The 72089-nt window shown below is 47.2% G+C and overlaps 1 protein-coding gene across 3 annotated transcripts; it reads right to left on the bottom strand.

Moving 5' to 3' along the window:
- Positions 1 to 20601: 20601 nt before the first annotated feature.
- LOC138504145 (G2/mitotic-specific cyclin-B2-like) lies at positions 20602 to 59553 on the bottom strand. Of its 3 annotated transcripts, none has more exons than XM_069624385.1 (9): positions 59535 to 59553; positions 50381 to 50458; positions 46964 to 47065; positions 37381 to 37542; positions 26641 to 26799; positions 24611 to 24847; positions 22778 to 22918; positions 21833 to 21943; positions 20602 to 20843 (listed from the first exon to the last, which is right to left on the bottom strand). In XM_069624385.1, the coding sequence occupies exons 4-9, from the start codon at positions 37510 to 37512 to the stop codon at positions 20733 to 20735; spliced, it is 891 nt and encodes a 296-aa protein (XP_069480486.1). In that variant the 5' UTR covers positions 37513 to 37542; positions 46964 to 47065; positions 50381 to 50458; positions 59535 to 59553; the 3' UTR covers positions 20602 to 20732. The 3 variants fall into 3 exon arrangements, with proteins under 3 accessions (XP_069480486.1, XP_069480484.1, XP_069480485.1); XM_069624383.1 differs by having other exon boundaries at positions 59448 to 59535; XM_069624384.1 differs by lacking the exon at positions 59535 to 59553 and adding an exon at positions 56930 to 57032.
- Positions 59554 to 72089: the final 12536 nt, after the last annotated feature.

Here is a 72089-nt window from a genome sequence, read left to right as displayed (position 1 = left end):
AATTGCCCATAAGTATGCAGGAATGAGGTGAGGATGTAGTAAGAAAGTTAAGACCATAGTGGCTAATGTACTTCTAGTCTAGTCCTCTTTCTAACACCCTCCATCACCATAAAATGTTAGTAGCCCATCCAGCGCAGGGGGGGATAGAAGTGACCAGCAGTGTAGCTGGTGGGCAGAGCCAACATACACCAAGGCCAGACTCCACCCCAAATATGTAGAGAATTAGTTCATTGCATGCAAAGTGTGCCAGTCTCATCCAGATGACAGGCACAGTATGGAAAGGGAGACTACAACCTAGACGTACAGTAGTCCTACAGTGATTACCTTTCTCACAGTAGCTGAACCTAACCTAGGTACAGGGATGGGTCATTGAAGTCTCAAATCGTAGATGGTATCCAAGGAATGTGGGTACCCCAGTGCCCAGCACACCTTTGTACTGGTAGAGCCAGTCAGAACTTTAGGTTTTTTTCAATAATTGGAATCAAGGTATTTTGTAAGTAATTATCTTAGATAGTACATAAAATCTTGTAAGGGCAAAACAAATTGTTTATTATTGATTTACTGTACACCTGGCTTTGATTAAGCTCAGAGTGTTTCAGGAGATGCTCCCTTCATCATAAGCAACCATATCTATCAACAATGACGAAAAAATGAATTTACTACGAGCCACTATGAGAGTCCATAATATCCACATGTTTTCCATCTATAACAATTTGAAAACATTTCTTCTGCATTAATAATCAATTAACATTTCAAATAAGACACCAAAAGAATGTTGAAAAAGGCCTATATTACATAGAACAAAAGCATCAAAACAATTAAACAATGACAAAGGTTTCCATTATCTGTCCAATAATACAAAAATACTCTAATCTTAAATATTATTGCTTATCTGTAGAAAAGTACCTGGCATCTGAGAATAGCACTTCCTATTGGAAGTTCGCAATTCAAATTTGTCAGAATGTGAGTACCTTCACATTCAGAAACAAGGTTTTCTATAAAAAAAAGGAATGCATCAAATAAGACGTTAGAAGCTATTGGTTTAAAGGTGAAGTACAAAAGATTGGAAAATATATAATCTGGAGACAAACATGCCGATAATGCAGATCTTTGAGAAAACCAATTCGTTCACAAGTAAAAAAATAAATTATGGAATCTTCTACAGAGAAGGGAATGTAATAAAGTACAGTCAGTGCTGGGAGAGGTAATGAATAGTAAAAAAAGTTATTAGAAATGGTGTCAATCACTAAAATCCCACCCATTGTTGGTGCCCTTTCAGCATCAGCAAGGCTTTTATCATCAATTGGGTTGGTGCTGTCCTGTCCATCTCGGTTGGTAATGATCGCGTCATGTGTAGACAATATATCGTTTAAGTAGTCTAGTGTCTCGACTATACTGGTACATTTTTTCTTTGCTCAATCTCCTTTTGATAAGACTCAAATTTGTGACTTAGTTTGCATGAAAGTATTCATTGTCTCTGTCTCAGGTAGGAGATTTACCGATTTTAACACATTTTAGTAATCTATATTACAAAGGATATGGATAATTCCTCCATTAGTAAAATCAGATCCAGAAAACATTTTGGGATCCATTCCATTTTCAAAAAATTGTTTCTTCTTTGCAAAGTGTGGGGTATACACATTCTTAATCCCCTAGGTATTTTCTCAGATTTATAATATTGAGATAAATGAGTAGCATGGAGTTTGGGCAATTTTTTTGCTAATACTCATTGAAGTTGTGCAATCAATTTCGCTGGATTATCACTAGGAAATCTTTGTGATTTACGTAGAGAATCCCTTGTGCTTCAGAGAATGCCAAAGTTGTGCCGCATGTGTTAATCCATTTATTTCAGAAGGACATTTTAATTGTGAGTGCACAGAATCCAGTGTGCCACACTGTATATGGAAAAAATAAACCTAATTAAGTGTCCACATGCGCACCTTTGTTAAAGGAATTAATATAAATGATTTAAATCAACTAGTGGGAGGCAAGAACAGCCTGGGCACATAGCCTAGGCAACAAAAAACAAAGAAGAGATGGTATCCAAAGATTACATTTTTAGCTAGGTCTTCAGGTGCCTCTTCCTTGGCCCTTCTCCCTGTGCCTCGCTTCCTGCTCGGAGAGCCAGACCCAGCCTCCACTTTCCCATATCTCTCCTTCGCACGCTCTACAACCAGATTGGTTGGTGACTACAGACGCTGACCTCTTAAGCAGCATCCTCCGGGCAGTCGCTGAGGGGCACTTCCCTCTGGGCAGCTACCATCCCAGTTTGCCTGTTAATTCGGGGACACTAGCCTGCTAAGCCATCTTTTGTTGTTATCGGATTGCTTAGGAAAGTTTCCCCATTGATCGCAAATGTACCTCAACCAGAGCCTTACAGGTGGTTACCAAATGGAATATGGTTGCTTTCTCCTGAAGGACACGATCTACAGCTTGAATTTGCTTCCGAAATCTGCTTTCTTACTAGGAGCACCTCTGTTGGAAGAATATTTAGGCAGTATTGCATAAACAAATCCTGATAATGGGCAGAGGGGAACCTTTGCAGGACCCAGGATTTGGTTTAACCCCCTCTGTTCCTCAGAAAGTGCCAGTGAGAGCCTGTAATAGCTTTGAGATTGCAAAGTGTTCATGTGGTCAATCTCCTGCATACTCTTCAGTGGGTTGTATTAACGAATGTCTTGCGTTATGTCACATGCCTTCAGATGGTTATCACATTGCTCCTTCCATCTTTTGAACCACTTGTCTGGGTTTGCCTCAAGATTTCCACGGTAGGGTAGCTATCAGAAATCAGACATTCCCAATGAAGCGAGATTTTCCACATCACCACTGGCTTCATTGATTGTAACCCCAGATCGAAGCAAATGCGTGCCATTGGGAGGGAGGTTGGTAGTCGCAGACCTTTCCTCCAAAACATCCCTTCTAGGATACCTCATTCTTTCCATGCTGAAGTTTCCGCACCATAGCCAAGTATCTACTACCTTTTGTTTATAAAACCAGCGCAGGTAGCATTGAGAAAGCCCCAAGTCTCCTAGGCATGGCTGTAGCCTTGGCCCACAGCATTACTGAGCCCTCTCATTCAGATGTTTATTGATTATGGTGCATAGATCAGTTCTCACATCGCCCGTCTGCACAATTTCCCTCCCCACTCTCCACAACGGTCCTCCATTATTGTTTTTGCTACTTGAAAACATGAGGACTTTGGATATGCTTGCATCCCGCATAACATTCAATTCTAGGTAGGTGACAAAAGGTATCTAATCTGCGTTGTAGCCCGATCAGCATCTAGTCAATTAAGACCAAATCGTCCGCATATAAAACCCAAGGCAACGCTCACCAAATTTAGGGTCAAAGGCGTGGATCCCTTGTTGGGATTCCTTCAGGTCCGACATATAAAGATTAAAACATATCAGCGCTTAAGAGCAGCCTTGCTTCAGCCCACGGTATGTCAATTTATTTCGATAGCACCCCACCAGACGAGAGCCTCACCTGAAGTGTTAGTGTACAGGAGCCAAACTGCTTCTACATCGGGCGGGGAGTTCCAAACTGACAGTTTGTGCCAAAGCTGCTCTCTTTTTTTAAAATGTGTTTATTTATAAACAGCAATCAGGAGTACAGATACATTCGCAATGCGTAAAACCTCACAGCATCTTATAACACAGAAAATCACATCCCAAACCCCCCCCCCCCCCCAAGATCCCGAGTAGGCCCTGGCCCGAGCCTCATTCAGCCTGATCTGGCGGCGAACTATCGCCCACAGAGTCAAGGGCTCTTGCGACCAAGCGTGGCTTGAAGGTCAGGGCCGGGTAGTTCTGATCATAGTCCAGGACTGGTGCCCAGATGTCGGTGAACCGGTGGAGCAGTCCCGCCTTGGCTGCCGTGATCTTTTCCGCTATCAAGATGTCCCACAGTTTAAGCCACCAGAGAGTCGTAAGAGGTCCTTCCACGGACTTCCAGGTGCGGGCCACTGTGATTTTGGCCGCCAGGAGGAGTTGGGAGATCAGCGTTGCCCTCCTCCCAGATCTCAGATACAAGTCCTGAAACGGTATCCCCAGGAGGACTAGCTTAGGCGTTAGCAGGAGTTCAACTTGGGTGATGTCCTTTATGGTGGCCAGGCGTTGACTCCAGAACACCCCCACCTTAGGGCATGTCCACCACATGTGGAAATAGGAACCCAGATGGCCACAAAGACGCCAGCAGTGGGGGTCCAGGGTCCTCTGGAAGCGGTGGAGGCGCAAGGGGGGGTAGTACCAGCGCAAAAGGAGTTTGTGGGAGCATTCCCGGTTGGTAATGCACCAAGATGCTGTGCGTGTTCTTGTCCAAACATCTACCCATGTGTGGTCCTCAATCTCATGACCCAAGTCCGCCTCCCATTGGGACATATAGGAGGGCCTAGTCTGGAGGGGGTCTTCCTGCAATAGTTTGTAGAGGGTCGAAATCTTACCCCTGTCTGGCAGGTCATTCACCGAGAGCTCCAGCGGGGCTAGGGGCCATATTGCGGCCTCCCGAGTCTGGGGGTGGGAGCACCAGTGTCTCAGTTGGGCGTAAGTAAACCTAGCTGCCTCTGTCAGCCGGAAACTCATTTTACATCGCTCGAAGGTGAGGGGGGGGGCATCCCCCTCAAAGAGCTGCCCCAAGATCTCAAGGCCTCCTGCCACCCAGTTCCTAAAGTTCTTAGGATGAGCTCCCGGAGAAAAGGCGGGGTTAAGGAAGATTGGGGAGAGAGCGCAAAGGCCTCCTGGGATGCCTCCATGTCTGCGGGCCCACTCCCATGCCTTCAGTGACTGCTTCGTAGAGGTCAGTATTCCTGGCCAACATCGGCGTAGTGCGGTAGAAATGAACGGGAGAAAGCGAAGGGGGAGAGGGAGGCGGGATTGTTCGATCTCCACCCATTTTGGGCGCCCAGTGGCGAGTCCCCATGCTTGAAAGTGGGCCAGTTGGGCTGCAATTTGATATTTCCAGAAGTCTGGGACCACCAGGCCCACCAGCCTTGTACTGGCCATCATCGTCCTCCGTGGGATCCGCGGTTTCTTGCCCTTCCAGATGAACCAATGATTTTCCTTTGGAGACGCAATAGAGGGGGGAGAGGGATTGAGATTGGGAGAGATGCGCAGGCGTAAAGGAAGCCGACGAGGAGGTTCATCTTGCACGTCGTGATGCGCCCCAACAGTGATATCTCCTGTGTCTGCCAACGGGCCAGCTCCTTTTCCAATTCCTCGAAGAGTGGGGGGGAAGTTGGCCTGGTAGACTTTCGTCGGGTGGGCAGGGATCCAAACCCCCAAATATGAGATCGCTTGGGTGCTCCATTGAAGCGGGCTGTGCTTCTCCAAGGCCTCCCTCTCGCCTTCGAGCAGGCCCACTCCGAGGGCGGATGATTTTGGGAAGTTGATGGCGAATCCCAAAACCCTCCCGAAGTCCTGGATTTCGTTCAGGGCTACCCTCATAGAATCTTTGATGTTAGTGATGGTTAACAGCACATCGTCCGCATAAAGGGCAATTTTATGTTGGAATGGGCCTATCCTCGAGCCAGTGATCAGGGGGTTCCGGCGCACTCGCTGGTCTAGCGGTTCCATAGCCAAAGCGAAAAGGAGGGGGGGCATGGGGGGACAGTGGACATCCCTGTCGCGTCCCACATGTAAGCGCAATCGAGTCCGACAGGGGTCCGTTGATTCTCAGTCGGGTTTTAGGGGCTTGGTAAGTTGCTAGAATCATCCTCCTGAAGGTCGAGCCAAAGCCATAGGCCTCGAGAATGGAGGAGAGGTAGTGCCAGTCCACCTTGTCGAAAGCTTTGGTAGTGTCTAGCGCCAAGAGGGCTAGTTGTTGGGAGTCCTGACTGGCGACCTCTATCAGATCCAGTGCCCTGCAGATGTTGTCTTTTGTCAATCTGTGGAAAATAAACCCTGTCTGATCTGGGTCCACAATGCTCAGGAGAATAGGTGCGAGACGGTAGGCCAGGATCTTGGAGTAGATATTAGCGTCCAAGTTCAACAAGGAGATGGGCCTGTACGAGCTATTCTCATGGGGGTCCTTCCCAGGCTTAAGCATCAGGACCGTAATGGACTCCTGCATCGATGGGGTGACCGTTCCAGTGGCCACAAGCGAATTGAAGAGGCGGGTCAGAGGAGCCACACATTGGGGCGGAAGAGCTAGTAGAAGCGCGTGGAGAACCCATCTGTGCCAGGGGCCCTAGGCTTTAGGCTTTTGATGGCCCCTTCCACCTCCTCAAATCGTGATAGGAGTTTCCAGTCCATCTCTTGCTTCCAAGTTGAGAGCTGGGAGAACCGCCTCTCGGATGTATGAGTGCTGCTCATCTAGGCCCCGCGGGACCGCCGTCATGATTTCTGATTGGTGGGCGACAGCCAGTCGCAGTTTTTCACTCTCCGCATGGTGGATCTTTCCCTGTGCATCACGGAGGCCCTGGATGAAGTTCCTGCTCTTTTCATTAGCCAGTACACTGACTAGCAGTTTGTTAGCCTTATTGCTGTGGACGTAGTACCACTGTTTGGTTCTGGTTAGCATGTTTGCTGTAGCATCGGCGTAGTGCGCCTCGAGCCTCTTCCTTGCCATCCGTAGGACCCTGTAAAATTTCGGGGACCAGCCCTTATGTTTGTGAGTGGCCTCAGCCTCGCGGACCTCGGCTTCCAAAGTAGCGCGGGCCGTCTGCTTCCGTTTGTGGAACGCGGCGCCTCGGGCGATCAGCTCCCCTCTAAGCACTGCCTTCATGGCGTCCCAGGTATTAGCCGGGGAGGTGTCCTCCTCGCGGTTTTCGGTGAAGTTTTTAATCGTCCTGGCGATCGTGTCTCTTACTGCCATGTCCCCCAAGATAGGATCATACAGGCTCCACTGGCGGCGCCGAGGAGTATCCGGGTCATGCGACCGCAGGGTGAGCGAGACCGGAATGTGGTCCGAAAGGATCTGAGGGCCAATCATAACCTCGTCCGTAAAGGTCAGGATCTGGGGGGAAGCCAACAAGTCAATTCTAGAAAAGGTACGGTGGACGTACGAATAGAAGGTGAAATCTCTCTTCTGGGGACAGCACCCTCCAGGTGTCAACAATGTTCAGCGTGCGAAACAATTGGAGCAAGGCTGTAGCCAACTTGGAGTCCCTGAGTGTTGGGGGGTGAGATCTATCCCTGGCAGGGTCCAGGACCCTGTTAAAGTCACCACCGATGACTACTTGTCCTTCGACGAACGGAAGGAGGGAGTCATCCAGGACCTGGTAGAATCCCTCCTGATGCTCATTCGGGGCATAGGCTGAGATGAGGGTGTAAAGCTGGCCGAGGATAATGCATTTGACCGCCATAAAGCGACCCTCCCTGCATCTCAGCGTGCCCAGGATCTGGGGTTTCAAGTCCTTCGCAAAAAGGATGGCAGTGCCTTCCTTCTTGGATCCGCAGGAGGCCAGGAATTGAAGGGGATAGAGTCTGGTTCGCAATCGAGAGAAATCTGCTGGGATGAGGTGCGTTTCTTGCAGGAAGGCGATTGCGGTCCCCTCGTTGTGTAGCCTTTGCAGGACGGATTTCCTCTTCGGGTGGGGGGGGGGTTTCGTTCAAGCCTCTAACATTCAGAGTGGTGAATTTTAATTTTAAGTGCGGGGGATGGCGCTCCGAGTTTGTTTCCTGTGGGAGGGGTGGTTGGGGATAGGTCAAGTCAGCCATAGCTGTGAGGGTTCCGCTGCGTCAGGGTCTCCTGCTTCTGAAGGTTTTCAAGAAAAATCTCCAACAGGAGAAAGGAACTCAACATCGGCCTCCAACAGGGGGCCTAAACTGTGGCCGGGGGGACAGAGTATAAACTGTCGGTAATATCCCCGGTCACCCAAACAGTCCTCGGGCAACATGGCCCCCATAGTTGAGGGTCTCTCCAGGGGTAACCAGATGATATCCACCCTGGAGGAGGGTATGGACCGCATGGGGTCCACTGTGAGCTTGAGTGAACCTTGGTGAATCCTGCGCTAGCTGTACTTTAGGCGTACTTGCTCCTGTCATTTGGGTTTACGACCTCGCTGGACCCTTGCCCAAGGAGGCCGTTTCAGTTTGGGTAAGGCCGCATCCTGCGGAAAGCTTGCTTGGCTTGAGGAGTGCGGTTCTGTGCCCCCGGGGGAGTCCGGGTAGAGGATCGATGCTCCGTTCTCAAGGTGGCTAATGGTGCGCAGAGTACCCTTGTATGAGAACTGCAGCGCTGTGGGAAACAGCCACCGATAGCGGATCTGTTGTCGTAGGAAGAGCGACAGCGGGCGAAGGATCCTGCGCTTCTGGAGGGTTAAAGGGGAAGAGATCCTGGAAGATCTGCAGTGGGGAGCCCTGGAAGGAGAGTTTGTCTTTCGAGCGGCCTATCGCTGAAATGGCCTCCTTGGTGGCATACAAGTTAACTCTCGTGATTACGTCAGGAGGGAGGGGTCTGTTTCGGATCCCCGGCAAGGGCGCAGTCGGTGGGTACGGTCAAGTAGAAGCAGCAACTCATACAGGAAGAAGAGACTTATGTATCCGGGGAGTTCCTTTTCAGAAATCGCGGAGGGCACCCCACGAATGCAGAGGTTATTGCGCCGGGAGCAATTCTCCATGTCCTCTTGCTTGAATTCGAGGATTTCCGTCGATCCATTAGTGTCTGGATGGTGCGTTGGATCTCCGTTAGCGAGTTAGAGTGGTCCACGGCCAATTCCTCAGCCTCCCCCATCCTGTGCTCAACATCGTTGAACCGTTGCTCCGTTTGCTCCAATTTGGCGGTCAGCTCAGTCATACAGGATCTGAATTCTGCTTTAATATCAGATACGAAGGCCTGGAGGTCCTCTTTTGTTGCAAGCGTTCCTTTATCTTCGGTAGTTTTCTGAGGAGTACGTTTAGGGGGATCAGATTTCTTCCCTTTTTCCGAGACCAGCAACATGGTGGAAATGTCATCAGAGAGGGTTTCAACGCCATGGCTTTGACATAGGGGACCAGCTCCAGGGGAGTGGTGACTGCGCAGATCCAGGGACGGCAGCGGCCAAGGAGAGGGGGTGGGCCAGGGCACCCCAGGAGGTGCTGTAGTTACCTCAAAGGGCGACAAATGCTCTGGTGAAGCAGACCCACGGGGTCAGGATGTTGCAGGACTGATTAGCCTTCCACTGTGATTCAGGCCACTGGGGCGCAGGTCGGATCCCTCCCGTTGGTAATGAGGAATGGGCAGGGGTGCCCCAGGAAGTCGGTGGTGTGGCTCAGACAACAGAGGGGCGGGGGGAGCCCCCACGGGCTCCAAAAAGCAGCCAGGCCCCAGCAGCAAGGCCCCCCAGGTAAAAAGCAGAGGGGGGCCACAACAAGGAGAAGAGCCGGAGCGCCACAGTCACTGCCGTCGGGTGAGCAGAGTTAGAGCCTCACCGTGGGAAGTTGCCAGAGGTCACAGCCAGAGGATCAGGGCTTCAATGACCCGGAGCAGGTGAGGCCGGGGAGCATCAGCAAGTGGGGGAGGAGGGAGACGCCCCAGCGAGTCACAAGGAGGATGGCCGGATCCCAGCAGCAGGCCCCACAGAAAGGGAGGGTCAGCAGCAGTGGGGCGTTGCAGGGAGCAGTGGGGCCCAGCGCCCAGGGAAGAGGAGGAAGGCAGAGATTGAGGGCGTTCTGAGCAGCAGGAATGGTGCCTGGGTCATGTGTTGGGGGCCGTAGGGGCTCACCTGGTGCGTCTCCCAGCTCGGGGAGTGTTGCGCTGCAGTGGATGGGGGTCAGGGGCCCTCCTCGAGGAGGGCACCCTGCAGATGTCGAAGCACCGGGCTCCCCAGCCAGGCGGGCACCGGAAGCAGAATGATGGGCTGCGACGGCGTCCAAGTCGCAGCAGGACGGGCCCGGGAGGAAGCGGGGCTGGCGACCGCGGGATCTCCGGTCGAGAGGCACTGGTGGAGCGGAGGAGTCAGGGCGCCAAGGCACGCAGAGATCGGGTCCAGGACTGCTGAAGGTGCGGGGCTCACTCCGGGGACCCAGCCCAACAGCAGCACCCGACAGCCCCCAGCCGAATGGTGCATGAGTTGGCAGGCAGGGCGGGGCTGCAGGTGCTGACAGATGCGCTATTAGTGCGCACCAGGAATGGGTCGCATTTCCACCTCGGGCCGAGGTCGGTGCAGGGAGGCCTCGGGGACTTGGGGCCGAGGGTCCCAAGCCGCGGCTGCCATCTTGGATCGTGGCAGGGAACACCAGAGAACGCTCCCGCGGCGCGGTTTGAGCGATCTCGGGGCATTAAGCTTCGGAATTAGGGCAGTGGGTGCAGGAAATATTCCACCACATCATCCCATGGAGGAACAGCAGCAGGTTTAGCGGGAACCGGCAGGATTGCATAGGTAGCCGCGGACCCATACGGAGGCCATTAATGGAGCAGCCTCATCGCTGACGCTCCAGGCCACGCCCCCTCTCTTAACAGTCAAAAGCTTGTTTGAGGTCCATAAAGGCCATGTACACATTCCTGCTAGCTTCGATCGATCTAAGCTTCATGCAGTTTAGAAGTAACATGTTTAGTGATGTACTGACCCCGTTCACAATGCATCTATCTTGGGTCCCTATGTCCAGATTGGGCCGCCCACTCATTCAGGTCTCTTAATAGTAGGCGTACAAACAGCTTACCCATGGTGTCCAATAGGGCTATTGGGCGATAGTTTAGGGTTGCTACGGTTGCCCTTCTTAAAAATTGCCACTAGTATTGCCTCTCCATGTAGAGGTAATCGGCTTGGTTGCCAGGACTCGTTTGAAAATCCTTTACAGTGAGATCCACCCAAGCCTCAACATTTTTTGTCCATGACAGTTTGCCAAACAGTCCAGCTGCTCTCAAGGAGCTCAAATTAGAGAGTTTTAATTTCCCCCATTTCTAGGATAAAAGTCCAGCTTCTGCTCGGGGGTCACTCGTTAAGCAACGCCTCCTTTCCTCTAGCGAAAAGCTTTGAATAATGTTCCACCCAACTGGCTTCTGACACTGGATTTAAAGTATGGGCCGGTTTGAAGTTACACCCCCCCCCCCCATTGTTTAGCAGTGCCCACAGGGGTCTAGTGTTATTTATACAGAGCCCCATGAGCATATGCTCTGCATCAAATTGAAGCCTGGAGGCTTTACATGTTTTAAGCCAATTACGATACCCGTGTTCTTTTTCGTCTGAGGCTATCTGATGGATCATTATTTGAACTTTTTAGCAGTCTATCAGATCTAAAAGCCCTCTTCGCTATCAGTTTCTTGATTATAGCAGTCTACTGGAATAAAATCTGTCGTCCCATTGCGGGCCTGATCTGCTCTATAGGCCTGCAGAATCCAGGCATATTTGGTTTCCCCATGGATTGTCGAGAATAAAGTGTTCCAACTGCCCTGTAATTCAGGGTACTTACAATGCTCCGAGTCTAAGCCTATTTTTCCCTCCACATTAGATCAATTAGGCCCAGGGCTTCTGCTCTTCTATCGAGGCAACCCACAACCCAGCTTACCGATAAGAGATTGTGATCACTGGCCTACATCTCAACCCCAAACTGGTCAATATCAGCCAAGACATTCTGGGAGACATAGCAAGTGATCAATACAGGCCTGTTGCGCTCCCCTTGACCAAGTACTAGATCTTGGAATATCTCCCCTAGTCTGGCCATTCAACAATGACAGCTCACAAACCTTAATTTCATGGAGCCATAATGTAGCCCTTGCTCCCAATAGTGAGTCTCACTGGGCCACCCCCTCGCCATCTAAAACATGCATATGGAGATCACCACATAGAAGAAAATGGGGTTCGTCCACTGACATCAGGGCCTCATCTATCATTAGCATTATAGACTCTAAGAGGGACACATTGTCATTATCACACTCCAGTACACGTTAATGAGAATAAGGGTTTTTTAGATTCAAGGCTTGCCTCAGACAATCCATAACATCTGGACAAATGGATTTGGCTGGAGTAATCACCTTGAGGTTTCCATTTTAACCAACATTAGCAGCCCCGATAATGGTCTACCAAAGGGGCCCTTTTTTGCTTCATTTAGATAGAACTCATAACCCTCACAAAGTGGTTTAATCCGCAGTTATGTTTCTTGCAAGAAGATGATATCAAATTTTTCTAGGCCCATCTTGTCATTTGTTAACAGTTTCACAAAACCACTCGTGTTCCAGCAGCCAAGTTGCAGGGTCTTTATTGCCTCTTCTTTCTGGCTCTGGAGCAGCCATAGTTCCGTCAGAGCTGTCGCCAGCTACGACTAAGAGTGGGGATTCAACATCAGGTCTCAGAACGTTGCTGGTCATAACTGCTGTGTGGGAGTGAGGGGTCGCTTGGGGGCCCCCCCCTCACCTCATACATTCAGCACAAGAAGAACCAATTGCTCATGCATTAGCGGGGGGGGGGGGACACCTCCATTACCCTTATGCTAACATTAGCATAAACAGGGCTATTGCGGGATACACTTGGCATCCATTTTGTGCGCCCTCGACGCCATCTTTGGACTAGACCTCACTCCGATACTACGAAAAGGCTTCTCTCCCCTCTGCAGCGTCACGCACAGCGCTCTCATGGCCCGCCTTTTCTTCCACTGTCTGAAAGCCTCACAAATCCCTTTCTCATGGATGCACCGGGGATAATTGAAACAAATAGTAAAATGTATCATCTCAGCCTTCCTCTGATCACTGTCCTGTGTGAACCGGCTCGAACCATGCCTTGTAGCTCATCCATCTCCACAAACCTGCTCCTACTCCCTTGCCCCCACTGTTGGAAAATTACTGCCAATGTAACCTTGTGCCCTCCTAAGGTATTCTCTTGATGTACCAGAAGTGTGACCCTGCTGTGCTCCCCCCGAGTCCCCCCACTAAATCCAGACCTCTGTCGCAGTATATTGTGCCCTAAAACTAACATATGTCATTAAACTCCCCACTCGCCTTGATTTGTTAAAAACCACCCGGGTTATCACAGGGGACAAGACCCCTGAACCTTGTATCTCGTAAAAGTCCTAATGAAAGACTATATAATCATATGAATACAATTTATAGGTTTGCAAAGATTCACTCAAGGTGTATGAAGGATTGGCACATATTATATGTCTAGTGGTAGTTTTTCATGTAGCATAGTCAGTGCCAACTGTCTCGCCATGACCCAACCCTCACCCCTCCTGGACACAGGCTGCTGGATCTCATTAGGTTTACCCTTCCGGCAACTGGGCAGCCTATCTGGAGAAAGCAGCGCCTAAAGCAACAAATGTAGCATCGCTCCAACCAATCCTGTGTTAATGTAGTACCCTATGTTAATGTCATTGATGCAGGTCTGCTTTATATTTCCATTTAACTATTGTTTGCCAGAGTGCTCTCAAGGCAGCAGAGTTCTCTGGATGCCAACTTTATATAAAGTCATAAACCTTGCAACCTGTTCCCTTAGTCTCATTCCTTGATGGGATGTGTAATATTTATTAGTTTGTACTGGTAAGTCGGGGAGTGAGCCTTTACACCACTTTATATTTTTTTTTTAGCTGCATTGGTGAACGTTAGGTTAGTGAGGGCTTATCTAGCATTACCCCAGGCTGGCCATTAGATTCTCTGATCCATACATCTTGGCCCCAAGTTAGATCCTTCTAGAAGTTGGTTGCTTCATAACCTGAATGGAACGTTTCAAGAATTCAATGTCGTCCTTAGTCGCTTAGATCATAATTCAGTGAAAATAAAAGCTCTCGGCTCCAGTATTATTAGCATGGATTGCAAATGCATAATTACCCAGTCCGTAGGCGACTCATTTGTGAGCTGGACTATACGATATCCTGCTCTTTAGATCTCAATTTGGGGATGTGTTGGCATAGGCACTGGGGAGGAGAGTTTCAAGACAGACTCGTCATCTTCCCTATCCGTATTGAAATGGTGGTTGCTTTTCACTGCCGTCTTATTCAGTGTTTATTTATATAGCGCTTCTACACAAGTGAAGTGCTTCAAGGAGGGAAGGGAACGAGGGAATACAGTAGTACACCTAGGTCATGCATATGTGCAGACAGCAGTGTAGTGAGGAGGGAGGGTGGGGGGGCCGGGGGGACAAAGTCCAGCAGGGCCCTGGGTTAAGTGCAGAGAGGTTGCCCCGCTCGAGGAGCAATCGCTGAAAGTGCAGTAATGTTGGAACGAAGTTCAGCGGCCCAGAGGCATGTGCAAAAAGACTGGCGGGGGTGGGGTGGTGTATTGGCCTGGGACCAGTAGGCAAACCAAGCAATCAGCCAGCAAAAACAGAACAGAGTGGAGGAGGGTGGAGAGAAACGAAAGTAGGTTAAGAAAGAAAAGTAAAGTCTTGGAGTTTCCAGAACTTAAAGTGCTCCGACTCAAGACAGAGAGGCAGGGAGGCTGTTCCAGAGGGAAGCACCTGCAGAGGATAAATATCTCCCCCAAATCTGTTTGGGAATGAAGCTCACCATCAGAGTTGGAGGACAAGCGAAGGACTCTAGAGGGAATGTATTTAGGGAGAACGTTTTAGCTAGTGTGGGCCCGGGCCCTAGAAAGCCTTGCAGATTATGCAGAGGGTCCTGAACTTGATCCTTGCAGCCATGGGGAGCCAGTGGAGGGATTTCAGCTCCAGCGAGATGCAGTCCCAGGGCTTGAGGTCAAGGATAAGTCTCACGGTTCTGTTCTGGATAAGTTGTAGAGGAATGAGTGTAGCAGTAGGAAGATTGAGAAATAGGCTTTTTCAAATAGTCCAGCCGAGAAAACCAGTGCGCTCGAGGTGATGAGCCTCTGGGGAGGGGAGAGTGAGGTGAGGGATAAAAGGTATAATACCTCTGAGGTGCAGTTGGGACTTGGAGATGTCAGATGAGACCAGAGAAGGAGAGCGAGTTGAAGATGACCAAGATTTGCCTCATTGGTAGGCAAGGGTGCCGGGACAAGGGAGGCAGGCCAGTGGGAAAGCGGGAGAAGGGGTCCCAATGAGGACAATCTCCAGCTTACTGGCATAGATTAGCAGCACACCAAGCCTGAATTGCAGATAGACCGTCAGGGATGAGCGACGAGGCAGAAGTTAGCCTGAAAGATAGCATGTCGTCTGCATAACACTGAAAGTTAGGTAGAGAACATGTGGTCCAAGAGGCCCCATGTAGATATTGAAGAACCAGGGCGGAAAGATTAGATCCCCGGGGACACCACAAGTAGCGAGTTGTAGGAGAAGATAAGTTCCGAGTTGCACCTGGGCGGGCTAGTCAAAGGAGGCGAGCCACGCCAGGGCCTGAACGGTGAGGCCCAGGGTATCACAGATGTGGTATACCATATCAAAAGCAAGAGAGTTCAAGAATAATGCGGACAGAGGAAAAGATTTGAGAGCAGGTCTTTGCAGGTGCTCAGAAGGGCAGTTTTCATGCCTCTGTATGCGCTAAAGCCAGACTGATGGTCATGGAGACAAAGTATGGAGGGTAAGTTGAATAATAGCCAGCTTCAGCTTCTCCAGGAGTTTCCCCAGGAAAGGGGTGATGGCGATCAGGTGATAGTTTGCTGGAATGGACGGGTTGCCTGAGGTTTTTTATTTTTAAGCAGAGGGTGCACAAAGGAGTGCTTCAGAGGAGAGGGGAAACTCCAGTGGCGTGGTCACAGAGGTCTGCCAAGGGTGGAGTGTGTCAATATGGTCCTTGATGGTTTTGGAGGGGCAGGGGTTGGAGGAGGCTTTCATAGACCAGACTGGTCTACAGACATCAGGTGTGACAGGGAAGAGAGCAGAGAGGGCAGGATGGGGCAGTCGGGGGGGGTGGGGGGGGAGGGGGCACCAAGAGATCTTGACACAGGGGGCAGACAGAGCAGGAGGACAGGAGGTCCTGTGTTTTGGGGTGAGGTATGTGGCCAGGGTCAAGCAAAGGGCCTGATTAGGTGTAGTGGAGGATGCAGCTGCAGTAGGGTTGGCCAGTTCCTTGCAGCTTTGAAGAGTTCAACCGTGTTATTAGATGCCGCAGGCTTTAATGTAGATGCTTGGAGCAGATGCAGAGCATATTGCCTTTGAAGAAGGCAACAGGCCAGTTTGTAAGAGGGTGCACCTGAAGATCTCCATTTTCATTCTGCTGCTCTGCACTTGCATTTAAGGGTAGCAGATCGAAGTCGTACCAAGACTTGCACTTTTTGGCAGGCTTCAGTCGGACCCTCATGACAGGGGCAAGAATGTCAGGAATGGCACGATGACGGAGGGCTGTGTCAGGGTGGGAGTCACCCACAGGAATAGAATAGTAGGTGTAGGTGGAGGCAAAGGCAGGCGCTGACTTTTCCTGGGTCATGGGGCAGGTGGTGTAGGGTGCGCTATTGCCAAAGGAAAAGCGCTTCAAATGAGAATAAAATGATCAGTCCATGAGAGTGAAGTAGTGAGGAGAATAGAGTGATGTCTGTGGTGGGGAGCATCCAAAGTGTGGCCAGCAGTGTGCGTAGCGTATGACCATAAGGTAGAACAGAAAGGGAGTCGCATAGGCCCCCCTTTTATGATATGCTGACATTTACTGCACCAATATTGAAAACATTAGAACGTTTTGTTTGTATGAATGTGTGTGTAAGAGTATGAAAGATGGGTTAAAGGCTACGAGTCTTCGTGGGCATTAATTTTGTGCTGTATTGACAGTTTGATGAATTAAAAGCATTCTCTGAATCTTTGAAACAGACGTAAGAGTACTCTGATGTTCTTGCCCTTACTGATTTAACAATAGATGAGGAGATGACAAAGTCCAGGAGGTGGTAGATGTCAGCAGAGTGTGAGGAGTGTGGCACCATGGAGCAGGTTGCCACTTTCGAAGGACTTACGTGGGGGGGGGGGGGGACGCAGGTAACAGATCCCACCCCTGCAAGTGGCAATAGTGCTTGAGAGATAGAGGTAGGAGGAGACAATGGAGCTCCAGATGCAGTGGGTGGCTAGGGCAGCAGTGTGGAGGAGGCAGAGGTTGTTGTGTAGTGCAAGTAGGCAAGGGAGCCTCTACAGTTGAGAGCGACAAAGGGGGAGTTGCAAGGTTGTTAGGAGGCAAAGTAGCCAGGGTGGGCATATTTGGCAAGGAAGCCTGATCAGCCATTGAAGCAGGTGGCAAGGGAGCCTGTGAAGAGGTACGATAAAGGCGCCTATAGGTTAAGTTGAGGCCCTTGTACCAGGATTGTACCGATCGATAGACATTTATGATGGCCCTGGAGGCAAAAAGGGCCTCCCAGTGGGTACCACCTTGTGTGTGAGGAAGAGGAAGGAGAAATAAAGTGGCATATGGGAGCATAGGCCAGGCGAAGGGACAACAAAGAGGATGTCAGTGAGTGGCGGAAGTACTGATGTAGGGGTAACCGATGGGAATGCCTGGGTTGTAGGCAAGTATGTCCTCAAGTTTCTTCCGGACTTAGTGAGAGGAGAAGGATAGGAGATGGATAAAGAGTAGATGGGGACAATAGAAAGTGCCATTGTGAGGGGTGAGGCGTGGTACACTTAACCAGGCAGAGCAATTGTGGTACGCGAGGGGAGGTAGGAAAGAAGGGAGCAAGTGCTCAGGGAGACAGACAAGATCGTGAAGAGACAATGGGAGATGACGAGGCAAGGGAAGAGATAGCACACCAGAGGGATCATCAACTCATTCTCATGAAAAGCAGGACGTTAGCACAGCCAATAACGATTTTGAACAGCAGGAAGACGGTCAGGGTGTGCAAACAAAAAAAGATTTTAAACCGTAGCAAGACCATCAAGGAGGCCCTTCGTTTGGATGCTTTAGGGGAGGGGACCAACTCATGGGACCAAACGCCCTTCTTGGATGCCCCTAGATTTTCTTTTTTCTTCCAAGATTCTAAAAAGGTTTTTGGTATTGTTTTAGCTGGATATCTCTACGTCTGTTCCATTGCTGGGGAGGCTTGAGCCAAATAGTTATTGGTTAACCGTGTCACCTGTCAATTCCCACCAGTTCAGACTGACTCCGGTTTGCCCATTCTTCATCATCCTCATCTCTTGTTAGGAGATCAATAATATCACTTAAGAATCTAAAATAATGTGAGTCTGAAATAATGTCAGACTCATTCTTACCCTGGCTATTTTCCATCTCCAGCCGCTAGTCAGAGTGAACATTTTCCTCCCCCTCCTGCCAGTGACTGGTACAGACAGCCGATCTACTAGTGGGGGGGGGGTGGGGTCCCAAAGTCCCGACAGGGTTGGTCCCTGGATTTTTCTTCACTGACAGTTGTCCAACGTCTTTGTTATCCAGCATATGTTACATGGTGACGGCATCTCCAATGTCACCTCGTCCATTTTTCCATTCATCACCTCGAAGCTCAGGAATAATATCCCCCCCCCCCTCACCCAAACTCCTCCAATAAGTTCACAATTGGGGCATCTACCCAGTGGGCACAGGTTTAAGTTGTAGGCTGCCACATTCACCACCAGGGTTTCCGACCTGCTCATTACTGGCATTTTCTCAACCACACTTTCAAGTATTTAGGTTGCAAAGTCTTACCGGAACTTCAAGAAGTCTCATTTGTTGGTGCATTCTTGCTCCTGCGAGCGACAGTTATTCACTCAAGGTTCAGCCACCCCAGCAGCCACTCTCCAATTATGGCAACCAATGTTCGATGGGGAGCATGGAGAGAGTAGATCAATATCCCCCGCTCACCCTCACTCCAAATGCAAAACTCATTACGCCGCAGTTTAAGAAAAGCTCAAACTGGTAACACATTAAATCAAAGTTGGGTGTGGTTACCTGCATTTATTTTCAGGTCATTCCATAATGAGTGTGGATTAGGTCCCTCCCATTGGTCTGAAGCCAACTTGCAGGTGTTCAAGTATTGTTTCAACGTAATCATTAGAAATCTCAAATTGGTCACCAAAAGTGCAATGTTGAGAAAATGGCAATTTTAAAAGTTGAAGGATAGACTTTTTTGAATCACACATTTTTTCCATTCTGTCTATACAAAAGGTTAACCTACAAAAGCTTAATGGAAATCAAAGGTTTTGTTTATGGTAGAAAATTAACGGTGTTTGAGAATAACCGTTCTAGGATCTAATCTGTATGCAATTCAAACACTTTGCTTGGGCGTCTTCCAACAGTCATTCCCTCTTCAATTTCGAATGAGTACTGTGTCTGACATGCTTACCTTGTTTACTAGTCATACTGCACTATTTTTTCATGTTAAAGAATTGGTTCTCTCAAACATCTGCATTATGAACAGGTGTGTCTCCAGAGTGACTTTCCAATCTTTTGTACTCCTCTCAACCAAAGATATTACTAGGATATCTTCATTGCAAACAGTTTTGGAAAACTGTTTCTGAATCCGAAGGTATTCGCATTAAGACCGCTATCTTTGTACAAATTGGGTCCTAGAATGGCCATTCTCAGATACAGGTACTTTTCTACCTTCACACTAAACTGCCGATTGCCATCATATTAATATTTTGTATTCTTGTCAGATATGGAAACAGTCATGAATGATTCTTAAACTTTCTTCTATGCATTAGCAGCACGTTTCTATTCTTTTGGTGACTATGTTGATTACTAATGTCTACGAAATATTTTAATGATTGACTTGCCTATTGGTTAGTAGCTAATGTATTCTTTGTCTGTTGACATGTCATTGTTGCCATCAATGAATGGATTATCTCCAGATGAGCCTGGAGCTTGAACTTTCCAAATTCTTACTTACTTTCATTTTCCAGTGATTGAGGAAAAACAAAATGTTATGACTTGCTCTAACAAGACAACGGTGTGCAGGTGACTGGGGTATCCATATTCTTTGGATAACAGCTACGGTTTGATTCCTTAGCCTATGTACCAAGGCTATTTTTACCCCCCCCCCAACCTATTTATATTGATTCCTACCTTTGCTTAACCTGTGAATGTGAACAAGTGTCATTGACGAGGTGGCACTGGCTTTTTGCTCAACTCTAGAACAAATGTCTAGAATACTCAGTTTAGAGCAGTGGGAAACAAACCTCACCACCCTCCAGTTGTTTCCTAGGCCAAGATCCCCAAATATACTAGGCCTTGCAGCCAGTCATTTCAAGCCCTGTCCAGCATCTCGTATGGACAAGGACTCATTTGTCTGGCCTAATGCAAGCACCAACACCATCCTTTATAGCAGAAGTAATACTCACCAAAAAGGCTTGGCTGCCATGAACAACAAATTTAGGCTTACACCAGATCCACCTGCAAAGGCAGCCACTGTGGCTCCGTCAGCTTGTCTCCTACTGACCACTGGCCCAAAAAGTACATGTATGCCACTGGCTGTACTGCTACCTCCAAGGCTGCCTGTCCCAGTGTGTGACCAGTTAAACTGTATTCAGTTAGATTTAAGCAGCAGTGATTGACTGTACAACCCACTGGATGCACCTCTCCCCCACTGACCAGTATGGCGCCCTTGCAGAACTCCCCACGTTGTTGCTTAGTCAGGATGGATTGGCAATAAAATCCTCCATAGCCCAACGAGGTATTATACTCCTTGCCTATAAAGCTCCCAACAACCACAACTTGCATGGTGCAATGTGCAGCTAGGCCTGTAAGGTGCAGGCTCTTCCTCTGCAAAGGAAAAAGGCGTTGCATGTGCCTCCTCCTTCTCCCAATAGGGTAGCTCTTTATTTGTACTCCCATCTTAGGAGCAAGATCAGTGATGTGCATCAGTCGGGACTAAAGATTCACAGCTTGAACTGCAAATCACTGGTCTAGGGAGCATGAGAATTTAGAAACCACCTGCAAATGTTATTAAAAAAGTACCTTTATTCTTCTATTTACAAACGCCTCATACATATTTTACAATCAAGATAAAACAGTTATTTACAAAGCAGCAGTGAAAAAAGTGCAAGAAAGAAACTAAAATCCAGTTTATAGCTAGCACCCCTCCATTAAGGAGGTATACAGGTTCTCAAGGAGTTCCGTTTTCAGGCAAGAGATTGTGCTGATTTTCAAGAGTTTACTGCTTGCATATTTATTCTTTATAGCCTGCAGATTACAAAGAAAAAACAAATTAAAGACTGACCAGAATAACAAGTAATCTTTAGTTACTGCCCTAGCAGCAAGAGCCCGGTGACCCGCCATATTTAAGTAAAGCTGAGCCCCTTGGAGTAGTCAGTGACCAACGCAGTTTTGGCTATTGCATTTTATGCCACCGCTACACCATAAAATAAGATAAGGAATATGGTGCCATGCAGTGCTGATAACGAACCACTCCGGCTTGTGACAAAGAAAGTCAGTGAAACTTATAGCCTAGTGCATTTGACAATTATATAATAGAGGAGGTATGCATTCTCTAGTGCCTGTGTGGAAACAATGAGCTGCAAGCCATTTAGTGTACAAATGTAACGCAAGGGAACACAGATTCATCTACACAAGGTGAAAAGGTGTTCAAGCCGCTATACACCAAAAAGGCAGGCCCTCATGCACCAGTGGTCTCGTGCACTGAAGGGGGAGACAGGACACTTTGAAATACAACAGGCTCTGACACAAATTACAGTGCCCCATTGATGGACCACGATGCAATAATGAAAGATCTGACCATTTTCAGGATTTGGACATCTTCCTAGTGGCCATCAGCATTTAGGTGGTCATTACAATGTCACATGCGGAATTTGAAGGTCTGAACGCTAGGCAACTCCGTTGGCTACACGCAATATACAAATCTGTGGGAGAATTTTTTCGAAGATTCTTCCATTGGTGGTATTGGAACGCAATGGATGCACAAGTGCATCTCAGACCTGTTTCAATGTTATGTATTAACCACCCCAAATCAAGCACCTAGTCAATATGGTATTCCAGATTGACTAGGTTTATCATCCATGAAAAATTGATCTTCATGGACATCCCAACAGTGCAATGGACCCCAGAATGAAGGCTGTGTTCCCAACCCTTTCCTATATTGGGTTAGCTGGTCTGCACTCCTAGTTGAAAATAATAGAAGATGCAAGGCAGCATAAACTACACACAATACTTACAACATTTTTCGTTAAGTTATTGTTCACCCTTATGACATTCTTGGCCATGTGTTTCATGATTAGTAACAGGTTCTCTTCTGCATAACCAGTGTAGTGTTGTGTAGTACAATCCTGAAATAAAGTAATTAGCAATAAAGCATGATCTGACATCAGCAGGTTCATATTTATTTCACTTGGAAAACCTTAAACTCAAAGATCCTCCATTTTCTTTTTAAACCATATTAAAGTTGCATAACTGAGCCAACTTACCAGTTAGGAAAGGGGAATCTAAGCAAACATGGGCCATTCAGTGCTGGATCAAATTCATCATGCATTTTAGCATTTGCTGTCTCCAAACTTATCCAGGTTTGTGGGATCAAGGCTGTTTTGCCCTAGTCCCACCATTTAGCTGTGGCACAAGTAAGGAACTACACATTCCCCTCCCCCGCCAGTTACTTAAATAGAAATGGGCCCAAGAACACAAATTTGAGATTCCAGTCTTATTGCAAAGACAACCATATCCCCCAGCCACAAAACCCAGGCCGTCTTGGCCAACAGGCTACTCTTCACCATCCAGCAGGAGTTCAAAATTGTAAAGCAAAGGGTGCATAAATTGTGAGAACTGAGAAAAATTGTTAGTTTGCAAGGCTTCACATGGTGACAGCCACTATGCCTTACTCTGCCAAGGGAGTAAGGCACCCACCCCACAATTATATTAACTCCTGGTGCTGATCAGCAATGGCACATAGTAACTTAGTTAAATTCCCCAATAACTTGATATTTAAACAAGTCAAATGCTAGTCATACCCAAAGTTGGCTTCCTGCCTTAACCACCCCCCCCCCACACACACACCCCTCTTACCCCACCAGATAACCATAATGCATTGAGAGTTGCGTGTTGCCTGGTGTACTAAACTAATACCATGCAACTGCACAAAATATACATCACACTAGTACCAAACTCACCCATGTGCCTTGTTCCAAAACTTTTTGAACCAGACACAAAGCAGCTGCAGCAACTTCTGAAGGCCGAAAGTGGACCATATCATAATCAACCAACACAAGTTCCATCAAGTACTTTGCCAGCGTATGCTGTACGGCATCAGCCTGAGATTACAAACATAAGTTGTTTAGGCAATACCTGGTGATAGTGGTACAAATCATTCACTGCAAGGCTTTAATCTAATAGATATTTTTAGGTGCATCAGAAAATGGATTATATGAACACTTGCTGATCTCCAACCAACAGAATTTGCTTCCAGTTTGGGAGATAGCCAGGGGGATTAGTTAGCTACATTTATGTAGAACATCAGAATGCAACCTGATCTTGGGGTGACTGTCCAACACCCATCAGGTGTCTGCATCCACTTCAGTGCCCCCCCCCCCCCCCCCAGTGTTCAGTTTCCAGCTCTAGCACAAGTTGAGTCATACAAGAAATTCTTCGATGTGCCCAACTAAAGGTTTCAGCTAGAGCAGAGTTGGCAACTCCAGGGCTGGAATCCAGGTTCCTACGACAGCCCTCAACAAGCAGCAAAATTATGCCGTATTCACATTTATGTCATTAATGAGGGGGTATCCTGAAAACCTGAAACGTCTCCAGCCCTCGAGGCATGAACAACCTCGCACTACCGAATTTCATACTAACGCATTTACATGCAATCATCTGCAGTTTGTGTTAGTTGTGCAGTAATGCACATTAAGGGAGGTCATGCCAGTCCCATTTACTAGACATCATTTTGATGAATGGCATCCTAAAAAGGAATACAAGGCCTAAAAGCATGAACTTGCAGCAGGCACAGAATTACACCTATTGCTGCAGCACATATTCAAGACCATGGGGCTGGCAATTGTGGGCCCAATTTACAAGGATACCCTCGTTCTACAAGGTGGGGTGTAACAACGCTTCTGATCAAAGCATTAATGCCTTTTCAAGATGCACACAAAACCCACGAGTGCATAATCAACACCAAGCAAGAAGTGAGTCAAACACGACTATAGCAATGAGAACTTGCTCGCAGATAGTGTGATGTGGGAGTTTGTGCCCAGCCACCAAACCCCCCACCCAGTGTTACAAGAGCAAATAGTTCCTGCAGTCAGCCCTTACTATGGAAGGTGTGTGAAAAGGTTACACCAACCTAGGATTTCTAGATGTGACCAGTATATCTGCATGGGAGGCAGCACACATTAGAAATGGTTTAAAAAAGCAGATGAACCTGAGGCCCCACTGCCAACCCGAATTAGGGTCTTTACTAGTCACCATAATCAATCTGTTGTGCACAGGAATCTACAGGATCAGAGCAATGACAAACTAAATAAAAAACAGACACATAAAAAGCACAGTTGACCATCTGGGCAAATTATCGGCTGTGAAAAGCCACCCACATCGCTAGCTGTGCATTCACCACAACATATTCCACACCGACTATCAGCTGATCAACTTCAATGTAGTTACAATGAGCTATGAAAATTAACCTGAATATTAATTTCCAGAATGACGACCAGCTCCTGCTTTGGCCAAAACTGAAGTTACCCATGCATTGAAGAGTTCTGAATTTCCACACCATCTACTACAACAAGCCCTACAGTTGCCCAAGTGATAGTGATCCAACAGAGCCATGCATTGTTCAGTCATTGTTGAGAAGTTACACACATTTGTATGCAGGGTCAAAATGCTGGCATTAAACCTTTGGCTATACTTTGAAGAGCACGGCTCGCACCCTTTCAATACTTTAGCCAACAATTTGTTAATGTAGCACTCTGTTTCAGGCTCAGGTCAACGGGTCACACCATTCTACTTACCTTACTGGCTTTAGATGCCCTCCTCAAGAAGTGTATTGGCAGTGGTCGCCCCAAACTGAAGTTCAGCCCCCGTAGGATCAGCATTTCCATTTCTAAGATCTGCGCTTTGCTGTATGCATTATCAGTCATATACACAAAGTCCCCAGCCTCAGGAACATACATTTCTTCATACTTTGATGCCAAAAGTAGGGCAGTAACACCCACCAGCTGAAGCTTGTTTCTGGAAATTGGTTGGATCTGAAAGTTGAAGCAAGAATGTACATAAACATGATGAAACTATAGCCAATCAGTCTATCAGGCAGATTCTAAAATGTACTGCTTCGCCGGCCCGCCCTACTCCATCATATTGGAGTCTATCCACGAAGTCTTTGTGGAGTGTAAAGGAGACCCATGATCTCCAACCAGTAGATCGAAGCCACTGGTAGCTCGCCTGAGGCTTCCCAGTAGCTCTTAGAATCAGACACCAAAATCTCGGTTCATATTGGTGTCTGAAGTCCCTGGGTGTCTTACCCTGTCCACTCCCTCTCCTTACAGCAAACAAAAGTTGTGTGCATGGTGAGAGAAGGGGCTGCATCTGGGTTTGAAGGGCTCCGGTCAGTGTGCCGAATGGGGGGGAACAAAGCTACCGATTTGATGCGTGTGTAGAAAGATAATTTGCACAAGTCCCAGCTTGCAAGAAAAAAAAAAGTACATCCAGCAGTACATGTTGCCATTTGAAGGGACAGTTTAAGGCAGCCTTACCAATTTTATTGAAGGTTAGGATGGAATTTGATGTGATATGTCCCAATACAGGAATGCAAGCACCAATGGCAATTTTACATGTGGAAAACTACTAGCTGCACTGCAGTCTAGTATTTGGAGCACGCACTACGGCCCACGGGCATCGAGACGCTATAAGGAGACGCAAGAAGGCTTGATTCAGGGTTACATGGAAGCTGCCCAGCATTCATACCTAGTACAGAGTGTTATGTTACATACTCAGTTTCATTGACTAGAATAGGTGAAAGTAACAAGGAAGCAGACACAAGCATGGCAACAGGCACGAGGTGAGGCTCCTTCAGACAGAGCCTAGTCTTGATGGCCTGCCGGAAAGCTGCACGAGATTCGATCATCCTGATTCTGATTGGGCTGCGAGTGTGTTCCAGAAGGTCACTGCCATGGTTGGGAGGCTAGTGCCACCTGCATGCACTCTGCGTGAGGAGAACAGTGATACGATTGGAATAGGCCAATCTGGCGGGTCTAGCTGAATTTAACACATTGATTTAATTGTTTTGCACATGCAGCTCCAAAAGAAACAAACGGCCCTGGTTGAAATCCTGTATGTAGATACACCATTCAACAAACTGCTAAAGATGTACCATTTCCATTCAGTGTCCAGCATAAAAAGAAAATGTGCATCTTTAAACGGTTTGCGAATTATCTAAAAAGTAGGTAAACTAAACAATGCAAAAGGTTAGTGGCATCTTCAAAGTTGCTAATTATTTGATGACTATATACTTGAACAGTGCGATCATAAGGGGGCAGTGAATCCCGTGGCCCAGTCTGCTGTAAGATTTAAAGAAAATGCCCTGAATGTTGTGCAGCCAGTGCGATTGCCTAGCTGAATTTCAGACATAAGCATCCGTAATCCTGCCCGACAGCAGCCAAGTGCTGCTGTTGCTTCAAGCTACACCAGATTACGGAGCACTGGTTGATGGCAAGCAGCGTCAGCCTTCACCGATTGTTTTCATACAATGTGATATGCTTGACATGTTTAGGAAACAGCTACCGATAAAAATGCTTTTGAAATTATTAATACCATGCTAAATGCGGTATATGTGACTGGCATATCAGTCATACTTAAACGAAGCATTGGAAAGTCAGTACCTGCTTATGGCAGGAACTTCACCATTACAGCATGGTATTAACTAAAGCTTCAGGTGCTTTGCACTGCCTGTTCCCACCCCTTCAAAGGGGCAAATTACCAGTACCCCATCCCCCCCACCCCCCAAAAATAAATATCCCCTAGCAGTAGTTTGGCAGCAGCGTACCTGTAAAAAGCGATCCGTTATTCCAACACACATATATAGTGTTTCAGGGAGAAGCTGGAACTTGGCATGAACTTGAATGAGCCAGTCTACCAGAATTGCACGCATGCGGCCATTAACTTCTCTTCCGTCAAGATACCTTGGATACACTGGCTGCTCAAGCTACAATGAAAAAAAAATTCCATTAAAAGTATTGAAGACAAAAACACCAAATAAGGCTGCCATTAAGCTGCTGAAGGCCTCTTCAGGAGCTCTAGACCAGGCTCATCTGCACTGCTACATGACTAGAACCAAACCTATTAAGAAATGCTGCCAATACCGAGAAGTGTTTGAGCCAATGAAAAGCTAAATCCTGCTCAACTCTACAAATCAATACAGCAGACCCAAGTATATATGTACAGGTATTTAGTTCTAAAATGGTTACCTGGTGCCCAACAGCAGATCTAGGGGATTGCAAGACTAGGGCATTTCAAACACTGCAGTAGTTTACTGCCTGCATTAGTGGTTAAAGCCACAAAATCTGCAAGCAAATTGATGCAAGGCTGCTAATGACATGGCTACCAACACTGGAATTACCCCGGTAGTCACATCCCAGTGCTAGCAGGAAACAAAACTACAATGACAGCAAGCATTAGTAGTTTATAGGTTTGTTAGACCTGATCATGCAAGAGTTGCTCAACCAGTGACTAGCAACTGGCTTTGAACGCTGGGGTGGCAGCAACTTGGACACGAGTGTGAAGCTCAACCAGCAAACAAATATATGTATGCAGTGTTGTTGTTACCAGCTGTCCTCCATAAACTGGACTGGTTTACCCCCATTGAAGTGCTTAAACAAGCAGACACCAAGTGTCTTGACTTAGATGCTACCCTAACTATGTCAAAACAAGTCAACACCCTCTCGTCGTCCACATCTTACACATCCAAACTCATCTCCCCAAGTCGCAAATTCCTCACACCAGATAGCTGTGACATTAGCCAGAGCGCCAATACTATCCAAGCGCGACTACTGCAATATCCTCCTCCTTAGTTCGCACTTCCAACACCAATATAGTCAAGCTCCAAATTATGCAGAACAAAGCCCTCCAAGCCGCACTAGGCATGAAATCAGAACACATTTCCAACATTAGGAGAGACAATCACTGGCTCCCTATCAAAGCCAGGATTCTATTCAAAACTAAGCATCACACATACATGTATTGCCAACAAAGCTCCTAAATACCTCATCAATACAGTTATGAAGAAATCCCATACCAGACCCCTTTGATCCAACAATGCACACCTCGAGATCCCATGATACAAAAGAGAGAAAGAGGGGGGGGGGGGGGGGCAGTAGCTTTAAAGTCCTTGTTCCCCAGACACTGGAAAGCCCTTCCCACCATCAAGAAATCTATAATTCCAAGTTATTCAACCAATACTAATTGTACCGCGACCTCATTTCTGTTTTTTACTGTACTCCTTTATAATGCAAGATTGTATTAAATCACCATCTGTAACTATGCTGCGATACCTCCGGGTCTGGGTGTATAACAAATGGTTAGCAAACTTACTTTTTGGAGGCAGGTAAACCTGTGGGAACCTGACAAGTCCCCAAGACCAATCAGTACTGGGAGACACCCATCTCCTTTGGGGCATTCTTTTAAACTGCACACAGTGACATACAGTTGTTGTACTGTGTAAGGTGTGTACTTGTGGATGGGCAGCTGAGACTCCTACCAAGTTCCACCTTTTCCCCTTGTGCACTTATTTTATTGCAGCATATAATTTAAAGTTCCATATTCGGAAGTAATTTGCACTTGGGCCTTCCTGCCCTGGCAGGTCTCGAAATGCCATATATGGAAAAAACAGCCCCCACCCAAATCCACCCCCCCCCCCCACAATCCTCTGTTTCCCAGGGAAAGTGGCTATGTGTGGACAGACGAGCTTGCGGGTCGGTCCAGTCCATAGCCAAGCCAGTGTGCCATTCTCTTTTGCACCTTTTGATACATCGATAGCTCAGTGGTAACACGCTCATCTTGGAAGCAAGACGCAGAGCAACACAGGTTCGAAACCCAGACACCGTTAAGCGCATTATAACTAATACTTCAGTTGTGCACCCTTTTCCTTGCTTTTAACTGGTCCAGCCTTCAGCATCCCCTTTGCTCATTATCACTAGTCCCTGAAACTGTCAGTACTGAGACCATCCCTTTTGGAATTCCTGTATGTTTGTCAATTGCACAGCACCTTCATATTTTGTACCTGCCCAGTTATGGTCTTTTGTAATAAGGACAAGCTGGTGGCACCAGTAAAATGTACTCTCCATTTCACTTTTGCACTTAAGTTTACTGCAAATTGCTACTAAATGTGGCAGGCACCCAAAGACGGCAATGCAACAAGGTTTTTCATGTGCTCTTCATCATATTGCAGTTTGGCCTTCTTCCTGCCCTCCCAGGTCAGGCAATCCCATACAAGGTCATGCACTTGCCCAGGAAAGAAAGCTTTGATGGGCAAGTGAGCATGTGTGAGCCAGAGGCAGGGCCATCTGGTCCCGGTCCACATACCTTGAGGTAAAGTGTGCGTTAAGCAAGATTGCATGCAGTAACCCTGTGGGAGACTAGACAGTCTTGTCCTCTTGGTATTAGGCAACCTACCTATTGGTATAGGTCTGTACTACACAAGTTGGTAGAGTGACTGAGCAGCCAGACTTCTCAAGAGGGGTAAATGTGAGCTGTAGCATCGAAATCCACAAATAGAAGTATACACTACACAAAAGGTTTTCTAGTAAAATAATTATTTAACTGTCAGTTTAAATAAGCATTCTTTAAAAAGGGCAATGTGGAAAAAAAAAAAAAAAAAAAAACACTTCAAGACAAGCAAGTAGGTACCCTTTAGTTATGATTCATACACTTCCTACACCCTGAGGGGACTTCAATTACTAAGACAGTATTGGCCTTTATCACTTGAGGTTGTGGAAAGGAAAAGGTTAACATGTTGTCAGAGCATATGAGCACTTTTCAATCTCCCAATTTAGTCTAGATTAGATCTTTCCCAGCAATACAAGTTAAACTTATGCACCACCTGAGGGACAGTTGGAGTCAATGTCTGCAGTGAGCCAGGACAGCCAAAGTCTATTTGAACAATGTCTGAGCTGAGGCACTAGTTTGTAGAGAAACACTGTTGGGCCACAAACCGAGTCTTGTGAAAGTCAGCTAAAATGAACGCTGCAAAAAGCAGCTCTGCAAGTCTCAACTGAGAACGCAAGCTACAGACAAAATAGTTAAGTACCTATTGGTCAGGGCAGAACCTTAGGTTTGAAGAAGAGTAGCCAGCTGGCTTCTGTTCTGGTTGCAGCCTTGGAGATCCTGGGCCTCAGCTGTGGGGACAAGACAGGTAGTCTGGAGGACTCCTGCACTAAAGTTGGCGGCAGCCATGTGCTCTTTTCAGTTCAGCAGCACTGCACAGTTTCAGCTACTGGCAAATATCACCACTGCAGATCTTGGGACACTTGATAGGGTCCCTTGCTTCTAGAGTCCAGCACTTGTGAGGGGACTCTTGTTCTGCTTCAGAAGGGTACTCCGGCTCTTCGGTCTGGCTTAAAAACATGCACTCGATTACGGATTTATCGACCCCTGGCACTCGGTTCCAGCAGCAGCAAAGAAATACAGCCAGTTGGGGACGGTCCTCCATCAAAGCTAGTTAGTCTTAGGGTTAGTTGGTTCCACCAAACCAAGGGAAGAAGTCACCCATTCTAGGGCTGCGCTAGTCGATGTGGCATTGGAGTTTCAGCACTGCAGCAGGCCTTCACTGGTCCAGGATATTGCAGCAAGATTCATTCATCAGATGTTGCGTCCAGTGGTAGATGTCTTCAGTCCAAGAAGCCTTGCCTTTTATACAGGTTTCTCCCATTCATGCACATCCTAGCTGTCATTCATACAGCAGGGTGAATGTCGTGCAAGGACAGCCAGCCAATCAGCACTGGGTGCATTCAGGTGACCAAGGAGACGAAGAACTGAGTTTTAGGCACCTCCCTCGCTCCCTGCCCTGCCAGACACACTGGAGCCAGAGGCAGGTTTCAGTACGGAAGCCCACCAAAGGCAAAGTGAACAAAAAAGGTTAACCCTGGTTTGATGCACTGAGTAAAACCCAAGAAAGACCTCACTAACAAGAAACTGCAAAAAAGACGGGCCATTTTTACACATTGGTCACCCATGGCTGCTATACTGCAGCTGAGGATTCAGCTTGTGGTAAAACTGAAATCACCTATTAAAAGTAGTAAGGGTAACAAAAAAAAAAAAAAGTTACATGAGTAAGTAGGAAAAGGGGCTACCAAGTAACCACCCCCCAGCACTCCACCTAAGATGGGGGTGCTGAACCAACAGAGGAACGAAGTAAAGTCAGTCACTTCACTACTCTTGGGAACAGCAGTTCACTCAAGGTATTTAAAGGCATGGTCTAGTAAAAAATGTTATTTAAAAAATAGATAGGCAACATAAAACAAATACTAGCATTCTCTTTTTTAAAACTTCCTATGTAAAATTTTGAGCTATTCAAGCAAAAGCAAGCACATGGGCGCATCCATTTTGTGAAATGGATGCCCTCCTGTGCTGGCTTTTGTGGCACTAATGAAGGAAAAGCCAGCCAGCTGTAGTAAACAAAAGCTACCGCTGGGTGGCTTTCCCTTCATTAGTGCTGTACGTGGAGGACGGGGACCGGAGACCAGAGCAGGAAAGCTGCAGCTGAATCTCGGTAAGTGCTATTTTTTTTTTTTTTTTTTAAAAAGCAATAGCTGCGTTTTTTTTTTTTTTTAGTTTTCCGGGCTGGAGGAGCCCAGAAAAAGAAATAAAACCACAGCTTTAAAAACGTTGTATTTGTTTGCGGTCGCTTTTGAAGCGACCGCAAACATAAATACAACGTTATTGTGTTGGAAAACGCTGCGGTTTTTCTTTCCAAGTTTCTCAGCCTCCTCTGGCTCGGAGGAGCCTGAGAATCTCAGAAAGAAAAACCGCAGCGTTTTCCAACACAATAACGTATTTATGTTTGCTGTCGCTTCAAAAGCGACCACAAACAAATACAACGTTTTTAAAGCTGCGGTTTTATTTCTTTTTCTGGGCTCCTCCAGCCCGGAAAACTAAAAAAAAAAAAAAAAACGCAGCTATTGCTTTTTTAAAAAAAATAAATAGCACTTACCGAGATTCAGCTGCAGCTTTCCTGCTCTGGTCTCCGGTCCCCGTCCTCCACGTACAGCACTAATGAAGGGAAAGCCACCCAGCGGTAGCTTTTGTTTACTACAGCTGGCTGGCTTTTCCTTCATTAGTGCCGCAAAAGCCAGCACAGGAGGGCATCCATTTCACAAAATGGATGCGCCCATGTGCTTGCTTTTGCAAATTTTGAGCTTGAATAGCTCAAAATTTTACATAGGAAGTTTTAAAAAAGAGAATGCTAGTATTTTTTTTATGTTGCCCATCTATTTTTTAAATAAAATGTGTTACTAGACCATGCCTTGAAACCTCATGAGGAATCCAAAAAGGACCTCTGACACTGCACTGAAGGTGCAGTGTGTCAATACAAAAGTAGATGCTTATGGAGTCCAAAGCATATTAAAAATACGAGTGTAATACAAGCCAAGATTCCTACAAAGAGCAGCCTGCTGACAGGATAACTTCTGCAGTGGACCACCATTCCCTTCAGTGAAGCCCTACCCCTCTGCCTGAACTCCGAAGACCAACATCAGTGCGTCAACCTGTGGATTAGTGGGACCAACTAGGCAACATCTCCAAAAGCACCTTCAGAAGTGTCCCTGGATGGACCTCACAGGCTACTTTGAAGCAGCCGTGGCTTGAACTAATCACCAGTTTGTGCCATTCTAAAAATGTCAGCATCAAAGGCATTACTGTAACTGCTTCTGCAACCATACTCTGAAGATGGCCTATTGCTGCCTGCAAGTGGCACCTGGTGCTGGAACTAATCTTCGTTCATCCTGTGAAGTGCCCTGAAGGAGTCAGCATTCTTCACATGGGTCAGGTATCCTAGCGCCTGGCTAGCCAAGAGAGGAGAACTTACCAGTCTTATTCCTTCCCCAACTACAAGCCCAATACATCCTTTGAGAACACTTTCCCTGAAGAAACTTGTAATGGAACTTGTGTGGGCACTAGGCCCCATATATCCTAGGGCTGGACTTAGAGGGCATTGTGATTGTATGCATGCCATCTGTGCTAGCTTACTTACCAAACTAAGGCAATGTATATGGTTGAGTGACATTACAAACTGCTATTTCCAAGGCCTAATAAATAGTTGCTTTTTGGACATTGACTATTGTGTGGACTAGACCACTTACTGCTGAGCGCAAGCCTTCACACTGCTCCTTCTTTGGTTTGGTCCAATGACCAAGACTGCCTGTACACCATTGCCTCCCAAATATCTCCACCGGTTGATTTTTAGAAATCCACTTTAACACTGGGCAGACGTAGCACCTGTCCCAGATTGGACAGCAGGTCAATTTTATTAGCAGAGATCCTTACCACAAGTGGACTTGGGAGCAACAAGTCCACATCATAAAAAAAAAGTAGCCATGTGACAGATTATTCAACAAAGACCAAGCACATCCAGCTGCTGACCAAGAGGACAACCATTGTAGCCAATGAGCATTGCCTCCAGTGAAGCCCTGCTACTCTACAGATCCAGATCTCCACAAAGCCCTACTCAGTGCTTAGATGCGCCCCCCGCGCCCCCACACACACACACACACACACACACACTTGTGGGCAGAACAATGCCCATTTGAGGATCTGCGCCCATTGGCTACCTGGCCATTTGCGGTTCCAAGTTCAGCACTTCAACCACAGGAAGCATGTGCGATGGACAGGCATCCTAACAGCATGAAGGAATTCAATTCCCAAAAATCATTCTTCATAGTGAAGCACAGCAAAATTCCCCAAGCACCCATTTTTAAAAAAAAATACATTTCAAAAGCACATCAGATAGACGACATTACCACATTTAGCCTATTCAGTTTAGTACTCCACTTACCCAGCTTAGTTTTACTGCTCGTAGTCTAGCACAAGCGATGTTGTTTTACCTGATACTGCATTTAGCCTACTGTGACCCCAATGCCCGTCACCTCCAGACTAATAATACAAGCCAATTGTGTGATTAGCAGATCATTGCTTCAAGCCTTTAATGGTATTTTAAAGCATAATGACCCCTACACACTAATTTATACTAGCGGCAGCTCCGTGCAGATTTGCACTCTGGGCCCACCCCAATACTATTGTTAGCACAGCACATCCAGTACCAGACCTCCTGCTTGTTCTGCACTGCACACCCAGCCCAGTGCCCCTCAAACCGCACATTAACTTGTTCAGACCATTACCATACCTGTGCTGTTACCCATCATCTTGTACAGTCAAGCCCATGACCACCAAACACTTCTTCCCAGTCATACCTCACTTTCACCATAGTTATGCTAGCCTGGCTATTTCTCACCATATTCCCCTACTGTATTGTGCCGGATAAGACTCCCTGCTCAGGTAACCATCTATTGGTATTCAGAGACTGTCCCCCTAGACTAGCATGCCCCAGACACCATCCCATACCAAACGCCCTTCCTTCCACTTAAGACCACCCCCCTAAATTTCCAACCAGCCATAACCACATCACTAGTCTTACTTCAAGCTCTCCCCTTAGAGAGCTCATACGTTTCAACCAAATAACAGACCATGTGCATGCCCCCAAGACCTCTAGAGCTATCTAGCCCATTGTTGGAATCAACAGGAGCCTTCGCCTCCGATCTCACACCAAGCACTCCCATATTCAGCACAATGACTACATCTAAATAAATAACAAATAAAAAGCCACTTTCTACCCAGACCACCCCCACCCCGCCCCCATCCCCTGACACCTAAAAGCATCAAAACAACTGATGAAAGCCATCGACCAGTTTTAAAAGTGTTCTCATCAACGCTTGGTCAAAGCTTATGCTATTGAAATTCATGACCTAATCACCGAACAAAATCTGGACATACTGGTTATCACAGAATCCTGGCTACACCAAGCCTCTGGTCCACTACTCGCACTAGCCATACCGCCAGACTACAACATATTCAGAACAGACAGAACTCACACCACAGGAGGTGGTGTAGCCATCATAGCGAGAGTAATCTACAACTCAGATCCAGTCCCAGCGAAGACATTTCAGGCTATGAACTGCTGCTAGTCGCCGTAAACGAGAGCCACCATCAATGTTGTAGTAATATACAGAACACCTAGTAATAAATAGCAACCCTGAAATATCACACTACTTCTTACACCCCTCAAACCCAACACCAAAAGCATCCTCCTTGGAGACCTTAATCTAGGGTTCAACAATGACCTAGACCACAAAGCTGCAACCTTATACCTAGCACTCCAAGATATGAACTTCACACAATTAGTGAACGCACCCACACAGCTCAAGTGTAGAACCCTGGATTGGATACAGTCTAACATCAGCCTAAACATTGACTCAGTCACCCCTCTCGGACAGATCACTTCTGCATAAAATTATTTTTTTGAGGGAGGAACCCATTCCTCAAAAGAACAAAACCGTGGAAACCATTGAAGCCAGAAAGCCACGCAAGCTAATGTCACCCCCAACTCTGAGCAAAACTCTTGAAACTAATCTAGTCATTAGCAACGACCCCAATATCATTGCATACTACCATAAATGCCACACCATCACCATTGATAAAGTAGCACCTATTCCATCTAACACGCCGAACTGACAAAGTACCACTCATGGTTTGACGATGAGCTGGTCTCTTGAAGAACCAAATGCTCCTGCGAATATGCCTACTTAAACCACACCCCGGAGTCAACTAAACCTTACAAGGATGCTAACAAACTACAAAACAGCCGTCCTCTCCCACAAAGCCAATGCATTTAACACACGTATCAGCAATGCCTCAGACTCGAAAGAACTTTCTGCTATTCTCAGAGAATTAGAAAATCCCACCCCCAGTGCTCCCCCCACCAACTCCAGCAAAGAATGGTGCACCATGATTTCAACAAGCTATCGCAGCCAAAATAAAAAAGTTCCCACCGACACTGCCATCCCCAACTCCTTATTCCACTTCCACTTCCCCCCCATTGATCAACACCATTTCCAAACTCAAAGCTTCCAACTGCAAAGGTGACAGCGTACCAGCCAAAACTAGTGAAAGCCTGTGCAACCACCCTTACCATCACTAACTTCATCAACTCCTTCTCTACCAACAAAGTTCCAGCTAAAAAGCAGCCTGGGTCACCCCCGCTACTAAAAAAACACAAAATGGAAATATCGGCCAACAACAACAGTCTACCTCCTCAAACTCAGATAAAATAGCTTACACCGGTTCAATCACATCTCGAACTGAACCAGCTAATCAGGCTTCAGACCCAACCATAGAACCGAAACAGGACTCCTGGACCTAAAAATCCAGATGAATACCAGAGACTCGGAAAAACTTTTCATTCTATTGCTGCTAGGCCTCTCTGCAGCCTTCAACCTTGTTGATCACAATAAGCTGTGCACATCACTATCCAATGATTAACTTCTCAAATGACGCTACTCTGGGTAAAATCTTTCCTTGCCAAGCAAGCAGAGCGTCTATAGGGAAGGAAGCTGCCGACCACATTCCAGTTCCCCTAGGAGTAGCCCAGGGCTCTTGCAATCTCCCCAACACTTTACAACGCAAACAAAATCCTTTTCTCTGCTCTTGACGATATGGGTGTCTTCTATACTAACTTTGCAGATGACACCCAGATCCTCATACCCATCTCAGGGAACTATGACCAGGACACTTAATCAACAAAATATACTATCATCCAGAACTGGATGGCACTCAATAGCCTAGGTCTTAATGATGAGAAGACTGAAATCCTCATAGTAGGCTCACCATCCAAAATAGCAACCCTTCATGTAGACTAACATAGATGGTACCCGGATACCAGTTCTCAAACAGGTCAAAACATAGGCGTATATCTGGACGCTAACCTCACCATGACCAAACACATTAACACATCAGCCACGGCTTACACTTCTAAGTTGATTGCACTCAGTCAATAATTCTTGACACTGACTAACTGCCTCACTCTAGCTAGAGCCCTGATACTATCTAAGCTTGATTACTGCAGCATGCTACTAGGCACCTCCAATACCAATCTCTGCAAACTACAACTCCTGCAAAATAAAGCATTATAGATATCAAAAAGAGAGCACATGTCCAAGATCAGGAAATATGTCCACTGGCTCCCTATCAAAGCCAGAATCACCTTTAAAACTCTGCACTGCGCATAAATGTGTCTCCAAAAAAGCCCTTACATCTGAACACCCTTAAGAAAAAACTAAAACATTGAGATCCAATGACAACTTCTAGTTTTGTTGTAGCTGAGGTGACACTAGAGCAGGGGGCAGCAGTTTCCTTGTCCTAGCACCTAAACATTGGAACTCCCTCCCCACCAACATCCAAAAAAGAAATCTCCTTTCACAGCTTCAAAAAGCAGCTAACGACCTGGGTTGTTCAACCAATACTAGTAGACACTGCATATCGGATACTAGTGCAACCTCACTGTATAAAAACTTACATTATTTGTAGGATGTACTGCTTGTAAAATATGTTTAAGCTCTTTAATGCAAGACTAATTACCAAGCTGTCTGTAACCACGCTGTGATAACCCAAGGTCTGGTCATGTACCAAATGAAAATAAATGCGCAAGTCCATGAATCTGCAAAGGAATGCAAACAGTTCATACCTCCAACTGTCTGAGATAAAGAAATATATCCTTCACATAGCCAGAGCACTGCTGAGGGTTGTCATCCTTGTCAATTTCCTCTATGTTGATCAAGGCACCAGAGAATGCTTGACACAGCTGTTCCTCATCCATGGATACATCTTTTGATGAAGTGTGGAGTACCTAGGCACAAGGCAAAAGTAGTCAGTCGACAGACAAATACCATTCACCAAAACCAGTCTGTGCACCTACACAAAGTAAATAGAGTGCAGATTGGTTTACATCTAAAATTACAGTGCAACAAGGGCCCACTTACACTTGTATTTAAGGGCCCTGAATGTGCAGCACCAGTAAGCTAAAGTTAGTGGGCTTACAATGCAACACGAATTTTGAGTCTCAGCGGAGCACATAACATGGTGTTAAGCAGGAATGGACATAGTAACACAGACTAACGTGTAGCCCTGAACTACACAAGTTGGGAGTTTGACTGAGCAGCCAGGCTTCTCAAGAGGGGTAAATGTGAGCGGTAGCAATGACATTTGCAACTACAAGTAACATTTATTCAACATCAGTTTTTAAATAAGCTTTCTTTACAAAGAGCAATTTGTATAACAAATATAATATACTTTTCCAGACTCAGCATACGTAAATGGATACTCAAGATGCTTGCAACACTTCCTACACCCAGAGAGGAAGTCATTCACAAGGACAGTAATGGCATTTATACATCACTAGTACACTTGCAGATTTGGTGGTTGCAGAAGGGGAAGAAGAAAAAAAAAGTAAACAGGTTCTTAGGGCATGCAAGTATACTTACATCTTCCAATGAAGTCTAGCAAAAACACAATAAGTCTGAAGGACAGAAAATATCAAAGTCAATGGACTAGAAGATTCTGCAGGGAGCCAGGACAGCCAAAGACAATTGAGAACAGTCTTGGGAGCTGAGGCACTAATAAGTTAGTGAGTGTAGAAAATCATTGTAGGGTCACAAGCTGTTACACTTGTGGAAAGCAAAGTTGAAATGAACTCAGTAGCCACTGCAAGTCTCATGGAGAATAGCAAAGCTAAAGACACTAAGCCAAGTACCCAAAGTCTGAACAGTACCTCTGGTTTGAGTGGTCCAGCTGGTTCGTCCTGTTGCAGCGATTCAGATCCTGGGTTCCTGAAGCCTCAAGTCGTGGCGATAAGGACAACATCTGGAGGACTCTTGCAGCAGCAAATGAGCCTGTAGCTGCCACTGACCTCTTTTCGTTATCAGTGCTTTTTCAGCAGGCAGTAAACAGCACCACCACAGATCTTGGATACAAGTGGGGCTTCCTTCACTCCAATACCTGCACTCGGTGAGGGGACTAGCTCGGGTCATCCTTCGTAGACTCCTGGAGTTTGTCAGTATTGCAGACGTTCGCTCCAGTATGGATTTCTCAAACCCTGGCACTCGGTTCCTGCAGAAGCAGAGAAGTACAGCCAGTCGGAGGAAGATGGTCCAGTGAAGTTTGTCTCAGGGTTAGTTGGTCCCACTAACCAAGGGAAGAAGTTGTCCCTGCCGGAGCTGCTCATCAATCAGAAAAAGGAGTTTGGCACAGCTGCTGGGCTTCACTGGGCAATTAAAAAGTCCAGGATGCAGCACGTTTTTTTCCACAGGTTTTCTTCCCAGTGGTCGACTGCCTAGTCCCAAAAACACTCCTTTTAAGCTGGTTTCTCCCATTCATGCACAGCCTAGGCCATCATACAAACAGCAGGGTGGCTGTCCTGAAAGACAGCCAACCAGTCAGAACTGGCTGCCTTCAGGCATTCCTATAGACAAAAGACAGGCGAGTTGTAACCCAACTAACTGGAGCCAAAGACGGGTTTCAGGACTGAAGCCTGCCAAAGGCAAAACAAACTAAGGTCTCAAACATGGCTTGGTGCACAGGGTAAAACCCAGGAAAGACCACAAACTATACTGCAGCTGAGTCTTTAGTCTGCGGTAGAAAAGCATAATGGTAGGAAAAATAACTACTGCCACCAGCCATTTAACATAGTGAGGGTAACACACAGGTAGGATAAGGGGCTACCAAGTAATCCCGCCTCCCCCTCCAGCACTCCACATAACATGGTGTGTTCTGGACCTACAAAGAGAATGAGAAAAGTAATTTATTCACTTTACAATTCTTGGGAACAGTTCACGCAAGAAAAGGTATTTAAACCTCATGAGGAAATTATTTGTCATCATTTCTGTCACCATACAAAAGGTAGATGCCTATGGAGATTGTCAGACTCCAAAAACAAAGGAAACATAATCCAGATCCGGTCAAAACACGTGGGGCAAAAGGTCTCACGCTAAAGTCCAGCAAAAGAGCTTGGGGTCTCTATTAGCACAGACATGAGAATTCTCCTAACACTTGGTTACTTAAAGAGCAGACGAATCAGACAGCTAAAGCAGAAATAAGTAGACCCAAAGAGGGATCCATTCCTGTAGACCTAAAGATGCGTACAACCTCATGCTTGGGATAGATTTGATCATAACAGCTTGCAGGCCACAAGGTCCGGCTGTGCACGCCCAGCATTTAACAGCTTGGTGTGCTGCAGGAAGTCCCACATATTGCTAGATGTGGTCAGGATTACTTACTGACCTCTGCCAAAAAACGGATCATTATCTCAGTGATTGACATTAAGGAAATCATATTTACACTAGCATTCAAACTGGGGTAACCTGGTCTGCTCAACTCACTCAGTTCTCCCAACAGGAGCAAGAAGGAACTTTAAGGTAAACCATGGGTCAGTAATGAGGCAAGTGCTTCATTTAAGTCGGAGAGGGAGGATGGTATTTCAAATAACCCGCCTGTGGTGACTCGTGCCATGGCTTTTGTATTTATAGGACATTCACGTTTTATCTTCTGGTTAATTCCCAAAAACACATTTTAGTTTTAATGGATAGTGAAAGTAGGATATGCACCAAGTGCATTCCAGGTTAATCTGCAAACTAATCATCCACACCCTTGCCAGATTTTCGTTAGTGTGACTTGTCTGGAATGTATGATGGGGTATACCCATAGCATGTGCTCTAGGGTGCCCACAAGAACACATTCTCCAGCAGTCAGGAGGAGTTAAGCCCATAGTAGAGCAATATATGCAGTTGTGCAAAATTACCTAGTTAAGCAGAACAAGCTCAATCGAGAGAATTCAAAGAACAGGACAAGCTCTAGGGCAGGGGGCAAAAATTAGTTGCAAGCTACTAGCCAGCCACTTGACGCCTCTTCCATACATACTGCACCCCATTTCTTACTCGTCCAAGAGCCAATATCACTAGCCAATGGAGTGCATGTTCGGCACTATGGTCAGTGGAATTCATAGTTATGCCTAGGTCTCCATAGAGTAGGGAGGACAGCATTATGCTGGGCTCTCAATGGCTTGGAAGCTGGAGAACATTAAAGCCAAGAGTAGGCATGTACCCAAGGTTTCCCAAATAGAACATCGTACTATAGCATGGGTGTTTGGCCATCACATTACGGAACTAGGTCTTACACACACCCCACTCTGGTTTAGTGAGCATCTAGTTTCCAAGAAAAGTAAGGGCCCCCATTCCTACACCAGGCAACTGTAGGTTTCCTAAATTCTTTGGTCTGGGATTGTCTATTCTGGTCTGCCAAGGTAAGTGCCTCCCAAACGGAAAGGGTGACATAACACTTCTATTTTTGTAAGACTGCATGCCAACATTTTATGTTAATGGAATGCCCAAAATAGGAGACGTCATGCCAACATTTTATGTTAATGCCTACACTAGCGTGGCATTTGATCTCAGACAGTATTTTAATGACGTGGCAAGGGCTCCTCAGAATTGCCCTATTTCCATAGAGCACCAGCTTGCCTTGGAATCCAATGCTAGCCTCCTGTGGCCCACACTATTTGGACTGCTTGGTAGCGGATACAGTGCCAACCCATCATACCACTTGTCTGCAGTCTTTACCATTCACACTTTTAGGTTTCTAGATGAATCTTCTGGTGCCCATTTTAAGCTGGCGCAGCAATTGGATTCAGGGGAGGGGGGTGAATTGGAAACTGGGCTGCATCATTTAGGTAGAGTTAAAACCAGTGCATTTGCAATGGAGGGGCAAACATTCCAGCAGGCTAGATCCAACAGCAAGTTATTGTAGTTTAGAGAATATTTTCTGCCAGTTAGCAAAGACATTAACTCCCAAGATACCATATCGAATCTCTGCAATTTGAAGGGTGCACCAACTCCAGGACCCTATGGTGTATTTACAGGCACTCCTTTATCAAGAGTCGCTTTACATCATGTGACCAGGTGATGCTTTAAGGTGTAATCTAGTTTTTTTGTAAAGGCAGGTCTGACGTGAGTACAGACAGCATGCAGGTAAATTCTGGGTTTCCTACCCCCTCACCAGCCGTCACCTGCGCAACCATTCGAAGTTGGCAGCAAAAGGTTCTATTGAAAGTGTGTAGAATATGGGTGTGGGGGGGTGGGAACACCCTTACCTCACACCCATATATAGTGTTAGAAGGAAGGGGGTAATCCATTCACAACAGAATCTTTGCGAGTGCAGATGCCAAATTTCAATAGGAAATCAGTCCAAATGCACATGGTCAAAAGCTTTTTGGCATAGTGGACAATATATTTAATAATTTCTTAAATTGTCCTCTACATTTTTTCTACACCAAAAGAACCTTTCCTACCTCTGTTCCCTGTCCCGAGAAGCTTTTGGGCACAAGGCCACAGACAACATGGGGATTGGGCTTACAAGTTAGTGTTCCTTACTGTATAATACTTGCCACCTTTAGTGAATTAAATGAATGCATTTCTACAAACCTATAGTCACTGTCAACTTGTGTGATATTACCTGCTTGATTTCAATGTACTACTGTTTGGAAACATAAGTAGTTTTGTACTGCCCGTTTTATTTTTTTATTTTTTTTGATGGAATCGGCCTTTGCATGACTATGCTCTTGAAATGGGCAGCAGGTCGCCTTGTATTGGGCTTCTGCGGTGCTTCTGCAGCTCTGGAACCGCCTAGGTACTCGTGAGATGGCTCCATTCAAATTTTGTCTTGGAACTGGTTGTTCCCACTAGCCAAAGGGAAGGAGTCATCTTCGGAGCTCCTGTCGCACAGAAAATGGGGTTAGGACAGCTAGTCATTTCAGTGTTGTAGGGTCTGCAGGTGTCTGGTTGTCTTCGGTTACTTTTGCTTCCAGTGGTCGACTTGCTTTTCACTCCAGAAGCATCACCTTTTTATACAGTTCAGTGCACACCTGCATCTCTCAGCATTTTACAGAAAGAGGCGTGTGGCTGGTCCTCCTCTGGTATTACTGCCAAGGCAAAACCCACACATTAACCCCCCCCCCCCCCGACCCCCAGAATGGTAGAATAAGGGCTAACAACCAATGTTAGTAATGGAAAAAAAAAGGGGCAACCCCAAGTTGGTACTTGGGTGCTCCTATTGTGCAATACGAAGGCTATGGACATAGCTGCGCTGCCAAACCTAAACAATAGTTGGTAGTACACATCTACTGCCAAAACTAGGAGCTAGTCTGACTAAAGTCACAGGAGCAGGGGTGGGGGTTAGGGGGATACTAGGTATCCTTTTGGCACTCCACTGAAGTTTTGGTAGAGATGTAAAGTATCTGTTCTTAAGAACGGTAGTCACTTGAGGATATAAGAAAATGATCTCAAAGGCGGACCCTAAGGCTCCCCAGCATCACTGCCGATAAGGAGCTGTGTGCTGCATTGTAAAATACAGATAACTTTAAGATCTATGAAGCAGACAATGCCATAGTATAGGTAGAATACAACAAATGGAGTTCCAATAGACCAAGCCCACAAGAATGAGTGGAAAAAGGCTCCATTCTTTCAGCTCCAGAAGTCCAGCAAAAAGTGCTGCTGGTCTCACTGGCAGAGTGGACAGAACATCTAAAAATGATCTCCCTAACGCTATGCCTCTGATTGCAGGAAAGACTTGCATCATGCCAAGAAGTTGACAATTCAGAGGCCTCCCATAGCAAAGCCCAACAAAGTAGACCAGCCCAGGACCACCAGTGAGCTTCAACTTCCAATAAAAGATTGACGTCATGCAGGCTTGGACTCTATGGTAAAATAAATGTCTTGCTAATAAAATGGAGGGGTTGAATAGCTTAAAGGAATTCAACCTAATCTTTGAGGCTTCAGTCCCAACCATAATTTTACATTAAATACCAACCACGTTCTACCCAATCCATCAAAACTCTAGCCTACCAAAAACCTCATGATTTTTCCCCATGTAACCTCATCACTCGATGGTACTAAAGATTGAGGCCCTCAATTGCTGGCTTGGAAAGGCACTGTGGAGCTATTGAAGAGTACTGTTGGTAATGAGTTGGGAGAAATTGCAGCTTAAGCCTCAGGCTTTTGGCAAAAAAAAGAACTAGTCAAGTCCCAGTGTTGGCCTAAAGTTTAGGATGCTTCAAGGAAAAAAATCCTACAATACAGCTCTGTCTGCTATGCCTGACTCGCTCCCATAATGAACTAGATACTGGTTGCAGCTATTCTACATTATAATAAGCCATGTTCGAAAACCTTCTCCTTCCATGGTCTACATTGCACACTAAAATGCAGGCTAAAGCCTTAGGGTTCACCAATGAGCAGCTCCATGTACTGCTCAAAACTTTGAGGCCCCAGCTGACCGCTATTAAAGTTCATGGTTGCATTTTGAGCGGATTCCCTCATGACCACAGGGTGCGCTCCCTCTAATGTGACCCTATTTCCACAATCCATAATGTGTGGCTCCCTTTTTCCTCGAGTCTTCCTTTGCTTGGTTATCTTCAGGAGGTGAGATCAAGGAGGGCACTGCAGGGACTCTAGTTGCGGCCGTGTCTTAAACACATTCAGGAATAATTTTCAGTACATGATTGGAGCAATGGTGCACGTATTCTCCACTGCAAGGCAGATGTAGACACCTTGCGTCAGCTTTTAGCAAATCGAAGTCTGCTAGACTCCGTACAGGGCCTGATCAAGCCAATTAAAAGGCGTCGGAAACTGCAAGGGATCAAAGATTATGTTGCTTAGTTACAGGAAATGCACCTGGGCAGAGAGGCATTGTTAAAATCTGCGAGATTGGTTGGGCTGTTTTTCCTTACAACAAAGGGGTAATCATCCTCTGCCACAAACTTGATATTGCACAATAGATCCCGCATCTGAGGGGTTGTCCCACCTAGTACCCTAATGTTTACAGTTGCCACTCACCGGTAATCCCAACTCCTTTACATGCCTTTGCGGAAAAAATGTCGCAGTTGGTCTGCAGTTTTACCATTGTGAGGTAACTTCTGTGTCCACCACTCTTGATGGGCACTCTGGCTCCTCTGCACAACATTATTCTCATAACGCAGCAAGAGCTATTGGGGAACTAATGAAAGGTATGCAGTACATAGATGTATGATTACTGCACAATCTTCAGATATTCCCATGTAGGAATGTGGCTCACCTCATCACCTGCTAGAACATATTGTTGGAAGTGATCCCATTTCTCCCGCTCCATCACATGACCATGTTCCAATTACACTGACAGACAGAAAACACCTCTGCGCTGAGGTTCTTGGAACACGCTGATGGCATTACTCAAGGGGGCTGTGATCAAAATGCTGGGAGTTCAAGGCCTTCCTACATGCTATTTGGATGTCTGCTTGGCACTTACGTTCCAGAATTGAATCATAGGGCCTTGTGCTACCCAGATATATTCCATCAGTTAAGGAAGGACCTATAGAGTTGGCTTGCACAAACCCCCCCCCCCCACCGCACCACCCCCTCACTAAAGTCCAAATGCTTAATGAAGTCTAACTCTGTGGCTTTCGTGAAGTCTGTAACAGAGCAGGGTTATTACAACTGCATACAGAGGAAGGCAACCTTGTTTAAAAAAAAAAAAGTTCGTTTGACTTTTTTAGACGATATGTTGGGTCACCAGAATGTGACTTCACAACCATAGATTTAGTGTTCTTAGATCTAGACCATCCTAAACGCAGATGTCCCACCCCTTATTTGTACTTGCCAAGGTAGCAGGGTTTGCTATATATCTCTATGGTGCCTAGTGGAGCTGATAGTTTTGCATTTGCTCAGTCCTTGAAGAGGCACAACTGCCTGAATACTTAACCAGGAAAAGATCAATCGCTGTGTGGGTGGCATTGCCCTAATTATTATAAACCAATGTGAATGTGCTAGCCGAATGTTTGGCATCCAGGTGGTATGCCAACATTGGTGCACTCGGATTAAACTAGTTTTATTACAGGCAAGAACTTGGGAGACAATTTTACAATACCGACAATTTTCTGTGAAAACCACAATTGTTTCTAAAGGTTGTTTATTTTAGGGGAGAGAGGGGCAGTTGTAGCGAGTACACGCCTCCGACTTCCCATTTGATGAGAAGTCGACTGGCGTCATTAAAGTAGTTTTTCCCTCCCATGCATACACTAGAAGATGGGGAGGAGCTGGAAATGCAATGCAGATTCTGGCCGGGTCCAGGAGAAGTGTAATCCTTGACAAAGAAATGCAGCAGGCCTCTTCAGGACCTTACCAGACAGAGGAAAGTTGGTTTGATCAACAGTCACCACACATGGGTTAACAGCAGGCATCTCCAGTTGTGGTCGAAAACAGACCAAGAGCCCTGATGCTGGAAAGTGATGTGTCATGAACTGGCGACCAACAAAGTTGCAAATGAAACCAGCGACAGTGCTCTCGAGTTAGCGCAAGATTGAGCTGGTCGGTCCATCAGGTGGTCCAGAGACCATTCCAAGAGGTTCCTACAGCTGCATGCAGAGAAGGCACCAAGACTGGTTGGTCCCACCAGGCCATGGGTCAAAGCACCACAGAAGACCTCAGATAGTCCAGCAGGGCTTCACAAGGAAGGGTAACCTTCGAGAGTTGTCCAAGGATGAGTGATCTGCTCTTTTACATGGGATGCTGACCTGCAAGGCTGATCTTAAGAAATGGCCGTAGGAATCCTGGCTAGAAGCAAGACCAAGAATGGCAAGGATCTGCACCACGCAAACAGTCAGTGGCCCAATCAAGGACCACTGGATTTTAATCATGCATGTACTCCAGACACTTGCACCACAGATGGAGTGGGACCAGACAGTCCGACCCACTTCCTGCGTTCACACAGGTCATGCACTAGCCAGCAAAGACAGCAGCTTTCCTGGGCAAACATGACCACGTAGCATTTCCTGACCCGAGCAAGGTTGCCAAGAAACAATATGGCCAAAGTAAAATCGAAATATCTAGTGGCACAGCCATTTTAGGGCACTAGCAAGGTTATTTAAGCCCGAGGCCATCAGGGCTTATGCCCTGATGCCCTTGGGCTTAAATAACCTTGCTAAGTAGCCAGACCGGGTGGTCACGAACATGCAAACTAAAATTACAGCAAAAATGGTTTAAAAAAATAAAAACTGCCACCAGTAGGCACAGAAATATACCAAGAGTAAAAATGTAGAGTGATCTAAAGTATCCCACAAGTAGAGACAAAAAAGGGAAGCAGTTTTTGTATGAACATGTTTTGTAAAAAAATACACAATACAGTTTAGTCTTTACATGAACCACCAAGGGGTGTGTTCTGTAGAATTGGTAGCAGATAAAAACCCAGCTTACCGTTTGAAGTGGCTCCTGCACGGTTTTTGGCAGAGCAGGTTTTGTTCTCACAGATATAGGTTTGCAGGCAACTGGTTGTGCTTTAACCGGTACTTTTAAATGCTAGGATAAATATAGTACAATTATTCTGCGCACAGCGTTTTCTATGAAGAGAACAAATTAAAAGCTTCTGCACAAAGTATCGATGTACTAAAACGTGCTCAGCATACAATTACTTTTATTCTGCATTTACATGCAAACATTACTATTTATTTGGTTTTAAGAAACCTTCAGAGCAATTCACAAGACCGGCATGTACTACATCTAAACATTAACGCATCTAAACATTAACAATGTGTTACTTTGACGAAAACGGAGCAAAGATAAAGAACCAAAAGTGTACACCTACGAGTAGTAAGGCGGTCTGAACAAACATTGGACACAGAAAGGAACCCTACCCCCACACTCACTTAGTATTGAAAATGCTTCTGGAGATTTGGGTATAGTTGGACTATGAAGAAAGTTGGGTACTGAAATATTAGTCCTAGTTTGCATATTCAGGCTATAGGAACAGAGGTAAGGTTTGACGTCACTAAACAGGGGCTATATTTGCAGAGCAAAATACCTTATTTGGGCAAACGGATCAGAGAGTCAGTGCTTTTTAAAAACTATTAGAATTAGATTGATTCAATTGTCCAGAGAGAAAGCCTGGAGTGTGAGATTTAAACAGCATTTTGTTGCGGCCTATTCATTTTTTGACCTTATTCCATGAATATGTGATGTACTGTCCATGTCGCCTGTGTACAACAGTGTCATTGTATTGAAAAGAGGGCTTGTGGTGGAGTCGAAAGAGCAGCATTTGTCATTTATGGAAGGTTATCATCAAGATTTAGACGGTATACCGTTTTACGAAACATAAAGGGAAAATAAAACCACATATTTTAAGAGTAGAGTATATGTGGGGGGGGAGAAGAGGGGGCGTTCAAACAAAAAGCAACATTTTTCCGTCAAGTGTCACTAAAAATGTTGCGTCATTATAAACACATGGATCCCAAGTGTCAGACCAAAAAGGGACTCGCTGCAGAAGCAGGCCTCGTGGGTCAGTACTCTCCATTACCAAGTATGGATGTACACCAATCATACTTACGAAATCTCGGTTTGAAGATTTGCAACTTCACCTATACCATACCAATGCGGCTGAAGACTGACATGGCACAACAGTTTATTTTATCAAACTTTATTATAATTACTACAGTCGCCCTCCTCACGGCAGACTTCTGTGAAAGGGGGGAAATAAGCGGGAGGGGAGGAATAGGGGGGGGGCGGCCAACTAGACAGGTGACAGAAAGTAGACAATTCAATCACTATATCCCATGGTGCCCTCCACCAATGCACAAGATTAGTATTTGGCCATAATCCAGTTTAGGGGTTTTTATTCCAGAATTAAAGAAAAGGCAACTACTGCCTCAAAGCCCTTCAGCTGAACTAGGCCACAAGGGCATCTCAGCCCAGCATGCGCCTCGGCAGACCAAGAATCCAGGTGCAATTGGACCCTACACACCAGTTGTATCAAGAAAGAATGGGAGTGGTAAAGATGCAATATTGCCAAATAAAGAGTGCAAGGCTTAGGGCACCAGCATGTATAGGGTGGCAAGCATCTTCCATGACATCGGATCACCACGAGCTGCTTGCTGCTGCTTCATTTCAATCTAGTGTGCACGAGACTCACTGTTAGGAGGTTCTATTGCTACTTAGTGTATATTTTTAACGGATGCTTACAGAAGGGACCAAGTGCCAAAAGGTTGCTGCCCCAACCCCCATATCCGTTGTATTAATGGTATGAAAGAGTACCAAACAGGTACTCTTTCAAAACGTGAGTCCATGGATTACTGGCCCTTTGGGTTTCATAGGCTTCTTCTGAAGTGGGTAACCAAGTAGGGTTAAATGGAGTTTAGCATGCATCGGCACAACATCCCACCTTCAGAGAAGTTTTGGTTCGGACAATGGCAAATGTGATCTGCCTCCACACACTTTCTGGTGGCTTCCTGAAGGAGTGAAGGATCATGGTTTTAGCCATAACTGCATAGTTTTTTTAATGTACCCCAAGAACTATAAATTGTCAATGACACAGGTAGTATAGCTCAGGGACAACGGGCTAGTCTTGGAAGCAAGATGCAGAGCAACAGTTTCAAACCCCAGGTCCATGCTTAAAAACCTAGTCGGTATTAAAACATTTTCCAACAACTATAAATAATGGTACCATTTGGATACTGGCGTTTCCAATGGCCACATTACTCCTGCAGAAGCGTAATTTTATGCAACATTGCATGTCATGCAGCTAGCACAGGAAACTTGGAGGAGCAATTCATTTAGCACACACAAACATCTTGTTGGCTTGATCGTGTGCCGAGACCAAATTACCATGTATGAATAATCATTTGGCAATTAAAATAATTGTTTTGATAAACGCGCTTAATACCAACAAGTGGTTTCTAAGCATAGGATCTGGATTCGAACCAGCGCTGTGCTGCCTTGCTTCCAAGAAAAACACGTTATTCCCCACCCCTCCCCCCGAGCTATCCTTTCTGCCCAGTACCACTTACAGCCGTGATAAAGAACTTGGAGGTCTCATTAATACATAGGCCAGGCCTTCATAATAAAATCAGGCTCCAGAGCTTGCACAATAGGTCAGATTGATGGCGGTAATGGATCGACTACATGACCTACACATGAACACACTATGGAGGCTTGCAGATCCTGGCAAACGAAGATACCCAAAGCCATCAAGGAACAGCTAGCAAGGCTCTTCATGGCTTTGGAGACTACTCAATAATAAATTGAGCAAACTTCCCAGGACGTGCTCTTCTTCCTGTCTAGAAACCCAACAGGTATATTTCACACACTGGAAGAACGCAAACATTTACCCTCAGCGTCGAAGTTCACTTGAGCTTGCTCTAGTTTAAATGAAGCCTCGTCTGGGGGGGGGGGGGGGGCCCAAGGGGCAGCATTCAGCTCTGACATGACATCAAATTACTACAGGCTGTTTGCTCCTACAGCCGATAGACCAACGATTTTGCCCGTCACTTGCAAAAAAAAAAAACCATGCCAATTCAAGATATGTCACTCGGGACAAATCCTGAAGTCCATATAACATCAGTACTGGCTGTTTTTTTGGACTTCATCATGATTACGGTTAGGCCCTCATCCACCCTTAGCACATGACGTCCCTTCGGTTTATAGTGCCAAGTACCAATTACTTACTCCCACAGATTGCAAAGTAGTAACATATCCACCAGAAAGTATCCAAGGCATGTAATTTGTACCACCCCCCCATAAAAATGAGCTGACAAAGCAGCTCTGGTACAGCAGGTACAGAAAAGGACAGCAGGTCAAAGGCTACACACCTCAATGTCACATACTAGGCCGCATTCACTTTACCTTCGATTGATGGGCCACAGCAACTGCTTTATTGGAAAGTTCTCCCAGGGCTGCTCTTCTGGCAGGGTGCCTGTTTACCTTGGCAGCAACATACAAATAAGAGCACGTAAGGACAATGGTTCGCTCATAAGATAAATGAAACATAAGTGGCTTACAAGTCCAGCAAATGGCCATACTAGCATCCAGTTACTTCCAATATTACGGAGCAGGCTAGTGGTGTTGCACCCTAGTTTATGCTGAATTACATTAACAGTTACATTTGGAAGCACAGCAGCTTTGCTACAACAGAAAACTAAACACGGTCGGTCTAAAAGGAGTAGGCGCTTGAAAAGACCACATAATGTCATTTACTCTGCTCACCGGTACCAATTCTAGAGTAACAAAACAAAAAAAAAAAAAAAAAATGTAAATTATATATTTGTTCATGGACACGGAAAGTGTTACAAAAGGTCTGTTGTGACCAACACAAAGCAATAACCAGGCATCCAGATCAACATAATGTAAAGTGGTTCTGTGTAGTACATTTGCTTGGGGAAGAGACCACGGAGCATGGTTTTTGAGTGACATTAGGGCAGGTAGAAGGTTCGAGGGCAGGGAGAGGCAGGTGTGAACCCTGAACTGGTAAAGACTAAACGCACCAGTTTCCTATGAACTGCCATGCAATGTGGAAGAGCGTGGATGGTTTGGTTAGTTGACAGGAAAAGGCAACATACTGCTTCTCGGCCGAGACTGCAAATACCTAGAGGTCTGCATGGTTTTAGTTGTGAATTGTAGGAAGCATATAAATAAAAAGTATGCCTGGGGAGAGGGGGGGGCAGCCTTGTGCTTGTAGTGTGGGCATGCATTGGCCAGGGGCATAGTACGTTAGTGGTCTAAGTGGGGAATGTTAGTCATATGGTCATCTAAGAAGGCATGTTCAAGTCAGTCGTTTCCATTTGAGTGTGGTAAGAGGGGCGAGGGGGGGGGGCGGTAGTAGTCAAAAGGGGTGGTGTTCCTTGGGTTGATGTAGGGCTTTCAGATGATTAGTCTTGCAAAATTATTGGTCTTGCAGTCAGTTGCATTATGGAGGGAGGAGTTGGCCTTTCATGGTGGATTCATGACGATGTCCTGTGTTGAGGTTTAGATTTTCAAGAGACGGAAGGTGGTTTTAGGGTTTTTGCAGCACCTTGATGCAAAGTCGTCCAGTTTGCCAAATGCCATGCGTTTTATGCATAAAGTCAGTGGGCAAGTATGCAGTTGTTAAATGAGGTGAAACACTGCCCTGCAAATAGAAAGTGGTAGGGTCATAAAAACACTTCAAAAGCTTAGAGAACAGAAAGACGGAGCTAGAATTGCAAGAGGGAACAAGACAAGGTGACTAGTTTAGGCAGGGATGCACAGGCAAGAGATGTTAGACTAGCTCGTGAGAACGGCCACCTTAGTAGTCAGGGTTACGAGTCCTGGCAAAGGTTACATAGAGTTGACAGGTATCCTGTTGGGTTGTTTCCTTGCAATTCAAAACCATTTCGTGTTGCAAAATTGATATGGTCTGAAATGCTCGACAGTTGTATGCTGGAATGTTTCCAAGTGCGGCACTATAGCATCTTGAGGCTTTCCCCTAAACAAACAGCTCACCAGCAATTGAAAAGATTGCAATTAAATAATGCTTTAAAAACTAATTTAGCCAATAGGCTGTACAATCAGATTCACATTAATAAAATGATATCATAAAATGAAACTGAAGGCCACTCAGCAAACCCAAGCTAAAAATCCAGATGAACAAACAAAGGTAAGGCAGGGTAATCAAGAAATTGAACATCAGGGTGTGTTACAGATTACGCTAAAAACACACCCGATAATTGAATCCAGTCCCAAAAAATTTTTTTTAGGAATATTGTCTCTAGAAATTACACCAGAACACAGGTGATAGTTTTTGCCACTGTATAATTTCTCCCACCATGCTGCTATGTCAGTTCCAAATGTTTTAACCATCAGATTATAAAAATAGTGTCCTTATCAATTGCAGCTCAGGGAAGAACAGAATTAGACGTTTTAAAATTTCTGCTTGGGTGTTCCGCAGTCTGCATTTATCTCTTGGTTCTGCACCAGAGCTGCATTAAGTAACCTTGATGTTTAGTAGTTTCAGTCTGAAACCGAGAACAAGACTCGGTACTTTGCACTTGGAAACATTGTGTACTGTGGGGTCATGTGGAGTAACGAGGGAAGGTTGCCATTTGAAATCATTTGCTCTTTGGAGTCAACTTTTTGATGCTGTTGAGTTCTAATCAGCCCAGAGTGTTTATTTCACCAGTGTTGGATTTCTGCAGAGAACACCAATTGAGAAACCTAAATTAAGTGAGGTCTCTACACCCATCAAGCGACAGGTTCAAGGTCAATCAGAAATTGGTAATGGCACTGGACAATCAGCAACTTCTGAAGAGCAGCCATTTCCAGACCACTCACGTGAAGGTGACAGGAGGACAACTTCATGTCTTATAACAATCAGGACGGTGTTCACAAGGTGCAGCATCATTCTCCAAAAGCGTCCCTCGATTCTTTCCCATGGTAACCAACCCAGGCATGCTTCTGCAGCATGTAAGGGCTGGGGTTACCATTTGATTATCGAATTTCGAACTTGCCATATGCCCAGCCAATCAAAGTTCCCAGCACGATTAACTGGTTTAGTTTCCTTCTAGATCTTCTCTTCATGGGGTCTCGCAGGCGGTCGCACTAAGTGCCCCAAGTGTTAGAGTGCACTGGCTTAATAATTCGGTTCCTGCTTACAATCCAACTCAGTGGTCTCTTTTTACGGCCTCTCGTCTTCAAGATTCATAATTAGTTGATTTTGACCCACTTTTTGCCCCTTGACAATAAAGGGCTTCCACACAAGGTTACTGGTAATGCAAGGTTCAAAATTGCTGGGAGCCATTAGTTCCTGCTTCCAACTGAGGAGAACATATAGCTTGAAACCAACAGCTACAAGGAGCTGCTTTTGGCTCCCTAGGCCTACTGGTGCCTTAACATACAATGCGACATAACAGTGTAGAAGATTTAGGTCATTTCTATGCTTTCCTGTTTTCAGTGAAATCCCCCCCCCCCCCCCCCGGGAAGAAAACTTGCCCTCCTAGGTTTAAACTGAAAAACACGGTTTCCACTATCCCAGTGTTGCTTTAGAGTGAGCAGGGATAGGAGGAAGTTTAGGGGTGGTTGGAGAGGGGGCTTGGCCGTCATAGGAAAATGACCCAATCCCCCCCCCTTGTATCCTTGTTTGCTTTCTCCCATTGCTTCCCCACACCCAATGTGCAAAACATTAGCTTGCCCCTCCTGTAGAAAAGATTTGCAGAGCACTGCATACTTGCTGCTGGATCCCCAATGGTAGCTCCTGCCTTGATGCCAGACACCCAGGAGCTTGTTTTTGCTCCTGCTTATTGATTCTTAATTTCAAACCCCATGACGACTTCTTACACTAACTCTAAACCATCAAAACTGAGGCAGCTACACTGGAACTAGGAGACCTCTGCTAAATTAATGTCCCGGGAGGATAGCTCGTTGGCAACGTGCTCGCCTTGGAAACAAAACAGGTTCGATACCCAGGTCTGTGCTTAGAAACCTCTGGGTATTAAGCGCGTTATAAAAATGCAACTAAGACATTCCTGTAACAGCACCTCTATGCCTCTAGGTTGGTTGAGCAATTTAAAAATGCAAATTATAGGCTAAGAGAGCTCTAACCTTAAATGTTACATGTTGCGTCAACTGCTCGAAGAAGTCTATCTCCAAACCCTCATCTCGGAGCAACTAACACGGCTGAATTGTTCAAAATCTGCAAGGAAATGCCAATGCCACTGCCATCTCCACATTTCTGTTGCTTTCCTTGATACTCTGCACTACACTGGCTTCACACTTTTACTAAAAGTTAGGACCTGCTGTCCTAAACTTTCCTCTACACCACTTCCTTCTCCGTCAACTGCTCTCAGGTCTCCCTTGCCACCCCCTGCCCTTCCCTCCTACTCTCCCAGATCACCTGATGAGGTCACTAGACAAGTCCCCTCTATAAAAGTCACATCCAAGCAGGTGCTCAGCCAGAACTAGCAAGGAAAACATTGCCTCCATTGAACCAGCCTTGGGCGATTTCTGCATTCACTCCTGTGCCAATGGCTCCTTCCTCCTACTCAAGCACTGCCTTGTGCACCCCCTAAGAAAAAAAACTTCTGCCGACCCCTCCTGTCCAGCCAACTACTGCTTTATCTCCATAACACCCTTACTGGGCAAACCTTTGGAGAAGTCGGCCATCGCCCAGCTTATCCACCAAACTGAATGCATTGGTTCTCTCCACGACCACCAGTCTAGCTTCAGACCAGCCAGAGGCATGGAAAATACACTCCTGAACACCAATGAAGACTTGCTCTCCCATGTCAATTCCAACTATGGTACCTTTCCTCTGTCTTTCATATGGTCAATCATGCCACCCTTTGATACGGTCAAACATGCCACCCAATCGGTTCTGGATGGGTTGACCTCCCTCTGATCATCCTTCCCAGGTTCAACTGGGTCCTTCTCTCATCACTCTCCACTTGTGGAATTTCTCAGGGCGCAATCCTCTCGCTGTGGCTCTTCAATCTCTACCTTGCCTCTCAAGTCCATTTGATCACTGCCTTCCAGAGTCATGCGGCCGACACTCAGCTCACTCAAGCTCGCCCCCCCCCCCCCACTTACTCTCATTTCTGACTGCTATTCAGGCATGGAACACTGCAAATGATCTCTGCCTTAATGCCAGTAAGGCGGATGCTCAGCATTGGGACCCCAGCTGCCCCCTACTCTGGCCACCCTCCATGGGCCCCCTACCAACATCCTTGAGTTCTTTTTTACTTCTCACATCATGGACCTTGCCAAGGCGGTCCACTTTCAGCTGCAACTCCTCAAGGGGCATTCTCCCTTTCCCTACCTTCCCCTAGAAACTCAATGTCTCCAGACTGGACTATAACAGTATCTTCCACATTCTGCCCAATGCCCTTCACCCAATTCAGAATAAGACTGCAAAACTTGTCCTTGGCCTCAAGGCCAGGAAATCACTCTCCAGCCCCGAAACCTCCACTGGAACCTGCTTGATGCAAGGATAAAGTAGTTAAAGACCCTCTGCATCATCCACAAGGCTTCGTGGGCCTAGGACCCTGCTACATCCAACAGTCTCTGTAAATACCACCCTGATAGAGCCTGTTGGTCTTCTAGCTCCTAGCGCTCTGCAGGTCAGGTGCTTTTCCAAGCTAAGAGAGAGGTGACAGACCCCTCTCCTTCACAGGTGCCTCCCTCTAGAATGGCCTCCCTGTCCCAGCCGGATCTCCTTAAGTAACAGAAGCTTTTCAAGACACCTTTGCTTCCTCTCACCTCTGCGCCTCCTGTGCCTTTTTGATTGGCTGCCTGGTGCCTTCTGATTCTTACAGGGCACCAAGCCCCTTCTCGACCAGTCTGCCCCTGCACTTCGTCTCCGCTGACACCCCCCCCCCCCCACTTGCTCTTTTGAGCTAGCCCCCACCACCCCAATACTGCACTTGCACAATCCGAATGACATGGCCTAGTAAGAGTGTTTTTTCATCCCTTTTCTCTGTGCCCCCCCCCCCCTCCCCGAAACACCTTTTGCTGTATAGGTGCATTATAAATACTAAACAAATTTCTTTGTACACCACTGAAGAGCACCTTGTCCCTCCAGCAGGGCGACCCAAAAAGGTGGGTTGTATGATAGGAAGTATAAAACTTGAGCTGTGCAGCAAGGGTATTGTTGGTTAGTGACAGGCACCAGCAGGGATTCAATGACGGCCTTGTAGAGCATGAGCCAAGGTGGATCATTGGTGCAAGCAATCATGTCCTACAAGAGAGATTTCTTGTACCTGGGGACTACCGCAGCTTCTAAGAGAAGTAGAACTTGCTTAATAACTGTCCTTTTGATTTGGATCATAGTTGGATTCGTAGTTACCAGGTGTTATACAATTCTACTTAGTGTTTCGCCATGGAAGAAAGGAATGCTGAAGTCCTACAACCAACACATTTTGAGTGAGCTAAATTCTCAGCCATAAAACTGACAACGTCAACATGCAAAGGGTTCGCTGTAAGGAAAAGCACAATGGGTACTACGATAAAGGCAGAACAGAAAACCTGTTCCAGTAACGCACTGCTCTACTCATGAAAATATGTATGCAGAGGCTCCCTTATTTTTCCCAGCTCATCAGGGGGGGAAGCACACTTACTATTTGTGCCCGAGATCTCACAAGGAGTGGGGAAATGCATGCAGATGGACCCCACTATGGAATGGGGAACCAGCAAGTGCCTCAACAGAAACACTGGGGTAGCTGTCCAAATACTTTTGAAATCACGCCAAAATATCAGATTTCGACCAGTAAAACGTTAGACTTCAATAAGTGGTTAAATAAGTGTTATGACTAAACCAATAAATGCTGCTAAATTAAAGTTCAATACTCACGATACGAATTGAGTTGCAACACTTCAAACAATTGCCACAGTTACATATCATAAATAGTATGTTTGATGCAAGTCAAATTATTGCTAAAAATGTCACACCATGCTGTAGATCAGAGAGTCCTCCCACCAAATGTCTTCAAGGGTAGTAGGCTTTTCAGAGTTCAATTGCTTCTCTTCAGCAGCTTTAGTGTCCTGCAAGTCACCGGGTCAAGAGCAGTGTTAGGAAAGATGCTTCACTCCATGGACATCAACCAATGAGACTACTTTTGGCCATTGCGTTTAACCCTGCCGACATTTGCAGCTAAGTGAAGCTTTTTTGCTTCACTTACCTTGCTAAGCTCGTTCACACAGCATTGTCTTCCAGTCATCTACTTACAGCCAAGACACTAACACATAATTCACACAAACCAAAGAGGGCCACTCTCCCAATGTCACGTGAGTGCAGGGACAGAGACACCTGCATGATTTCAGACATAAAGTATGTATACTTCTGCACTTCAAGTTACTCCAGACACCCAACACACACTACTACACATCCAAGGCAAAACGTTTTTACCTTAAGAAACTGGGCGGCACAACCAACCCACACGCGGGACAATGCACACAGACGCCATTTCCTCCTGGTTCTGAACCTATCCTATCCTCACTAACAGACCCCGCACTCTGGTCTTCTGGAGCCACGTGAGCGCCTGGAGAGTGCCCCTGGGTGGCAGCCGTGTGCAATAAACATAAGCTAACAGTGCATCCCTTCAGGACCTTTTACTATAATCCAAGTAATGCTTTGTGAAACTGCAGGAGATTGCGTGCCATGGTGGTTCATCAGTGCCAGATTTCGATGGCAAGCACAATAGTACAGCCCAGATGTGAAGGGTACACCAACAGGGAAGCATGACATTGCAACACCAACAGTAATGATGTAATAATCCACAGTACCCATCGCCAGCAAAGATTTAGTATACAGAAGAGCTCCATTAGAAACAAACCCTTACGATTGTAAACTTCAATACCCATACCCAATGAAACTAGGTCCACAAATTAAGTAAACTTAACACAAACAGGGCATGTACGAGAAAGAGGGCAGTGGTAGTGTAGTGCATTGCCAGCAACCCGAGAAAGGTGTAGATCATATGAAATGGGGTGTGGCTTTAAGGGGGCCGGGTCCTGCCAAGGCTGGGCCCTGGCAGTCTCCAAACAGTGAGGCTGAGCCGGGGCCATCCAGTCCCACCACTTGACAGCGTGTCATTGTCCCGCCACGGCCGCAGCGGGAGATGAGCATGCTGTCATCAACTCAGGCAGCTGTGGCTTGACAGAAGTGCAGGGCAGTCACAGCTTCGCTCAAACTAGTTTGCATGAAGCTGCGACTGGCTGGCACTGGTTAGTCACAGCTCAGGAAACGCACCCCACCATTAACATCCCTTTGTCTCCACTCCCAGTTGTGCCTTTGACAGCCATGCACTGTAACAGGCACAACAGGAGTGGAGAAAAGGGTGTTGTTTGACCCATTAACCCCATGGCGCAGAGCAGCTTTTAGCTTTCTCAACTGCTCTCCATTCTTCAAGGCTGGAAAGGATATGCTCTGGCCCAGTGGGATGCGTTCATACAGAGTTAAAAGGGTGTAGGTTTAACGCTTTTGGTTCAAAGTATGACAGAAGGATTTTCAAATGATTTGGACGCCAAGTGTATCCTATTCATGGCTCCCTTCCTTAGACCTTCGTTTAATTGTCGAGTTGCACTCAAACCACCCACCGAGACAGTTAGAATGCCAAATGTTCTGTGGAAAGGTTGGAGGGTGTTTTATGCTTTGTTTATGAAGGCACTTTTATTTACTTACATTTTGAAATAAACGTTATTTAGAGTTGTTAGCACTTAAATTGCGAATTATCAAAGGGTGCATATACAAATACACGAGGTAAGCTTGCCGTATAGTACTTTGTGAAAGTCAGTTCAGCGTTTGAACCTTAATGCTGCAAAAAGCCGATGACTTGGGATACTAGATGCTTATGTCATACATGACTGCAAGCTGCCTGATGCCTGAGGCAAAGTCCCATGGTGAAGTCTGGGTGATGGGTACTGTACTGGTACTGGGGTGATTCTGGGAGGGGGGGGGCAGGTGCGTCCACGTTTGGAGAGGGCATACAAGGGTTCCCCAGGTCCATCTTGTTTAGGTCACGCCCACCAGACAAGCCACGCCCCCACTGGGTAGGTGTCAAGAAAAAAAAAAACAGCCGGAAAGGAAGGCAGGCAGAACCTCGAGGAAATAAGTGTGAGCGCATTAGGAAATCGGGTAAATAACTGTAAAACATTAGAGCGTGCTTGGCTAATTATCAATGGTTAACAAAGGGGGGGGGGGGGGGGGGGGGGCATGTGAGCTAGTCAGACTGGCACGTGAGCGAGTCAGACTGGCACAAGCGGCGGGCCCGAGTGATACTACATCAACCGAGGATGCAGTTAAGTGTGGGGAGAAAAAAAGCCGGCTTGGGAAGGAGAGGAGTGCGAGTGGGAGAGAAGGGCAATCAGCGTGTACACAGTTGCTCAGGAAAAATGGGAGAGGAAGCAACACCAGTGATTGACGTGACAACAACACCCCAGAAAAATCCCTTTAATTCCAAATACTTACAGCTGGGCGCCGGGCATTCATCATTTCAGCAAAAGCTCAGTCGACAAAACAATACCAAAAAAATGATCATAGAGTAACCACTATTACCTGTACATTTAAATGGCACGGCGTTCCCAACCATTGGCCATAGAGTCATAGGATGCTTCACGCCTATTGGCTGATGGTATTCTTAGGCACTAGCTAGTTCCTATCCGAAAAGCGGACCCTAGCAACGATCCGCCCCCCCCCCCCCCCTCATCACGCGAGTTCCACGTTACGTTCAGGTCACAGTGTTCGAATAAAGTACTGGAGGGTAACGTTCTTAGAGAAACCGAGTCGATTATGGATGCCCTGCTGGTCGGTCGAGCAGTCAGGGAATCCCCCACTTTAATATGATGCTCGCGGCAGATTTGCGACAATAGTTGCCTTACTCTGTGCTGTCCTAAATGTTAAGGGTAAAGGCGTAGGGGCTGATAAAAAATTATATTTCATTTCATATGTCAGATATGTTTTATTCTTCCAGAAAAATAAACTTCTTCAGAAAAGAATAAAAAGAAAAAAATAAACGATGACTTTTGTCTGCTTTATTTTAGAATGTGTCCCTCTTGTGTAGTAAACCCCCCTGTGTGTGCTGCCCCTTTAAGGGGATGTGTCCCTCCCCCTTGTATTGCCCTTTTAACCCAAGCTAATAAAAGTGAGCCCTGCAGACACATGTGACAGCACGGCTGCAGACTCCATAATGGAATTATCTGAACGTGTGTCTCTCATTATGGCCTGCAGCCCACCCTGTGCCATCAGGGCTTGCACGCCAGGATGCCATGGGCCCCCCCCCGCCCGCCATGAAGGCAAATGGGGTCCGCATGAGCCGGTGGACTGATGCCTGCCACCCCTCGAGGCGCAGGGCCTCAAAGATGCTGGTGTCCCTTAGCATCTCATGGTGTGGGCTGATGGTATGTCCTCGACCAGCCCCACCCATCAATCCTCTGAGGCATAATGCCTCCGTGACACTGGTGTTCCATAGTGTCCCAGGGGGAGCTGGTTTGATGTCCATGACTAGCTTCCTCCCCGCCCCTGTAACATTGGTGACGAGGACGTCGAGTCCACACGACCCATGCTGCCCGAGAGTAGTGGGGAGCGGAGTGCCTGACCGCCACCGCAAGTCCGGATTGGCGAACGCCTCACCGCCATAGTGGCGGTGCAGGCCTGGGCCACCCTGCGGTGAGGTGCGCCCTCGTGGCGTTCCGCCACACATAGAAGAGGTTCCCCAAAAGAGGGAAGGTCAGAGTGGCCGAATCCACGAAGGAAGTGTTACGCTCACCTGGTATCCACAGGGACGCCACCCAGCCGGGTTACTCGCTGGTATGCTTCTCAGCTTTGCCCTGATGTGGTCTGCGACGAAGGTTCTGCCTGAAAATACAGCAGGACTGTGGTCAATACTGACCGACTGAGGTAAGTATCCTCCCTCCACCCCCGTATGATTTCAGTCCCTCTGGCGCCCTCTCCTCACCTTGTGGTAGAATTAAGCATGCTCTCCGTCCTGCCTTCTTTGCAGGGGCGCATTGTCTTTCATGGGCGAGTGCGGTCCAGTTACTTCACTGACGCCGGCCCGTTTGATATCGTTCAGGTAGGTCTTATTGCTGTTCTTTAGTTTTGTTGCTATCCTGCATGCCTTTCTTTGTTTAAAATGTCTCTTTTTTCTCCCTTAGGTATGCGGAGCTTCAGCGCGGCAAACTGGCTAGGTTGAGCCCCGCTGTTAATGATGGCGCATGAAGAGCGCTATGATGCGGTAAGTAAGCGCTATGCGTAGCGCTGCAAAGTCTTGTCTTTGCAAACCTGTTTTTTCCTTCCTTGTAGGTTGTGGTGTTCTTCAGTGCGAGTGGAATGTCCGGAGTGGTGCCAGCCGAGAGGCGACCAGCCAGGTAAGCCTTTTGAGGAGTTCGTAATTTGTAAATGTCTCTACTGCTTTCCTTAATGTTGCCTCTATCTTCTTCTTTCAGGTCGTTCTGTCCGGGAGGCGTGCAGATTCGAGGAAGCTGTTCTCAGTAGCTGCGAGTGTTTAAAGATGAAGACTGCAGGCAAGATGCTGCTGCTAATGATGTTCCTTTTGTCTCCTTGCAGGTTCTGCTTCTCCGAGGTTCGAGGGAATAGCTGGACACAGTGAGCATCACTTTGCAAGCTGCAAATTAACCCAAAGCGTGTTGTCTTGCTCGGGTGTGGTTTAAATAGCCCCAACAAAATAGTCCAGGTAAAGTAGTCCCTAGGCTACCACACCCAAAACACTAGATCGCATAGCTTGGTTCTTAGGAACCAAGCTATGTGGATGCCTCCATGTTGGCTGACAATACAATAAAATAGTTCCCAAGCACATTGTTTTTCATGGTGTATGAGCTTGGCGCCATAGGCGCCCGGACTGGCCCCATGAGGGCTTTTGAAGAGGATGCCAGGCTCTAGAGGCCCGAGTCCTGACTCCAACTGGCCAATGGGTTTGCCAGAGGGGTTTTTGGGTGAGGGTCGTGACAGGAAGGATGTCTCCCGCCGGGGGTGAGCTGCGGTGCCCTGCCCAAGGGGGAAGACACGAGGCAGCCGCAAGACGAGCGACGCATCCCGCCTTGGGGAATGCTGCCCAGCTGCCAGGCCCACCGGAGAAAGAAGAGGTGAGGCGGCTGCCCCGTTGTGCAGCAGGGCCGGAGACAGCCTGCAGCACCCTGGGGAATCCACCGCCGTGGAAAGAGGTGGCAGTGGTATGGCTGCGGCAGTGTGGTGGCCTCCTGCCAGGGGGAGAACAATGCTGCCCCACCCCCAGTCGGGAGGCAAAGAAAGAAAGGAGGAACCTTTCGCTGTGGGTCCTCCCCAGCCGCGACCCTCTGCGAGGAGGGTGCTCGTTCAGCCAGGGGAGGATCTAGCCCACACCCCGCAGCACTATGCCGCACTAACAACAGTCAAGCAGACCCCCCCCAGAGGTGAAATTATGGAGCTGCCGCAACCAGAGGAAGAGTAGAGGTGCCCCAGGAGGGGTGAAGAGGCAGCCCTTGCGGTGGGTCCTCCCTGGCCACGGCCCTCTGCAGCAGGGGTGCTCGTGCGGCCAGGGGAGGACCCAGCCGGCAAACCCATGCGGCATCTGTCTCCAGGGGAGAAAGGCAATGAAAAACATCCCACTGGGGAGGACCAAGATGCAGACAGCCCTCACTGAGTTCCCGGGCTGCAGGACAACAGGACCCACCGCGACCCACACTAGCCTGCGGAGCAAAGTGGAGGAGGTGGGTTCCTCTGCACGTGGCAGCATTGGCCCGGGTTACGGTGCTCCCGGAGCTCCCCAGCATGAGCACGGGGCTCACGGCGGTGATGCAGAGATGCTCCGGTCGGGGCTCAACGAAGAGGTAGGAAGGCGGCATCCCCGCCAACATCAGTGTGCCAGAGCCCCCAAAAGCGGCGGCATCTGTCAGAGAGGTGACCCGCCGACATTAGAGCCTTATTGAGATCCAGGGCCTGGTGGTAACAGTGAAAATGAAGGCTCCGGTCCAGAGCAGGGCAGTATGGATGGCTCCAACATCCGAGCAGAAGTGCCCTGCTGTGTAAGGCAGCTCTGTGTGTCGGGGGCCGTGTACCTACACAACAGTGAGCAGCTCCCCCGGCACTCTCGGAAGGCTTGCGAAGCAGAGGGGGCAACTGAGGTCATTCCAACGGCAGCCCTCCAGGCTAAACAGTAAAGTGCTCCATGTTGGAGAAGTAATCTGCACACCAAAGCAGCCAAGTATCAAAGCAGCAGAGTTTGGCAGCTGCACCAGCAACGGTCACACTGGGGCAAACATGAACATTCCACCCCTACGCTCCTCTAGATTCTAGGCCACGAGCCGGTGAGCATTCTGTGCTCTGGAAACTGCACACCTCTCGAGCGTTACCAGGGGGTGCTGCCTGAAAAAGGGTCTGACAAGGTGAAGAACCTCAAGCACCGGGTGTGAGGCGCTCTGTGCGGCCAGGTGATCCGTGTGGCCAAAGCCCACTGTGCACCAGGAATACCTGTCACGATCCGCCCCTGGAAGCTATGGCACGATTGGAAAGCACTGCCACAAAGAACCTGACAGTAACGGCCTAGCCCTCAACCAACATGGCGGCCACCGCTACTTAAACCAGCCCCGCCCACTTACCTGTGCGTTGTATCTGTGAATTTCTACGATATGCTCGCTCGGCTACTCCTCCGAGTAGCCTCCTCCCAGCCTTCTACCTGCGCTTCACTCTACTTGTCCAGCTTACGAATTTACCTTGCTTCCTTCTTTCTGCGGCGTCTGCCGCTCATCCTTCCACTCTGATTCCTTACCTTCGGCGCCTCGCCGTTCCGACTCGCGGTCTCCTCCGCCACACTCGCACCTCCTCGCGTTCTCCTCTATTAGCTTCGGAGTTCGGTCTATCCTTTGGGTTTGGGACTATACCTGGCTTCTAGTCTCTCCCTCTCTTTCTATCCTTTCTGCTGCCATTGCTCTCTTCTGATATTGTTACGGATCCTTCTGTGACAGCATACAGTACTCTTCTACTTCTCCCAAGATCCTGAGAAGTGAAAGTCACCCCAGAACTTTACCGATCTGCCTCTTGCAACTATACTCGACCCGAGTATCCTTCCTGGAACGGTCTGCAGGGTTTTTTGTGCCATCCATCGGCTTTTTCCCTGTCTTTTTGGGGCTTGGCTCCTCGGGGCCCCCCTCAAGACAGGTCCCATTCCCTGTCGAGGTGGCCTCCGAGGGAGCCAGGCCTTACTTGCATGACAGGAAGTCAAAGGAGAAACCATCTAAGGAACATCCCAAGGTACTACGGAAGAAGCCATCCAGTGTCCAAGAATCTTCAGGTGAGGAGCAAGGGGCGGAAGGTGAGCAACGTGACAGAATACAACGCCTGAACGTAACCATGGCTTCTCTGGAGCAGTACCAGGAGTTGGTTGCCGCCTTACAGGGTTTAACCATAGAAGTACAAGCCCTGAAGACTGAGAACGCCGCTTTACGCCAACAAGTGGTCTTCCGCAGAGATGACCATGGGGATTTGCCGCCTATGCCTCTTACATTTGGAAAGTATGATGGTTATCCCGGCGGTCTAAAGGAATTCTTAGACGCCTGCCAAGTTCACTTTGTCTTTCGACCTTATGCATTTGAAACTGCTAGAGCTAGGGTCGGTTTCCTTATCACCAACCTAACAGGGAATGCCTTGGCATGGGCCACCCCTTTGGGGACCAGAAACGATCCCGCTCTATCCAACTATGATCAGTTTGTGGATCTCTTCAAAGAGAGATTTGATCGTCCTGAGGTCCTATACACCTCTCTTGAGGCAATACTCGATGTGAAACAGGGGAACACAGACGTGCAGACCTACATATCTCGATTTCTGAGACTAGCGGCGAAGACAGACTGGCCTGATTCGGCTAAGCAGACGATATTTAGGAGAGGTCTCCAGGACGAACTAAAGGACGAGTTGGCTAGGGTAGCTCGCCCACCGTCGTTCCAAGATCTCATGACACTGACCCTGCAATTGGAATACCGGCTATCTGAACGCCGACAGGAAAGAAGGAGACCCCGGCTCTATCTACCATCACCTAGCCCTGCTCCACATCCTCCCAAAGACATGCCGTCATCAGAAGAACCAATGCAGATAGGAACAGCCCGAGGTCCTTTGACGCCTGCAGAACGCAAAAGAAGGAGAGACGCTGGTCTCTGTTTATATTGCGGCTCCTCGAAGCATTTACTCAGGGACTGCCCGGAAGTACCTCCACGAAGAAAGGAAAACTCCAACCCTCGGTCCTTTGCAAGGATGGTCTCGGGGGAACAAGAAGCAGCCCTTGCAACCTTACCCGACCCTCGGAACTAAGGGAAGACAACAGTCTGATGATCTTTCGGGTTCAACTATGGACTACAGTATCTTCCCCCATAGAAGTTCTAGCCATGCTGGACTGCGGAGCCGCAGGAAACTTTATGGATATCGAATGGGCTAAGGCACAACGAATCGCCATTAGACGCAAGGAGAGACCTATCCCTGTAGAAGGGGTAGACGGTGAACCCTTGTCCTCAGGCCCCATAGATTCCGAGACTTTACCCTTACACTTGGTCTTGGGAGAACACCATGAATCTATGATATTTGACCTGATTAGAGCAGCACATTTTCCTTTAGTGATAGGTATTCCATGGCTTAGACGTCACAACCCTCAGATCAATTGGACCACCAATGTTGTGCGTTTTGACTCTACTTACTGTAAGGACCACTGTACCATCAATCCCCCTACCCAGGGAGAGAACAAGGAGCACCGAGCACCCCAGCATAAGGTGGTAGCTGCCATTCCCCTACAATACCAGGATTATGCTGAGGTGTTTCAGGACACTGTACCCAAGCTATTACCTCCCAATCGACCAGAGGACTGTGCCTTAGATCTCCTTCCAGGGTCCGTGGTTCCCTTTGGTAGAATGTATCCTTTGTCTCCTTCCGAAAGACTAGCCTTACGGATCTACTTAGACGATAACCTTCAGAACGGACTCATTCAGGAATCCCGATCGTCCGGGGGAGCATCGTTATTCTTCATCCCCAAAAAAGATACCACCGAATTGCGGCCTTGTATTGATTACAGGGGACTCAACCAGATCACTGTTCGTGACCGCTATCCTATGCCTTTAATCAGAGACATTCTGGAAGCAGTCAGAGGGGCCTCTTATTTCACTAAACTAGACCTTAGGGGAGCCTATTATCTTCTCAGGATAAGAACAGGCGACGAATGGAAAACCGCATTTCGAACCCCATTCGGGTTATACGAATACCGTGTCATGCCCTTTGGTCTTGTGAATGCCCCAGCTGTTTTCCAAAGATTTATAGACAAGATCTTTTCTGACATGTCATTTGTTTCGGTTGTTATTTATCTGGATGACATCCTTATCTACTCTGAAAGGCTTCAAGAACACCAAGAACATGTGAGACAGGTGTTACACTGACTCCAGTCTAACCACCTTCTGGTAAAACCTGAGAAATGCCAGTTCGAAGTAACAACTGTTTCTTATCTCGGTTATATCCTATCCAAGGAAGGAATCCAGATGGAACCCGAGAAGATCAGAGCCATCATCGAATGGAAAGAACCTAGAGGAATAAAAGAAGTTCAAATATTCTTGGGTTTAGCCAATTTCTATCGCCAGTTCATCCCTAACTTTTCCGACCTGATGTTACCTATTACCGGTCTTCTCAAGAAAGGAGTTAAGTATGTTTTTGGTCCAGAACAGAAGAGGGCATTTTTGCGCCTTAAGGAGTTATTCACTTCGGCTCCCATACTTGTACAACCCGATCAAACAAGACCCTTTATCGTGGAAACGGACGCGTCTGGAGGAGCACTGGGAGCCGTACTTCTACAAAGAACGGACGATGGCCTCAAACATCCAGTCGCTTATTACTCAAGGACTCTGACGAAAAGTGAACGTAATTACTCAGTTCTAGAAAGAGAATTACTTGCCATAAAATCAGCCTGTCAAGAGTGGAGGCACCTACTCTTGGGAGCAGCTTATCCTTTCCAAATACTTACAGATCATCGCAACCTCCGGGTATTGCAGCAGATGGAGTGCACCAATGCTCGACATGCCAGATGGGCCTATTACTTTTCCCAATTTGAGTTCACCATTTCATATGTACCGGGTACTGAAAACAAGATGGCAGATGCACTCTCCAGATGCCAAGGAGAGGAAGACAACCTACCGCAAGAGCATGACCTCTTGTTCCCAAATCTGAAGATTATGGCTAGGGTCGTGCCACTTCTACAAGATCTGGTAACCCAATACAGTCATCTACCGGCCATACCTACCTCCGTCACTCAGGCCAATGACGGTCTATACTACCATGGTACAGAGCTGTTTCTCCCTTCCAGAGGGCTTCAAGAACAGATACTATCATGGTGCCACGATACCCCCCTAGCGGGACACCCGGGTATCAAGAAAACACAGGAACTCATAAGCCGCAGATTCTGGTGGGCAGGACTACCCAAGGATGTCAAAAGATATGTAACCACCTGTCCTGTATGCGCTGCCAACAAATATCAAACAGGCAAACCATTGGGCCAGTTGCAACAGCCTATCCTACCCACTAGACCCTGGGAACTGATTTCCATGGATTTTATTGTTGACTTGCCGGAATCCGAGAATAAGACGGCAATTATGGTCACTGTAGACACCTGCAGCAAGATGGCTCATTTCTCTGCTCTTTCAAGTCTACCGTCAGCTCCAGAGACGGCTTCGATCTTTCTCAGAGATGTCATTCGTCTCCATGGATTGCCTCGGACCGTAATTTCAGACCGCGGAACCCAATTCACCTCCAAATTCTGGACATTACTGTGTCACCAATTGGGTATCAGCCGAGCACTATCCTCTGGTTTTCACCCCCAAACTAACGGACAAACTGAGAGACTTAATGCTGGGTTGGAACAATATTTAAGGTGTTTCTGTAGTCACAAACAAGAAAGATGGTCAGCCTTTCTCTCTCAGGCCGAATTTGCCTATAATAACAATTACCATACGTCCATTCGCATGAGTCCATTCTACTGCACTTACGGGTATCATCCACAACAACTGCCCTGGACCGGAATGCAATCCACCCAATCTCCCGCCATAGACGACAGGTTGTCTGAACTCAAGGAAGTACATAAAATGGCTAGAGAAGCACTGGAAGGAAGTCAGCTCACACAGAAAAGATGGGCGGATAGAAGTCGACGGTCCAACCCAGAATGGAAGCCAGGACAGAGAGTCTGGTTATCTACCAAACATCTTCCTAGATGGATACACACAGGCAAATTTGCACCTCGATACCTGGGTCCTTATCCCATCATCAGACAGATCAACCCCGTAGCTTATGAACTACGCTTACCTAAGGGTCTTCAAAGGGTACATCCAGTCTTCCACACCTCATTACTCAAGGAATACAAGGAGGATCCTTTTCACCGCAAAACTCAGAAGACAAAGACTCCGAAGGTAAAGGAATCCCAAGAATACGAGGTTGATTACTTAGTGGATTCACGTTACCACCGAGGGAGACTCCAATATCTGGTCCATTGGAAGGGATATTCCGAAGATGAAAGGACGTGGGAACCCAGGTACCATCTTCACGCACCCAGACTCGTAAGAAGGTTTCATCTGAGGTATCCAGGAAAACCAGGGGGGTTCCGGGGAAGGAGAGGCCATACTGTCACGATCCGCCCCTGGAAGCTATGGCACGATTGGAAAGCACTGCCACAAAGAACCTGACAGTAACGGCCTAGCCCTCAACCAACATGGCGGCCACCGCTACTTAAACCAGCCCCGCCCACTTACCTGTGCGTTGTATCTGTGAATTTCTACGATATGCTCGCTCGGCTACTCCTCCGAGTAGCCTCCTCCCAGCCTTCTACCTGCGCTTCACTCTACTTGTCCAGCTTACGAATTTACCTTGCTTCCTTCTTTCTGCGGCGTCTGCCGCTCATCCTTCCACTCTGATTCCTTACCTTCGGCGCCTCGCCGTTCCGACTCGCGGTCTCCTCCGCCACACTCGCACCTCCTCGCGTTCTCCTCTATTAGCTTCGGAGTTCGGTCTATCCTTTGGGTTTGGGACTATACCTGGCTTCTAGTCTCTCCCTCTCTTTCTATCCTTTCTGCTGCCATTGCTCTCTTCTGATATTGTTACGGATCCTTCTGTGACAGCATACAGTACTCTTCTACTTCTCCCAAGATCCTGAGAAGTGAAAGTCACCCCAGAACTTTACCGATCTGCCTCTTGCAACTATACTCGACCCGAGTATCCTTCCTGGAACGGTCTGCAGGGTTTTTTGTGCCATCCATCGGCTTTTTCCCTGTCTTTTTGGGGCTTGGCTCCTCGGGGCCCCCCTCAAGACAGGTCCCATTCCCTGTCGAGGTGGCCTCCGAGGGAGCCAGGCCTTACTTGCATGACAGGAAGTCAAAGGAGAAACCATCTAAGGAACATCCCAAGGTACTACGGAAGAAGCCATCCAGTGTCCAAGAATCTTCAGGTGAGGAGCAAGGGGCGGAAGGTGATCAACGTGACAATACCCATCAATTCCTGCACTGCCAGCTGGTTAGGAACACGAGAGCTGTAACAGAGAATCGAAGTGAACATCTCCCAGCACAGTGCCGTCAAGAAAACAGGACACCCTGCCATGAAAGGCACCTGGCCTCCCCTACAAGGATCGTCTAAGAAACAGAGAGCTAGTAGCCTAGACTGCCTGCACAACATGCCATCGAAGAACCAGACCACGCAACGAGGAAGGTAACTTGCCTGCCCTGTGTGCACCCCGAAACACTGTTCTCACCCTGCCTGTCCTGTGGGCGACACCAACACCGAGCCAATACTGTCACCCTACCTGCCTGCCCTACAAGTGGCCTCACCACCATGCCAATAGTGTCCCCTACCTGCCACTGATTACACCCTGGCTGCCTGCAACTAACGTGCCCCGGCATGCCATCCCGTCGAAGGACCAGGCCAACGTGGGGTTGAGGGAGGTACCTACCAGCCCTCCTGAGTTCAACCTACAGCTGTGATCTGACCAACAAACACTGGCGGCCCTGACATTCGCTGCGAGGGCAAGGTAAGGGTTGCAGCTCCTCGTGTGTGCTTGTGCGCCCTCACGTGCCACTGGAGAGCAGCACGTCGCGGACTGGAGGAACATTGCAGAGAAAGGGTGTGAGTGATGTCCCATCGCCCCGTTCCCAGTAAGCAGGTCGTCGAGCAGCCTGGACACCCAACGAGCTACCTATCGCTGCAATGCCCTCAATGCAAGGGACTGTGCCGATGTGGCCCCTGGCACATGCCAGGTGCAGCGTTGCTGGTTTTTGAACTGCACCATCAATGGACCTGTATCCTGGGAAGGGATTCCTGTACAGACTGCTCTCAACATCAAGGGACTATGCCGAAGTGGCCCCTGGCACCCGCCAGGTGCAGCTTTGCCGGCTTTAAACTGTACCATCAATGGACCTGGACCTGGTGAAGTGACTCCTGAACGGACGCTGATGGAAGTTGAACTGGTCTCCTGCAGTCCTGCCATGGCATAAAGAGGACTCTGTAAACATGCGTTTTGATGCTATGAACCTGCATAGTATTTACATGATTAAAGTGGTCTCAGTAGAGGACAGTGATGTGAAGCGGTGCTCCTGCAGTTGGTAGGGGTGCTCTATATGGTACCAGTGGCTATCCGTGAACGTCAGGCAATGGTGGCAAGTTCGTACCCCAGGTTAATAAAGGGTTTGTAGCTTGCGGTCCAACTCCCAACCATCCACCGGGGGCATCCCCCTGTGACCATCACCTGAGGGTGATGGGTCGGTAGGTGATATGTATATAAGAATGGGAGACCATAAGTGTGTTAATAGCACATCCTGTTTGAAGTTGGTGCCCCGTCTCTAAAGTAATGTTGTTCTGTAAAGGGAGGGGGGAAAATCAATGATGTTGTATTACCGGTTGTTTGGTTCCTTATGAAAAAGGAAGGATGTTGTTTAGTGAACCCTCCTGTTTGTGTTGCCCCTTTAAGGGGATGTGTCCCTCCCCCTTGTATTGCCCTTTTAAGATGGGCCATGACTTCCTCATTGCCCAAGCTAATAAAAGGGAGCCCTGCAGGCACGTGCGACAGAACGGCTGCAGACTCCATAACGGAATGATCTGAGCGTTTGTCTATCATTATGGCCTGCAAGCCCACCCTGTGCCATCAGGGCCTGCAGGCCAGGATGCCATGGCCCCCTCCACTGCCAGGAAGGCAGCTGGGGTCCGCATGAGACGGTGGGCTGATGCCTGCCACCCCTCGAGGCTCAGGGCCTCAAAGATGCTGGTGTCCCATAGCATTTTAGGGTGGGGGCTGGTGGGATGTCCTCGACGATAATGCATAATGTCTCCGTGACACTAGTGTCCCATAGGGTCCAGTGAAGTAAAACATAGTGTCAGAGCATTATGTAAAATACATTTTGAAGTTATACTAACAACACCACAACCAGTGCAGTGTATTTGCTTGTCAACCATATCGTCCAACATTTGGAGAAGAGATAAGGGGGAGACTTTAAACCCAGATGAGAGAGGTTTGTTTTCCCCCCCATTTAATTGCATTGGTGGAAAGGAATTCTTGCAGCACAAAGTTATATTTTATGAGGCACATTTTTTCTTTACAGATAAAAAGCAAAAGAGACTGAAACGTAACCACAAGACTGCGACGCACATCACTGCAAACAACAAATGCTTCTTTTTACAGTCAATATGAATGGCAACTTTTATTATATATGGCGCAACACTAGTCTAGTAGAGTGTGGCCTTTTTGAAATAGCGTACACTACGAACTGAATCACTTCAAGGGACTCCCAATTTTGTCCGACAAGGCACAGTAAGATTAAATGAGTTGCCCAAGATCAGGCACTTTGGATAAGTAGCAAAGCCAGGAAGCAAGAAAGACTTTTTTTGTCCAGATGAATCTTATACTCTTCATTTTCAAAGCAAAACCTGTTCGCTTTGCTAATTCTTGTTTTTCAATGTGTATATAGTGTGAGCCAGGTAACTTTCAGGGTGATACAAATATGACTGCCATTTAACTCACATTGGCCCACATTATGAATTTCGCTGTGTGGCCAAAAACGATGGTAATGCAGTGGTTACAGAGTTACCGCTGCATTACCTCACCACAAAACTTTGGGTTTGGAG

This window comes from Ambystoma mexicanum, chromosome 11 (genome assembly GCF_040938575.1).
Source record: "Ambystoma mexicanum isolate Mex_15411 chromosome 11, UKY_AmexF1_1, whole genome shotgun sequence".
NCBI classification, from domain to species: domain Eukaryota; kingdom Metazoa; phylum Chordata; class Amphibia; order Caudata; family Ambystomatidae; genus Ambystoma; species Ambystoma mexicanum.
The sequence above is the reverse complement of the archived record's forward strand: the minus strand, read 5'-3'. Positions and strand labels throughout refer to the sequence as shown.

Coding starts and splice junctions, on each gene's coding strand:
- LOC138504145 (XM_069624383.1), bottom strand. CDS start 59,471: ATGATGAATGCCCGGCGCCCAGCT. Junction 47,066..50,380: donor CTGTGGCCCATCAATCGAAG/GTAAAGTGAATG, acceptor TATTTATCCTAG/CATTTAAAAGTACCGGTTAA. Junction 20,844..21,832: donor ATAACTTAACGAAAAATGTT/GTAAGTATTGTG, acceptor TGTAATCTGCAG/GCTATAAAGAATAAATATGC.